Here is a 72,089-nt window from a genome sequence, read left to right as displayed (position 1 = left end):
TCCATGCTGTGGAACAGGCACAGCCTCTCAAGTGTGACAGTCTTACAGCAGCACTTCTGACATGGGCTTGTGTGTATCAACAAGCAGTGAAACTCGTCCACCCTGATTGCTCAGGAGCTGTTAGCAACAGTCTGGATGGGTTTGCAGAAAAACTTTCCCTGTATCTCCTTACTCTAACATTTATTAATACTCTCACTGAGATGTTGACATGATTACTTAAAACTCCAGTCCTTTCTCAAAGGGAACATACCCATACAGGACTATCCAAATCTTCTGACACTTCTCTGCCACCTCCAATATTGATGAAAGGCAAAGAATGACTGGGTGATAGGGGAAGTTGGATGGATATTTAAGCCTTTGGCTGGGGTGTCTTTGCCTCTTCCTGGTGGCCAGGTGTTGTATTTCCCAACAGTAAGGAATGAAGTTGTGGACTCTCCGTGCCTTATGGAAGGAAAACTAATTCCCCAAAAATGGAAAACACAAAACCTTTCAACAATAATGGAGTGGCGTACACAGGTAAATGACATAATCCTTCTAGAGAGGTATCACTATCTGAAAACACATACATTAGATGTTCACGAGACATTATTAGCAATATGGAATAACACTTTGTGAAAATATAGATACATACCTCAAACATGGCCCTCGCCCCTTTTTTTTTTCTCCTCCCTTTCTTCCTTCTCCTCCCTTTCTTCCTTATCTCTCCTCTCATTCTCCCTCTTCCTTTTCCTTCCTACGCTATCAGTTACACTATTACCTTATAACCATATCCTACATTTCTCTCCCCTTTCCCTTGCATAAACATATATTTACAATACGAAGGCAGTGTTGAAAATAAGTATGTTTGTGAAGCACTGAAAATAATATCAAAGAAAAATGTAAAACTTGAAAGAAAAAAAACAAACAGCTAAAAACTATGGACATTGATATTTACCTCCTAAAGAGACTTGTGGTCGTGGACTTATAACATTGATGTAAAGACATTATCAGTTTCAAATCTTTGTTCAAATAAGGTACTTCACAGAGTTTACAACTGATTTCTTGTTTTATTTCTAAGGATTATGTCAATATTACATCAATAAAGCTTTTAAAAGAAAAAAACAAAACCAGTGGCGTAGATCCCCTCCACTGAGAGAAAGGGACATACTCTAGGGCGAGCAGGAGCCTTAAAACCCTTACTTGCTCATTGTTAGGTGTTTCCCCAGGGGGGTAAGTGTCAGGTCAGGCCGAAGCCACGGGGCCAGTGTACCACCTGAGGCATATGTAGATTATCTGATAAGGGCCCCTTAGAATGACTCAGACCACGCAGCATTATGATCTAAAGCCAATTCTGTTTATTGCACAGTGCAAGCATTTCTTATAACAGCATACAGGGTTAAGGGGATGACACGTTAGGACCGCGTCATCTTACACAGTTATACAGAGTTACACACAGTGTGATTCTGGAAATTCACTAGCTCATAAACAATATTCTATAGTCATAATAAACCATGCATCTGCAGAGACACCAAGGTCGCTGGACCATCTTATTGATAAAACATTCTTCTGGGCGTGCGGCCAGGGACTTTCTACAAGGCTAACCGGCTAAGGAAAATACAATAGCAAGCATATATTTCTCACTACAGAATGAACCATTATAATAAAGTCTAATCATTACAAAATGGATGCTAATCATCACAAGATGGCTGCGAGGAACAAGATGGCTGCCGTCAGGTTCATATTACCCCTAACATACCATCCTTTTATTCTAACAGAATAACATAAAAATAGACAGGCATAGAAAATTAGTAAAGCCTTATATTATGGTAACAGAACTCTGTGAGAATACTAAAGAGAAAAATATTCCTATGTCGTGATATACTTTTATAAGCTAATTGTCACTGCATATAGGTACAGCCCCTCCAATACCTTCCATCTATCTTCCATCCCTCCCAAAACTACCGGTCTACCGGCACAGAGACCCAACCAGCCCCCCATCTACCCCCAAACAACGCTGCATCTTCTATCTCTCCACCTGCATTGCTAGCACCCCCCAATATGTCCAACAGTTCCTTTTCCACAGTAAAGCATGACATAGCAACAGCACAACTGTCTCTAGGTGGCCTCTGATCACTTTAAGAACAGTCTTTGTCCATTTGAGAGCGCTGCACCTTGACACTTTGCTATAATACAGTTCTCCAACAGTTCATTTGCAGTAGGGGTGCTTATCCACGGTTCTTCCGCAGGGAGATACTGGAAATCTGATGGTTTGTTCATGGGGTAGACAAGGCAACCAGTGGATACCCATGGCAAGCAAACACTCGAGTCACAGGGAGTCTAGGAAGCAAACAGAAACAGTACAGGATGAGTACACACCGCAATACAATCACAATTATGTCCAAATAAAACGTCACTGTCATCCTATGTCATTTAAAATCAAACAAAACATTGTTGATATATAATACAAACTAAATACATTGACATTTCTCAGAGAATAATTTACAACTTCTCTATATACTTTTAAATGATACTTCATGAACACTAAGCAAGTGAAAATCTGCCAGACTTCATCAAAGGCCTGAAGGGTTATGCCAAAACTTATGCTAAGGCCTGCCCTGTAGCAAAAATGAAAAAAAAAGAAAACAGTCAATAAAAATAAATGAATTTCTTTACAATGTCACTTTGAACTTCTAAAAATAAAAGAACCTTGTGTTGCTTTATTCTGGATGGCTGCTATCTATAATGCTTATAATTCTCCAACCATGATCCTAATATTCAACAATCTCATCTGATATAAACACTACTAGTTTACTAATTATTGTATGCAACCTAAATTCTCTCACACTCCTGTATGAGGAAAGCATACAAACAGAACATCATTTAAAACTACAAGCTCTTTTAAAGGTAAACACATCTTTATGGTAAGAATTACTCTCTTTGACAAACATCAGGAATGACCAAATTCACTTTGCAGATACCATACTAATTAATAAAAGGGAAAAATACATTTGCTTTTCTAAACCATAATTATGCTATTCCCTAAACAAACATTTCCCCGTATATTTACTGTAAACTTCTAGCTTAGACGTGTCCTCCTTATGTTCTAAAGGGTGAAGGGTCTAAGATATTATGATATGTTGCAGCATTTTCCTTAAACATATTTTTATACTCAGTGGGTCATGCAATAGGGTACAATACTGCGAAGTTCACAGTTACATTTATCTAAAGGGTTACTTTGTTAAGCACATAAACTACAATGTGCACTAATACCAATGAAGCATATGATTTCTTAGACCAAATAATGATCAATAAAAAATAACACAAATACAAGAGAATACAAAACAAGCAATATAAGGAATGGAGTTAAAACAATACTCCCCTAATTTAATTGGTTGACCCTGTAACAGCATAACAGGACCTCCATATCGAGCGGCAAGGCACAGTTCAGAAAAGGATAGTCTTTATGTCCTGAAGACACACATCAGAGGAAACAGTCATGGATTACCCAGAGTCCAGTTCTGGGGCTGGTACCAGCATGCAAAGCAAAGAATGGATCCAAAGATAGTTCAGCAACTTTTACTGCAGTATGGTGGTTAAAACAAGCTTGACAAAAGGTCTTTAATCTTCATCTTTTCTTTCTTTAAAGGTTTACTTGCTTTCAATCTTTAATCTTTTGAAGAGTGCACTTATGGAATTTTGCCTGTACAGATTTCACCTAAATATGGAAACTCAAAAATAATTCAGTTAGTGTCTTTCAATCTCTGAATACAGCATACTCTCATCCTGCAAATACAAATATAGTGTTAAGAACCAAATAGAAAAATAAAACATTTTAGGCATCTGAAATATGAGAGCAAAATACAACACAGAGAGACAATAAAAAGATCTAATCCACCAGGTAGGGAAAAAAAAGGAGTGGGGTGTGGGTGTACAGGCTACGACCGGGGTGGCCATCAAGGTAGATGATGGTCCATGGTCTGTCCGTGGCCAGTTTCCCAATGTAGGAAAGTTCTAGACAATCCTAGGGACGTAGTGCATCCTGCATAGGGGTAAGACAAGGACAGGGAAATTTAGGGCACAGCTGGTGGTTTATGCAATAACATTGTAAGAGGAGATTCAAAACGTTTTAGGTTCACCTCCTAAAAACAATCACCCCCATTACATAAAGATATTCATCAATACTTCCCCCATGTTTGCGTGAAACATCTCATGTGACACGCAAACACAAGATAACAAGAAACTAAATGACAAATCATGCACTCCACTCATGCAGAGACAATTCACAATAGCAAGCAAAATCAAATACACTTCACAATTCAATATGCTGTCCATACAGCACGCTTCCACACGTAGTCACAAAAGAGAAAAACATAACAAACAAACAGTGAAAACCAATCGTTCTTGTCTTTCACAAAAGAAAACATTAGCTGCCGACACAAATTTCAAACAACCACCAGTAACCTAAAATTCAACACATATTCTGACATTCACTGAAATGCAACACTCTCAAAACACTACAATTAATTAAAAACATCCACTATGTACAAAACTTTGATATCACACAAAGAAAGCAATCACAGCAGATGCCCAAGAAACTTCAGTTGCATATCGTACAAATAAAATTGCTCTTATTTGGGAGATCAGATAACCATGGTACAGCCACAGTTTTCCTGCCGCATGCACCAAGCAAATCCACTGTTAAAGGGACATACTAGTAGAAATGAAAATTTCATTATTCAGATAGGACTTTTAATTTTAACCAACCTTCCTAGATTAAACCAAACATAGGTAGGCTCATATGCTAATTTTTAAGCCTTTGAGGGCTGCCTCTTATCACAGGCTATATAAATCTCATTACAACACCAAGAGACAAAATACACGTAAGCCATATAAATAAAACCAAAACTGTGTGCTGGAAGAAGGCCCTAGACACAAGGCATGTCAAAACTATAATCAGATAAATTGTGCATCATTTGTTTGCCATCCCCGATCGCCTTAAGAAAGGGGTGTTTATTGTAGACACATTATAGACCACGGCTTAGCTGTTAAGCAGCAATCCAAGTCATTGCAATTATAGTGGTAGACTAGTTAATAACCAAATAACTATATATATTTTAAAGTGTCACTGAAATCACTTCATTAAATAATATCTCATTTATTTATTGAACGCAGTGGGGGTTATTTTAAATAACAAAGAGTTCTGAAATATCTGTGAGATACAGTTTGACAGCCACATAAATAAAATTATCATTTTTAAGCTATATTCTGTGACAGAATATAATATAAATACTTGTTTTTTTGTAGTTAGCAATTTATAGTTATAATTTTTTATAACATAGAACACCAGTACTGCCGCTTTAAATGTAAAGTACAAATATTTCTCTCTGCAACAAAGCCAAACACAAGAGAGAAACTTCCTTTTTTTTTTTTTTTTTTTTTTTTAAAGAAAAGCAAAACATGCACAGTGTTATCAGTCTTTCTCAAGGTTAGTAATGCAAGCTCAAAGTTTCATTTTTACTTAAAGGAGAAACACTGTTTACTGCTTAAAAATATAAAATTCACACTAAAACTTGATAAATGCTAATTAGTTTAACCACAACAAAATGATTGGATTTAATGTTGTATATAAATTGATATTCACCATTCTGCAGCTCTCCAGCCAAATATAACAACCGTATATAACACAAAAATAAGCTTTCTACAAAAGAATACTAATACAATTTCCCCTTTAAATTATTCCCAATGATCCTTATAATAAAAAATGTATACTGACGTTCATTAAATAGCCTAAGCAAGCATAAGCAGCATAAGAACGCACTCACAGCGGGATGCAGGCTAGTTAAAGGGACATTTTACCCAAACGCAAAAATAATCTGTAATTGAAACTGCTAACACAGTGAAATATACTAGTGTTAGGCTTACAGTAAACCTTATTGTCTTTTCTGTAAATATTCCCTTAAATTCTCAGATGTTATATCAGTTTGACTGTATCCCTTTAAATATTTTCACTCCTGTTTTTTTCGTTTTTTTTTTTCTGTCCGCTAGTCTCACGGATCCCTACACTAAAATTGTAGACAACTTATCACTTCAGTTTGCATTACAGAGAGAATTAAGTTATGCTGCAAAAAGAAATATCTGCTATCTAAACAGCAGATTTAAAATAAATATATACAAAGAAAGGTCTCTTAAAATATATTTAGCAAACTACTAATACAGTGTTATTGCACTGGTCCTTCAAATAATAAAATGACAATTTTCTATTGCTCCGTCTACGCACTGAGCTCTGATTTTACAGACAAATATAAGATAATGAGATATTTTTATTATCTAAAATTCAACCCATTGCAATCAACTGTGTTTTGAAAGCATAAAGCCAGCTACTTCATATATATACAAATAAACTTGCAAATGCAATTTCTCCTATATTTTATACTATGCAGCTTGTATAACAAGTCATGGACAATACATTAATAGCAACACCTTGTTACAGTGGACTGTCCCTTTAAGGACTAACCATTCATCATGTAAATCTCATATATATCTCCCAACCATAATTTAGGCTGCTTGTATGATTTACCACACAAATTTCACCTCTGTACTGTAGCATGACCTGCAGATTAATTTACTTGCAACAAAAACGGACGCACTTTTAGAAAAACTCTCAATTACAGCCTATAAATATATTTCATCAACTCCGTGCACAGACCTTACAAATACAACATACGTTAACCCATTAATCATACCAGAAACAGTTTCATATTTACCAGAGCGTGACAAAAAATCACACACACCATCGCACTTTCAAAGCCACTTTCAAAGCCGTTACTTCACTTGCAAAAACAATATCATATATTTACATGCCGAAAAACAATTATCACGTAAAACTAAAACTGCATATGAATACCACATACTTAAAACATGCTGGTGACTTTAAAATACAGGTATATAAAAAACAACACTTACAAAATATCTTCTTAAAACGTCTGATTTCCCAGCAGAGAAACAGAAAGAAACAGTTTTACATTTCTACAGCGATATAGACAAGCTCATTTCATCTCGCATACCAGAGATTCACTCCCTTTTTTCCTTTCTCAGAAAAACATCTATTTCATAGCGTACGACATACATATATATATATAAAAAAAACACTAGATTAACTTGTCACCAAGTCCAAAATGTATTTTTTTCCGAAACCCCGCAAAATGGCCACTTTTGCACGGCTTGGGACAATCATTTTCAAATAATACATTCTGCTTTTGGTTTAAAGTAAATCTGTTACACGCATACCACAGTGAGAAGCAACAGACCATCACACATTATGCATCTCAGAGCGTGACAAAATTTCCTTTTCATTACTGCAAGCAACCAAAAAGTCTTCCAAACGGAGCTGCTGTAACAGGTTTCTTTTCTCTTTTTTTTTTTTTTTTCTTCTGATCTATGTGCGCGCTCAGTGGTGGCCCCCCTTCTTTGCCTGCTAAATTTTTATTAACACAGAGATTTCTCTATTTACCACACAGCAGTACTCACTGACAGTGTTTTAAAAATATTTCTGTCTTTTGCAGAAACTATTAACTCTTTTTTTCTTTTACCTTATACATGTAATTTTCTCTGTGCATTCTTATCTATAAGCAGTTCCCATTTCTCAACACAATAATAGCCACAATAATAACATGCACAGCCACTTAATATTTTCTACGCACAGCATCATTTTATATAGCAGCAACACAAATAACCAAAGCAAAGCAAGCATCAGATATCAACATGAGCTTCAGGTGGGTAACAAAACTCTATCATGGGAATGAATATGGGAAACTGTAACACACGTGAGACTCACTCACTGCCACCTTTGCCCGGAGGAGCTTATCTTAAAAGCACTCCGTCAACTGGCATTCATATATTTCTTGCGCGCTTATCACAGACAGGACTCACAATACCTGTCGTATCCCAGCACAGGACTCTACACCTGTCTGGAGGGGTATCACAACTGCCGGCAGGACTATAACCTCCGCAAACCTGTGCTTCAACCACAGGAACCCCTTTAACCCTTTATCATATATTATCAACACCTATTACCAGACTAAATTTAGGTTCAAATTCACAGAAGGAAAGCATGGTAAAAGCACTCATACTTACTCACTGCGAATCCCACAAACTGACATCAAAATTGTTAGGTGTTTCCCCAGGGGGGTAAGTGTCAGGTCAGGCCGAAGCCACGGGGCCAGTGTACCACCTGAGGCATATGTAGATTATCTGATAAGGGCCCCTTAGAATGACTCAGACCACGCAGCATTATGATCTAAAGCCAATTCTGTTTATTGCACAGTGCAAGCATTTCTTATAATAGCATACAGGGTTAAGGGGATGACACGTTAGGACCGCGTCATCTTACACAGTTATACAGAGTTACACACAGTGTGATTCTGGAAATTCACTAGCTCATAAACAATATTCTATAGTCATAATAAACCATGCATCTGCAGAGACACCAAGGTCGCTGGACCATCTTATTGATAGAACATTCTTCTGGGCGTGCGGCCAGGGACTTTCTACAAGGCTAACCGGCTAAGGAAAATACAATAGCAAGCATATATTTCTCACTACAGAATGAACCATTATAATAAAGTCTAATCATTACAAAATGGATGCTAATCATCACAAGATGGCTGCGAGGAACAAGATGGCTGCCGTCAGGTTCATATTACCCCTAACACTCATGGACCATACAAATATCCTTGTCCCAGTAGTTTAGGCCCTCAAAGAGGGAATAAGGTGCCATTAATATACTACCAATCCAGAAAGCAGGTCATTACACTGCTTCTCCTGCCCAAATATATCCCAAATTTGAAGAGATATGTTTCCCGTCTCCACTGAAAATAAATGAGGCATTATATAACCCCCAAGTGCTATGTACTTCTCACCTAGAAGATAAACAGCACTTATCTGTGGAGTTCAGCTGCAGGGCGAAAGCAGCTTCTCAGGTATGACAGACTCGGTCGACCTCTGACAGGGACCAACCCTGGTTTTCTATATAGGGGTAGCATAGATGTTGGAAGACAGTGAGGTAGTCCTTGCTTAACTTCTAACTGCTAAAAGCCACCATTACTCTTACTAAAGAGGATTACATGGACACAGCATAACCCCAATCCTTGCTTGCAGGGAAAAGTACCCATTAAAGGATTACATATCTTCAGACGCCATCTTCGCACATCCTCCTAATGTACAAGGCAAAGAATGACTGGCGGTTTATGGGAAGTGGGAGTGATACTTAAAGGGACAGTAAACATTAACATGCTTACCTGATAAATTATTTTCTTTCCTGGCATGGAGAGTCCATGGCCCCCCTTATTTTTACGATGGCTTTTGCCATTTTCTAAACTTCAGGCACCTCGATACCCTTTGGGTCCTCTTCTGTTTCTATGTTTCCTTGGCTGAATGACTGGGAATTGTGGGAAGTGTGAGGATACTTAAAGATTTGCTGGGGTGTTCTTTGCCTCCTCCTGGTGGCCAGGAGTTGAATTTCCACTAGTAATTAAATGGATTTGTGCACTCTCCATGCCATTGGAAATAAATAAGGTAGTGCCCTAAAGATAATTTATCTCTTTTACAAGTAAAACAAAATGACAACCCCCCTCTACAATTACAAGTAACCATCCACCCCCCAAAATCATAAAATTCTACCTAAAAAAAAAAGAAGTTAAAATTAAAAAGCCTATTCTTAAAAATAAAAAACCCACCCCAAAAAAAACCTAACTAACCCCAAAGGTTGTAAAGCAAAAAAAAGTTCAAGGAGTACCGTGATGGGAGTTAAATGGTATAAACTTTATTAAATTCAAGTGTTAACATAGCGTATCAATAACCCCGAGGGTAAAATATAGAGATTCAAAGACAAACAAAAACTCTGGCTGACCGGTTTCGGCTTGCGCCTTACTCCTAGCCTGCTATAAAATCACTGGTATAGTTTGTGCTTAAAACACCCTGTCTCTCTGCCTATTGGGTAATTGGATTACACACCTCCTTTTGTTACCCAATCCGGCTTTCTCTGTGCCGTAGTTAACCTGTGCTTTCCCTGAACTGCACCATCTTTCAGAGAAGTGTCTAAAACATATGTCACTAATGTCACAGAGTCAATAATCTACAGTATTTTAAAGTTTTTCTAAAGTATTTAAAGTTATTTGCAAAGTTTTTTAGGGGTGAAGTGGATGTCATGAGCTCACTACCAGTCTCCATATTGTCTCCATGTCAATATGAAGACAATATGCAAACTGGCAGTGAGCTCATGACAACCACTTAACCCCTAAAGAAATTAGCAAATAACTTTAAATACTTTAGAAAAACTTTAAAATACTGTAGATTATTGACTTTGTGTCATTAGTGACATATGTTTTAAACACTTCTCTGAAAGATGGTGCAGTTCAGGCTTCAGGAAATTCAGTGTGCGGCGGCAACCGCGTGAAGACCAGAAAAAGAGCCAAAGAAAATAAGATGCAAAGCAGAGGAGATGGAAGAAGCCACTAAAGTCAGCCTCCGTGAAGATGGGTCCCTGGAGTCAGGATGAAGATGGCCCAATATCAGATCAATTGGAATCAGAATTCCAATCAATGAGTAAAACTTTTGGGGTTAGTTGGATCTTTTTTGGTGTGTTTCTTTTTTTTTCTTAAGAATAGGCTTTTTATTTAATTTTTTTAGGATAGTTTTCTTTTACAAAGATATGACGAGTCCACGGATTTCATCCTTACTTGTGGGATATTAACCTCCTGCTAACAGGAAGTGGCAAAGAGCACCACAGCAGAGCTGTATATATAGCCCCTCCCTTCCCCTCCACCCCCAGTCATTCTCTTTGCTTGTATTATACTAGGAAGAAGGTAAAGTGAGGTGTTTTAGTTTCTTCAATCAAGAAGTTTTTTTATTTTTTATTTAAATGGTACCGGTGTGTACTATTTTCCTCAGGGGGATTTGGAAGAAGATTTCTGCCCTGAGGTTGATGATCTTAGATCCACGCTGGTTCCCACAAGACTTCTGAAGGTAACACATGAGACATCTTCAGTGTGGCGACCGGTTTCATGCTACAAGCAGCATTAAAGGGACAGTCAACACCAGAATTTTTGTTGTTTAAAAAGAAAGATAATCTCTTTATTACCCATTCCCCAGTTTTGCATATCCAACATAGTTATAATAATACACGTTTTACCTCTGTAATTATCTTGTATCTAAGCCTCTGTTGACTGCCCCCTTATTTCAGTTCTTTTGACAGACATGCAGTTTAGGCAATCAGTGCTCACTCCTAGGTCACTTTACGTGCATGAGCTCAATGTTATCTATATGAAACATGTGAACTAATGCCCTCTAGTGGTCAAAATGTATTCAGATTAGAGGCAGTCTTCAAGGTCTAAGAAATTAGCATATGAACCTCCTAGGTTTAGCTTTCAACTAAGAATACCAAGAGAACAAAGCAAAAATGGTGATAAAAGGAAATTGGGAAGTTGTTTAAAATTGCATGCCCTATTTAAATCATGAAAGTTATTTTTGGACTTGAGTGTCCCTTTAAGGTATGTTCTGCCTTTTATTTCTGAGGAGACTTGATATATCAGAACTGGCTGGCATTTATTTCTCTGTATGGGAATGGGGTAAGCAGTAGACCTGTTATACAGAGAGGTGTTACTGGATTCCCTTGGTTTTTATTTTTTGCTAGTTGACATTATAAGGGCATTATATGACACTATGGGAGAGGCACAAAGAAAAACGGTTCATAGAGTTTTTATTTTGCATATAACCAGTATGACTTACTGGGATGTATTTTGGGGTGTATATTGTTTTTCACTTAGTTTGTGTGTAAAACCGCTTCACCATGCGGTTGTGTTTAGGCCTACTCCGGCATCGGCCTTAAGGGGCGGGGCTTGTTTTCGCACGCTCAGATGCGCACTTCCTTCTGTCTAAGCAGCAGCAAGTGTATCTCTGGTCTGGAGTGTTAGGAAGTCGTTTCGAAGTACCCTGGGGGCAGGTAGGCGCCACAGAGGTGCAGGGGGTATTTTTGGTGTAAACTGACATTTATTTCATGTAATTAGCAAGAGTCCATGAGCTAGTGACGTATGGGATATACATTCCTACCAGGAGGGGCAAAGTTTCCCAAACCTTAAAATGCCTATAAATACACCCCTCACCACACCCACAATTCAGTTTTACAAACTTTGCCTCCCATGGAGGTGGTGAAGTAAGTTTGTGCTAGATTCTACGTTGATATGCGCTTCGCAGCAGGCTGGAGCCCGGTTTTCCTCTCAGAGTGCAGTGAATGTCAGAGGGATGTGAAGAGAGTATTGCCTATTTGAATTCAATGGTCTTCCTCTAGGGGATCTATTTCATAGGTTCTCTGTTATCGGTCGTAGAGATTCATCTCTTACCTCCCTTTTCAGATCGACGATATACTCTTATATACCATTACCTCTACTGATTCTCGTTTCAGTACTGGTTTGGCTATCTACTATATGTAGATGAGTGTCTTAGGGTAAGTAAGTCTTATTTTTTATGACACTCTAAGCTATGGTTGGGCACTTTATATGTAAAGTTCTAAATATATGTGTTTAAACTTATATTTGCCATGATTCAGGATAATCAGTATTCCTTCATTCAGACTGTCAGTTTCATTATTTGGGATAATGCATATGAATTAATATTTTTTTCTCACCTTGAAAATTTTCAATTGACTTTTTTCCCTGCGGGCTGTTAGGCTCGCGGGGGCAGAAAATGCTCCAATTTATTGCGTCATTCTTGGCGCAAACTTTTTTGGCGCCAAATTTTGACATTTCCGGCGCCGTAGTTGACGCCGGAAGTTTGTTCGTTGTTACGTCATTTTTTTGACGCATGTGTGTTCAGACATTTTTTTGCACCAAAAAATGTGGGCGTCGTTTTCGCGTCAGAGGACGTGGCGTCATACTTGGCGCCAAAAAATATGGGCGTTGTACTTGGCGCCAATAATGAGGGTGTCATACTTGGCGCCAAAAATGTGGGCGTCATACTTGTTCACTTTTTCTCACATTATTTAAGTCTCACTTTTTTGTTGCTTCTGGTTGCTAGAAGCTTGTTTGTTTTGCATTTTTTCCCATTCCTGAAACTGTCATTTAAGGAATTTGATAATTTTGCTTTATATGTTGTTTTTTTCTATTACATATTGCAAGATTTTCCATTCTCTGTTCCTGGATCAGAACATACTGAGGGATTCCTGTTGACTGAGATCAGTCCTACCAAAGCTAAGTTCATTTATTTTAAATGTTATGAATGTTTATCTTTAGCTATGGTTTGTAATAAGTTATCATGATAAACTTTTACATGCAGAATCCATTAGTATTTATGCTTTATATATTGCTATTCTTTTTACATCTCATGTACAAGATATACTTAGAAATTTATAAGAATTTTTTTCTGATTCTATTTTAAAGGCTTTGTCTGACATCCCGCCTTCTAATAAATTTTTAGGTCTTTTTCAAACTTCTTTTTTAGTTGTTGAAGTTTCAAATGACCAACAACATATTGAATTATCCTTCTCTGATGGTGTTTTTTTCTCATTCAGAATTTTTTCTTCATCAGATATTGACACTAACAATTCTACTTTTTTATTTTTTAAATAAGAGTACATTTGTTCTTTGTTCAAAAGGTGTTCATTATTTTGGATATTTAAGTAACTAGTTCTTTGGATTTTAAAGACTAGCTAACATTTAAATTCTGCTTATTTATCTTCTGTGATTTCTTCAGAGGTTTTTTCCACTTCCTGATACTAGGAAGTGAAATAGGCTGAGAATTTTCTTTTAGTCCTTATTTAATGTTTTTAAATTGTATTCTTTGCCGGCAGTTAGTTTTGAGGAAAGATTCCCCAAGTTAATGGGGCTATCTCTACTCCTGCTAAATATACTATTATTCTTATAGCAAATAGTATTTATTTTTTTCCTTCAGATGGTTGTATCTTATTTAAGGAAAATTATTTTCAGGTGCTTTTCTTAGACCTGTAATTTATTTGGCTGACGTTGCAATTGCTTCATCTTTCTGGTTGGATACTTTAAGATCAAGTATCGGATTATGATTTGTTTAGCATTGTTAAAAGGACAAAATCTACTACTCATTTGAGGTTCAGACTAAGTGCTATTGCATTGTCTTGTTTTCTTGCATTTATTGTGCAAGTCCAGTGTGTTGTCTGGTCCTTTAACTTAATTAACATGCTAATAATTTCATTTGTGTCTTCATTTTATTGAATATTTTCGCAAATGAGGTTTTATCTATGTCTTTAGCTATTTTAGCTAGAAGAACTTTGTGATTTTAATCTTGGAATGCTAATTTGATTTCTAAAATCCATATTTCTTTTTTTCCAAGGTAATCAATTTTTTTGGTTCATAATTGGATTCAATCCTTTAACTGTTACTATGGGCTTCAAGATTGAGTTCTAAGACTAAAACTTTAAACTTATATTATTTTTCTTTTCTTACTAAAGAATGGAGTCCTGAATTCTTCCCCAAGTAACATGTTTATAATTGGAAGTTTTTTTCATCATTCAATTAAGCCTTTTTTAAGTCAGCTCCCCAAATTTGCATGTAGGTGCGGTTCTTATTCCAGCTTGGCTGGTAAGGGGCAGGTTGAGACTTTTTTGAAATTTGTTTGGTTCTATTCGGTCCAAACTTCTTAGACTTTGGGTACAGAATAGGATTCAGAGTAAAACCATCTGTGAGAAGTCTTTTGTCTCTATCGTATTCCAGCTATTTCAGTAAGACTAACACTTTCCTGAAGTATATTCAGACCTATATGTTTTGGGTACTGGTGAAGCGCGGCTGGTCACCAGTTGGGGCTCAAGCGCTGCTCAGACCTGGAGTCTTCTGGGGTATTTATTCCAGTTCCATCTCTAGGAACTGGGTTTTGGGGTTTTATTCAAGACTATTCATTGTTCCAAAGATAGAAAATCTTTTTGAATTGTTATATAAGTGTACCATCTTTTAGAATGGAGTTTATATGGTCTATTCTGCCTTTTTGGTCAGTGATGGCATTATTTGTTTACAATGGATACAATAGATGCATATCTTCATTTTCTGTTTTCATTCAGATTATTTTATTTTCTGAGATTCAAGTATTACCAATTTGTTGCTTTTCCTTCTGGTCTAGCGACAGCTCTAAGAATCTTTTCTAAGGTTCTCAGTGTTTCTTATTTGGACGGTATGGTGGTATTGGTTCAGTCTTTTTATTCTGTGGAATCTCATACGATTCAACTTTGTTGTCTCTTCAGGACATGGTTAGAGGATCTTCTTATCAAAAGCTCCTTGATTTCTCACACAAGGGTCACCTTTTTTTTTAGGTTTCCAGATTTATTGTGTCAATGTTTTTGTCTCTAACAGACAAGTGGCAAGTTTATTGGGTTCCGTTTGTCGGAATTTTCAGTCTCTATTATTTCCTTCAAGTTGCTATATATGCATGGAAGTTTTAGGTTTCATGGCTGCAGCATTGGATTCGATTCCCTTTGCTCATTTAGGAAACCTTTTCAGTTTTCTTATGCTGAATAATGGTGCAGGGATTCTAGGATATCACTTTTTATATCTTTGAATCCTAATGTTTAACTATCTTTGATTTGGTGGTTAAGATCACCATCATTTAGTTCTATAGGTCTCTTCGGTTCTTTCAACCTGGACCATGATCTGCAGATGCGAGTCTTTTAGGTTGGGAGGCTGTCTGAGGATCTCTGTCAGCACAAGGGGTTTGGAAATCTCGGGAGGCGAGATTACCATTTCATATTTTTGGAACTCCGTGCATTCTCAGAGTTCTTCAGTTTGGTTTCTTTTTGAAGAAGAGACGTTTTTTGTTTCCAGAACAGACATTGTCACAACTGTGGCGTATGTCAATTATCAGGGTGGGACTAACAGTTCTTAGGCTGTGACAGAAATATCTTGGATATTTGCTTGGGCTAAATTTAGCTCCTATCTAATTTCTGTGGTCTTTTTCCCAGGTATAGACATTGGGAACCGGATTATCTCTATTAATCAAGCTTTACATCCGGGAGAATGGTCTTTTTACTCAGATATGTTTTTCAATTTTTCAGATATGAGGGCTTCCAGTAATAGATCTGTTGGCATCTCATCTAAACAAGGAACTTCCCAGGGGCCTATTCAGGTTCGGGGATCCTCAGGCGGAAGTAGTGTATGCATTGACACTTCTTTGGAATTTTCAATCTGCCTATATTTTTCCATCTCTGGTTCTTCTTTTAAAAAGTGATTTTCAAAATCATCAGAGAGCAATCTTTGGTGTGGCTGGTGGCTTTAGCATGGCCACACAGGTTTTGGTATATAGTTCTTGGTCGGATGTTCAGTTGCCAATCTTGGTTACTTCCATTATAGCCAGACCTTATATCTTAAACTTTCATTTTTTTCATCAGGAATTCAAATTATTAATTTGATGGTATGAAAATGTAATGCTTAGTACTTAGTCATAGGAGTTTCTCTGACTCAGTAAGTAATACTATGTTGCAGGCTCGTAAATTTGTGTCTAATAGGATTTATTATCGAGTTTGGATGATTTACATCTCATGATGCTCTTCTTATGAATTCTCTTGGCATTCTTTTAGAATTCCTAGGTTTTTATAGTCTCTTCATAAGGTTTTGTCTGCATGTTCCTTGAAAGGACAAATCTCTGCTTTTCCTGTGCTGTTTCACAGTAAGAATTGCTAAATCTTTCTAATATTCTTTGTTTTGTTCAGGCTTTGGTTCGTATCAAGCCTGTCATTAAGTCAATTTCTCCTCTTTGGAGTCTTAATTTGATTCTGAATGCTTTACAGGCTTTTCTGTTTGAGTATATGCTTTCTTTGAACATTAATTACTTTTATGGAAAGTATTGTTCTTTTTAGACATCTCTTCAACTAGAACAGTTTTAAATGATCTGTTCTTTCTTGTGAATCTCCTTGTTCTGATTTTTCATCAGGATAAGGTGGTTTTTCCTCATTTCAATTTTCACCTAAAGTTGTGAATTCTAACAACATTAGTGAAGGAATTATTGTCTTTTCATTGTGTCGTAATTCTAAGAATTCTTTGGTAAGATTCTTACATTCTTTGGATGTGGTAAGAGTTTTGAAATATTATGTTGAAGCTATTCAGATTTCAGACAGACTTCTAGTCTATTTGTTATCTTTTCTGGTTTTAGGAAAGGTCAGAAGGCTTCTGCCATTTCTTTGGCATCTTGGTTAAAGCTTTTGATTCATCATGCTTATTTGGAGTCGGGTTAATCCCGTCTGAGAGGATTGCGGCTCATTCTACTAGGTAAGTTTCTACTTCCTGGGCTTTTTAAGAATGAAGCTTCTATCGATCAGATTTGCAAAGCAATGACTTGGTCTTCTTTGCATACTTTTACTAAATTCTACCATTTTGATGTTTTCTCTTCTTAGAAGCAGATTTTGGTAGAATAGTACTTCAGGCAGCTGTTTCAGTTTGATTCTTCTGCTTATAATTTCAGTTTTTTCATTTTAAAAATTGAAACTCTTGATTTGGGTAGTGGATTAATTTTTCAGCGGAATTGGCTGTCTTTATTTTATCCCTCCCTCTCTAGTGACTCTTGCGTGGAAGTTCCACATCTTGGGTATCTGCTATCCCATACGTCACTTGCTCATGGACTCTTGCTAATTACATGAAAGAAAACATAATTTATGTAAGAACTTACCTGATAAATTCATTTCTTTCATATTAGCAAGAGTCCATGAGGCCCACCCTTTTTTGTGGTGGTTATGATTTTTTTGTATAAAGCACAATTATTCCAATTCCTTGATTTTGATGCTTTCGCTCCTTTCTTATCACCCCACTTCTTGGCTATTCGTTAAACTGAATTGTGGGTGTGGTGAGGGGTGTATTTATAGGCATTGTAAGGTTTGGGAAACTTTGCCCCTCCTGGTAGGAATGTATATCCCATACGTCACTAGCTCATGGACTCTTGCTAATATGAAAGAAATGAATTTATCAGGTAAGTTCTTACATAAATTATGTTTTTTCTGATCTAAGTTACTTTAGAGCCTTATTTTTCCCCTTACTACTGGGGTGCAGTAATTTTTGGATAAACCAACGATTATTTTTTGAGACAAATTAATGTTATTTAAGCAGTTTTGGAAAAATTGTTCACTTTTTATTTTCTTAAAGGCGCAGTACACGTTTTTCATAAGTTTATTTAAAGCAATAAATAAAGTGTTTAAATGACTTCTGTGGTTATTACTAGTCTGTTTAACATGTCTGACACTGAGGAATCTCATTGTTCTATGTGTTTAGAAGCTATTGTGGAACCCCCTCTAACATTGTGTACCTCTTGTACTGAAAGGGCCTTACATTGTAAAGACCATATTTTAGGGCAAGAAAGTGTGCCTAAGGATGATTCTCAGTCTGAAGAGAATCAGGATATGCCATCCAATTCTCCCCAAGTGTCACAACCTTTTACGCCCACACAAGCGACGCCAAGTACTTCTAGTGCGTCTAATTCCTTTACTCTGCAGGAGATGGCTGCAGTTATGTCAACTACCCTTACAGAGGTATTATCTAAATTACCAGTGTTACAGGGTATACGCAGTAGGTCAGGTATTAATGTGAATACTGAATCCTCTGATGCTTTATTGGCTATTTCCGATGTACCCTCACAGTGTTCTGAGTTGGGGGTCAGGGAATTGCTGTCTGACGGAGAAATTTCAGACTCGGGGAATGTATTACCTCAGACAGATTCGGACGTTATGTCCTTTAAATTTAAGCTTGAACACCTCCTCCTGTTACTTCGGGAGGTTTTAGCGACTCTGGATGATTGTGACCCTATTGTAATACCTCCAGAGAAATTGTGTAAAATGGATAAATATCTAGAAGTACCTACTTACACTAATGTTTTCTTTCATGTAATTAGCAAGAGTCCATGAGCTAGTGACATATGGGATATACATTCCTACCAGGAGGGGCAAAGTTTCCCAAACCTTAAAATGCCTATAAATACACCCCTCACCACACCCACAATTCAGTTTTACAAACTTTGCCTCCCGTGGAGGTGGTGAAGTAAGTTTGTGCTTAAGATTCTTCGTTGATATGCGCTTCGCATCAGGTTGAAGCCCGGTTTTCCTCTCGAAGTGCAGTGAATGTCAGAGGGATGTGAAGAGAGTATTGCCTATTTGAATACAATGGTCTACCTCTAGGGGTCAATTTCATAGGTTCTCTGTTATCGGTCGTAGAGATTTCTTCTCCTACCTCCCTTTTCAGATCGACGATATACTCTTATATACCTTTACCTCTACTGATTCTCGTTTCAGTACTGGTTTGGCTATCTACTACATGTAGAGGAGTGTCCTGGGGTAAGTAAATCTTATTCTTTGTGACACTCTGAGCTATGGTTGGGCACTTTATTTGTAAAGTTCTAAATATATGTCTATAAACTTATATTTGCCTTGATTCAGGGTAATCAGTATTACTTTTCAATACAGACTGTCAGTTTCATTATTGGGATAATGCATTTATTTATTTTTTCTTACCTTGAAAAATTTTCATTTGGCCATTTTTTCCTGTGTGCTGTTAGGCTCGCGGGGGCAGAAAATGTTTCTTTTTATTACGTCATTTTTTGGCGCAAAAAATTGACATTTACGCCGGAAGTTGTATTCTGTTACGCATGCGTATTCAGACATTTTTTTGCGCCAAAAAAATGTGGGCGTATTTTTTACTCACTTTATTTAAACATTTTTATTATCATGGCTTCTGGTTTCCAGAAGCTTACTTTTTTGCATTCTTTCCCATTCCTGAAACTGTCTTTTAAGGAATTTGATAATTTTGCTTTATATGTTGTTTTTTTCTATTACATATTGCAAGATGTCTCATCCTGACCCCGGATCAAAATCCTCTAATGAACAGACGCTGCATGATGCTGGTTCTACCAAAGTTAAGTGTATATGTTGTAAACTTGTGGTATCTGTTCCCCCAGCTGTGGTTTGTGAAAGCTGTCATGATAAACTTTCCAATGCGGATTCTGTCTCTATTAGTAATAATTCTTTACCTGTTGTTGTTCCTTCAACATCTATTGTTCAGGATGTTCCTGTTAATGTTAAAGAATTTGTTTCTAATTCTATTAAGCAGGCTCTGTCTGTTATTCCTCCTTCCAATAAACGTAAAAGGTCTTTCAAAACTTCTCATTTTTCTGATGAATTTTTAGGTGACCACCATCATTCTGACTTATCTGTTTCTGATGAGGTTTTTTCTGGTTCGGAAGATTCTACTATAGATATTGATTCTGATAAATATTCATATTTATTTAAAATGGAGTTTATTCGTTCATTGCTTAAAGAAGTTTTGATTGCTCTAGATATGGAGGAGTCCAGTCCTCTTGATACTAGAACTACTAAACGTTTAAATTCGGTTTATAAACCTCATGTGTTAATTCCGGAAGTTTTTCCCGTTCCTGATGCTATCTCAGATGTGATTGCTAGGGAATGGGATAGTCTGGGTACTTCATTCACTCCTTCTCCAAGGTTTAAGAAATTGTACCCTGTGCCATCTGATAGACTGGAATTTTGGGATAAAATCCCTAAAGTCGATGGGGCTATCTCTACTCTTGCCAAACGTACTGCTATTCCTACGGCAGATAGCACTTCGTTTAAAGATCCTTTAGATAGAAAATTGAATCTTTTTTGAGAAAAGCTTATTTATGTTCAGGTAATCTACTTAGACCTGCTATCTCTTTGGCTGATGTTGCTGCAGCTTAAACTTTTTGGTTGGAGACTTTAGCGCAACAAGTGACAGATCATAACACATATAGCATTGTTAAACTTCTTCAACACGCTAATAATTTTGTCTGTGATGCCATTTTTTATATCATTAGAGTTGATGTCCGGTATATGTCTTTAGCTATTTTAGCTAGACGAGCTTTATGGCTTAAATCCTGGAATGTAGATATGAGTTCTAAATCAACTTTGCTTTCTCTCTCTTTCCAAGGTAATAAATTGTTTGGTCCTCAGTTGGATTCTATAATTTCAACTGTTACTGGTGGAAAGGGTGCCTTTTTGCCTCAGGGTAAAAAATCTAAAGGTAATTACAGGGCTGCTAATCGTTTTCGTTCCTTTCGTCAGAAGGAGCAAAAGCCCGATCCTTCCCCTAAAGGAACGGTTTCCGGTTGGAAACCTAATCCAATCTGGAATAAATCTAAGCCTTCCAGAAAGTCAAAACCAGCCCCTAAATCTGCATGAAGGTGCGGCCCTCATTCCAGCACAGCTGGTAGGGGGCAGGTTACGATTTTTCAAAGATGTTTGGATCAATTCGGTTCACAATCTTTGGATTCAGAACCTTGTTTCACAAGGGTACAGAATAGGTTTCAAAGTAAGACTGCCTGTGAGAAGATTCTTTCTCTCACGCATTCCAGTCAATCCAGTAAAAGGCTCAGGCGTTTCTGAATTGTGTTTCAGACCTACAGTTAGCTGGGGTAATTATACCAGTTCCAGTTCTGGAACAGGGTCTGGGGTTTTATTCAAATCTATTCATCGTACCAAAGAAAGAGAATTCTTTCAGACCGGTTCGGGATCTAAAAATATTGAATCGTTATGTAAGGATACCAACATTCAAAATGGTGACTATAAGAACTATTCTGCCTTTTGTTCAGCAAGGGCATTATATGTCTACAATAGATTTACAGGATGCATACCTGCATATTCCAATTCATCCAGATCACTTTCAGTTTCTGAGATTCTCTTTTCTAGACAAGCATTACCAGTCTGTTGCTCTTCCATTTGGTCTAGCAACAGCGCCAAGAATCTTTTCGAAGGTTCTCGGTGCCCTTCTCTCTGTAATCAGAGAACAGGGTATTGCGGTATTTCCTTATTTGGACGATATCTTGGTACTTGCTCAGTCTTCACATTCTGCAGAATCTCATATGAATCAACTTGTGTTGTTTCTTCAAAGACATGGTTGGAGGATCAATTTACCAAAGAGTTCCTTGATTCCTCAGACAAGGGTAACCTTTTTAGGTTTCCAAATAGATTCAGTGTCCATGACTTTGTCTCTGACAGAAAAGAGACGTCTGAAATTGGTTTCAGCCTGTCAAAACCTTCAGTCTCAATTGTTCCCTTCGGTAGCATTATGCATGGAGATTTTAGGTCTCATGACTGCTGCATCGGACGCGATCCCTTTTGCTCGTTTTCACACAAGACCACTCCAGCTTTGTATGCTGAACCAGTGGTGCAGGGATTATACAAGGATATCACAAATAATATCCTGAAATCCCAATGTTCGATCATCTCTAACTTGGTGGATGGATCACCATCGTTTAATTCAAGGGGCCTCTTTCGTTCGTCCAACCTGGACTGTGATCTCAACAGATGCGAGTCTATCAGGTTGGGGAGCGGTTTGGGGATCTCTGACAGCGCAAGGGGTTTGGAAATCTCAGGAGGCGAGATTACCAATCAATATTTTGGAACTCTGTGCGATTTTCAGAGTTCTTCAGTACTGGCCTCTTCTGAAGAGAGAATCGTTTGTTTGTTTTCAAACAGACAATGTCACGACCGTGGCATATATCAATCATCAAGGAGGGACTCACAGTCCTCAAGCTATGAAAGAAGTATCTCGGATACTTGTATGGGCGGAATCCAGCTCCTGTCTAATTTCTGCGGTTCACATCCCAGGTGTAGACAATTGGGAAGCGGATTATCTCTGTCGCCAGACGTTACATCCGGGCGAATGGTCCCTTCATCCAGAGGTTTTTCTCCAGATTGTTCAAATCTGGGGACTTCCAGAAATAGATCTGATGGCCTCTCATCTAAACAAGAAACTTCCCAGGTATCTGTCCAGATCCCGGGATCCTCAGGCGGAAGCAGTGGATGCGTTGTCAATTCCTTGGAATTATCATCCTGCTTATATCTTTCCACCTCTAGTTCTTCTTCCGAAAGTAATCTCCAAAATTCTATTGGAGCGCTCATTTGTACTGCTGGTGGCTCCAGCATGGCCTCACAGGTTTTGGTTTGCGGATCTCGTTCGGATGGCCAGTTGCCAGCCTTGGACACTTCCGTTAAGGCCAGATCTTCTATCTCAAGGCCCTTTTTCCATCAGGATCTCAAATTATTAAATTTGAAGGTATGGAGATTGAACGCTTAATTCTTAGTCATAGAGGTTTCTCTGACTCAGTGATTAATACTCTGTTACAGGCTCGGAAATCTGTCTCTAGAAAGATTTATTATCGAGTTTGGAAGACTTACATCTCTTGGTGTTCTTTTCATAAATTTTCCTGGCATTCTTTCAGAATTCCTAGAATTTTACAATTTCTTCAGGATGGTTTGGATAAAGGTTTGTCTGCAAGTTCTTTGAAAGGACAAATATCTGCTCTTTCTGTTCTTTTTCACAGAAAGATTGCTAATCTTCCTGATATTCATTGTTTTGTACAGGCTTTGGTTCGTATCAAACCTGTTATTAAGCCAATCTCTCCTCCTTGGAGTCTTAATTTGGTTTTGACAGCTTTACAGGCTCCTCCGTTTGAGCCTATGCATTCTCTGGACATTAGATTGCTTTCTTGGAAAGTATTGTTCCTTTTGGCTATCTCTTCTGCTAGAAGAGTTTCTGAGTTATCTGCTCTTTCTTGTGATTCTCCTTTTCTGATTTTTCATCAGGATAAGGCTGTGTTGCGGACTTCATTTCAATTTTTACCTAAGGTTGTGAATTCTAACAACATTAATAGAGAAATTGTTGTCCCTTCATTATGTCCTAATCCAAAGAATTCTAAGGAAAAATCGTTACATTCTTTGGATGTAGTTAGAGCTTTGAAATATTATGTTGAAGCTACTAAAGATTTTAGAAAGACTTCTAGTTTATTTGTTGTTTTTTCTGGTCCCAGGAAAGGTCAGAAGGATAAAAAAAAAAAACCAAGGGTATAACCCAATAGGGGGCGCTAGTATAAATGGTATACAATATATATGTGTGCCTACGTGGTAATATATAAATATTTCAGACCATTAATCGGCAGATTACTGGTATAGCATAGATACAATACTGGTGTGTGTGAGCACACTACTATATACCACAGTCCTGGATCAAAGGTGGATAACAAAAGACAGTAAGTCCAAGGAAGTCCAATATGGTACAGGTATATGTCTTCTATGAAGGCAGCACTCGATCTTCACCCTCCAAAGGTTAATAAATCTAAAATCAAACACAAGGAAAGAGGCGCCGTATGTGTGAATCTGAAACAGCCAACATCAGATATAATACATGTGCAGGGTACTCACAATCTGGAAAGGCACTCTGGTGTGCCTATAGGAGCGGGCTGGTATTCACAGCACACCAGTTGGCTGATCTGGCAATCCCTGGTATCCAAGGTAGAAGATTCTGTGTCTAGACTGGTGGTGTATGATGTGTCCAGCAATATGGAAGCAGGAGCTAGGTGCAAAACAAAGGCACACCACTGTGTGAATCTGCAAGTGTATACTGGTAAATTTGCAATCTGTGCAGGGTACTCACATACTGAGGCGGCACTCAGTTGTGCCAATAGAGGCAGGCTGGCTTTCTCAGCAACCCAGCTGGCTGTATAGGGAATGATGCAGGAAGATCCACAGCATTCAGGATGAACAGGTAGCTCAGGAATAATCAATTGCAATGAGGTTTATATGATTAAAAAAGATTTAATAAAATTACATACAGTTAAAAATACATATATCCCTCATATACAATAAGTAAAAATCATGCAACGCGTTTCTCGGTATCAACCGTTTCTTCAGGCATGTATTCTATCTCTGCATAAACGTCTTATAAAGATCTGAGCTACCTGTACTGCCCCTCCCTTCCTACCAAAAAGGACCAATCACAGAAGCCCTTTGTTTAATTGCCCATTATTTGATGCACCTGCACACTTCTCATCCCTTATCCTGATAGGCTTATTGGGCTTGTACAAGTGTTATAGTTACTAGAAGGAAAAGCACTATAAATGTTTATTACAAATAAACCCAATATTAGATCATAATATCGTTACTGTATGTTTAATGGTATTACATATACAATCCCCAGATAATGTGATACCTCATTGAATCTGATGTTAGCCTCAAAGAGTAAAAAACACATATTCGTACCTGTCTGCTGATGCTTGTCATCGTGCGTAACTGAAATCAAATAATATGTACAATATGCCGCATTTCCCTAATAGTTTTTCTATGTCTCACTGTATATTTTCATAGCTATTTTCATAGCTGTGAGAAATAAGCGATCTCCTGTAATAGCTTGGCGTCTGACGTAAGCGCACGCCATAGGCTGATCGGCTCCAGCTTTCAGACCAATCCTGGATGTTAGCCGCTGCACACCCCCGCCACAGTGTATCAGCCGATTTTCAGATTCGTAACAACGAATCGAAGCACTCAGTTGGTGTCCCCAGTACACACAACACGCTGCACGCATTATCAGCGCCAGCCCAGGTAACGATCAGATTCATAGACTAAATGCTGCTCTCGCACATGTACCGACAGAGGGGGTGTCTCTCCCATCCGCGGTCAAACTACAACAGGACACGCCTCTCCATTACGTCACGGAGCTGTCAAAAAACTACCGTGAGCCCTCCCATATATGAATGCACTCGATCAAATGTGGCATCCATCAACAACAAGAGAAACACTCATAAAGATATGTACACCTATTTCGCTACACGAGTCCACAAGTGTATCTCCTCCCGGTGTCCCAATATCAGGGCTCAAATCCATAGTGGGACATAAGGAGACCCCCTGGGCGTGAACAAAACCACCATATTAGGTGGTCTATGCCGATAGTCAATGTACTCTCAGCTCACTATTATTTGTAATAAATGTTCATAACATGTGTGAAAATCTAATAGAGTTAGAACTACTAACTAGCCTGTGTTGTATTGTATAACAACATTTGCTACCAATATTAAATGTACTGTGTGTGACAAAATTGCTAACCTATTGATAACCTTAATCATAAAGATATAATTTCCTATCGTTCCTCTATCCCTCAACACTCCTAACCCTACCAGTGCCATTAAAGTGTTGCTGAAATGGTCATTAATCAGAAAACTATATGCTTATGACCATAATAAACAGTACTCACATATTGTGATCCGTAAACAGTGCTCACATATTGTGATCCATAATTGTAAGTATATATAATCAAATACCCTACTCCTCCTACTTGGACAATGCTAACCATACTAGTGCCAATAATTAAAGTGATACTCAGATTGTCAACCTTAACAATAATTGTCATGTAAAAGATGACATAGTGATACAATATAAATAAACACATACTTTTAACCTATCCCATATTGGCAATAAATTATATATCATATAAAAACAATAAGAGAGGCATCCTGATCATATTTGACCGACATGATCCTCAAAAATAAAAATGAATATGAAAATAAAATTAAAGTGGTACCTAAAACATTCATCAGCAATAGCTGTGGTGGTGAAAACTAAGATTTTCCATAGTAGTGTATACTAAATCTAAAGTGATCTATAAAGAGAAATCTTGTGAGTTAAATGGGTGTGAAGGAATCTGTATGACATACTAATCTCATTGTTTATCCCCAAATAATGATATGTTGTATATGGGTGTAGCCCTATATAGCTACATAAATCAATATATTTAAATATGTGTATATAGAGAAGTGAGCAAGTATCAACATAGGATTAAACTCCGGTTCACAAAGATATGCAGAATATCATACAAAGCTCGCAGTATCTATCACTTCATTTAGACCTAATGGGAACAACGTTTTGATCCTATAGATCCAGTAGGTCTCTCTCTGTCTGAGTCGTGAAAACCTATTATATGTGCGGCTAGGTGGAATGCTTTCTAATGGGGTGATTTTAAATCTACATCTCCCTGCGGTGTGTTCCTGGCAAACATGCCTAGGTACACTATGTTTCATAGATTTGTTTTTAATATTTCTAAGGTGTTCGCTCCACCTGATTCTTATTTTTCTGCAGGTTCTTCCAATATATTGGACCCCACATTCGCAGGTAAGTACATATATCACATATGAAGAATCACAAGTTATTCTAGAGGTTATCTGATGTTGTTCTCCCGTTGTGAACGATTTGACATTCAAAGCTTTATGGGTAATATACTCACACATAAAGCGACGGGTCTTACCACACCTAAAACTGCCCTTAAGTAGGTGTCGGGTGGTCGTCACTTCAGATTTCTTTGAGGTATTTTTCTGCGTTATACGTTTGGATGACATAACCACTTTACTGGGTGCTAGTTTTTGTTTTAGGGTGGGTGCCCTTCGATATACAATTTTAGGTCGTCCCGGTAATGTCTTTTTCAAAACGGGGTCTCTCATAAGGAGTGGCCAATGTTTTTCTAAGATTTTTCCTATAGCTTTATAATTGGAGTTGTATTGGGTCACGAAAAGAGGGATCTCCTTCAATGAGTCCCCTTGTTTTTTCTCATCATTGTTTTTTGTTGACAACAACAATTTAGTACGATTGAGTTCTCTGGCCCTTTCGTAGCTATTAGTTACCAGTTGTAATGGGTAGCCTTTCTCTAAAAATCTAGACTTAAGTGTTTGGGATTGTTCGTCATACTTGTCAATGGAGGAGCAATTACGTCTTATTCTACAAAACTGGCTAAAGGGGATGTTTTTCTTCCAGTTTAGTAAGTGGTTGCTGCCAAAGTGTAAGAAATTGTTGCAGTCAACTTGTTTGAAATAAGTTGCAGTACAAACATTACCCTCAGTGTCCCACGTGAGGCTTAAATCCAAAAATTCTATTGTAGATTGCTGGATGTTGGAGGTAAAGCCAATACCCATGTTATTATTGTTAAGATGTACTACAAATTCTTTCGCCTCAGCAATGGAGCCATCAAAAATAAACAAGAGATCGTCTATGTACCGGCCATAGAACACCAGATTGCCCCACCAATTAGAGTCGTATATATACAGCTTTTCAAAATGGCCCATAAACAGATTAGCAAAACTGGGGGCAAATCTGGTGCCCATGGCCGTACCCTTGATCTGTAAATAAAATTCATCTTGAAACTGAAAATAATTATGATGTAAAATAAAATCAATCAGTGTAAGTAAATATTCCTTTTGTGTTTTGGGCATATAAATGTCTCCTTCTAGATATAGACTAGTGGTAAATAACCCTATCTCATGCGTGATGTTGGAATATAAAGATCCTACATCACACGACACCCATAGGATGTTGGTCTTCCTATTAAGTTTGATCTGTGATAACTTATCCAATAGATCTTTGGTGTCTTTGATGTAGGACGGTAGATTACACACATATCTCTGAAGATAGAAATCTACGTATTCTGACAATTTGTCAGTCAAACTATTAATGCCAGCGATAATCGGTCTTCCCGGAGGCACTTTGTCATCCTTATGTAATTTTGGAAGATGGTAATAAAAAGGTATATCTGGGTGATTTGGCAACAGATATCGTTTTTCTTTTTTATTTAGAATACCAGAATTATGACCATATTCCAATATTTTTCCCAGTTTTTTGGAAAATTCCAAGGTGGGATCGGATGTAAGCTTTCTGTAGTATTCTTGATCCCAAAGGATGCGTCTGGCCTCCTTAAGGTAATCACAAAGGTCTTGTAGAACAATCCCACCCCCCTTATCAGCTTGACGAATGACTAAATTGTCATTCATAGTCAGGAAAGGTCAGAAGGCTTCTGCCATTTCCTTGGCCTCTTGGTTAAAGTCTTTAATTCATCATGCTTATGTGGAGTCGGGTAAGTCCCCGCCTCAAAGAATTACGGCTCATTCTACTAGGTCAGTTTTTACTTCCTGGGCTTTTAGGAATGAAGCTTCTGTTGATCAGATTTGCAAAGCAGCAACTTGGTCTTCTTTGCATACTTTTACTAGATTCTACCATTTTGATGTGTTTTCTTCTTCTGAAGCAGTTTTTGGTAGAAAAGTACTTCAGGCAGCTGTTTCTGTTTGATTCGTCTGCTTATAATTTCAGTTTTTTTCCTTATAAGATTAAAACTTTTGATTTGGGTTGTGGATTATTTTCAGCGGAGTTGGCTGTCTTTATTTTATCCCTCCCTCTCTAGGTACTCTTGCGTGGAAGTTCCACATCTTGGGTATCTGCTATCCCATACGTCACTAGCTCATGGACTCTTGCTAATTACATGAAAGAAAACATAATTTATGTAAGAACTTACCTGATAAATTCATTTCTTTCATATTAGCAAGAGTCCATGAGACCCACCCTTTTTTTGGGGTGGTTATGATTTTTTTGTATAAAGCACAATTATTCCAATTCCTTATATTTTTTATGCTTTCGCACCTTTCTTATCACCCCACTTGCTTGGCTATTCGTTAAACTGAATTGTGGGTGTGGTGAGGGGTGTATTTATAGGCATTTTAAGGTTTGGGAAACTTTGCCCCTCCTGGTAGGAATGTATATCCCTTACGTCACTAGCTCATGGACTCTTGCTAATATGAAAGAAATGAATTTATCAGGTAAGTTCTTACATAAATTATGTTTTTCCGGTTCCTAAAAGAATTTCGGAAATTATAAAAAAGGAATGGGATAGACCAGGTATACCGTTTTCTCCCCCTCCTAATTTTAAGAAAATGTTTCCCATATCAGACACCATTCGGGACTCGTGGCAAACGGTCCCTAAGGTAGAGGGAGCAATATCTACCCTGGCTAAGCGTACAACTATACCCATTGAGGACAGTTGTGCTTTCAAAGACCCTATGGATAAAAAATTAGAGGGTCTTCTAAAGAAATTATTTATTAATCAGGGTTTTCTTTTACAACCTATGGCTTGCATTGTTCCAGTAACTACTGCAGCAGCTTTTTGGTTTGAGGCTCTGGAAGAGTCTCTTAAGGTTGAGACCCCATTAGATGACATTTTGGATAGAATTAAGGTTCTCAAGCTAGCAAATTCTTTTATAACTGATGCCGCTTTTCAAATTGCTAAATTAGCGGCGAAAGATGCAGGATTTGCTATTCTAGAGCGTTGTGGCTCAAATCTTGGTCTGCTGATGTGTCATCAAAAACGAAGCTTTTAGCTATTCCCTTTAAAGGTAAGACCCTTTTCGGGCCTGAATTGAAGGAAATAATTTCTGACATTACAGGAGGTAAAGGCCATGCCCTTCCTCAGGATAAGTCTGTTAAGATGAGGGGTAAACAAAATAATTTTCGTTCCTTTCGGAATTTTAAAGGAGGACCCTCTGCTTGCTCTATATACAAATCATGTAGTTTTTGAGTGGATGTAGCAAAGCACTGCTATTAACAATTAGATATATAGTATTCAGTAATTGTTATCCTTATGTATCCACTAGTTATGTATACTTTGGAATGAAAAGATTTTTATGTGCTATGCATATTATGCAGGTATGTGATTTTAGTAAAATGATCCCAATAGTGAATACAGAAGACCCTGAACACAATTTTTTTTTTGCACTCACTAGGGGCTTTTTCCCCCTCCCCCCCCCTTTTTTTATCACAGGACTGGTCCCTAGGCACTTCACAGGAATTTTTTTTTGGTTTTCTTAAAGAATAGGTCCTTTGGATGCTAATCATTATTTTTAATGAGCCTTGTATCACTTCACAGTTTTTTTGTGGGGGAGGGGGTTCTCCGCTATTTAAGACCCTATTTCCCTATCTACAATAATAGATACCTGACAAGGAGGAAACTACACCCATTTGACAAATAACACAGTAATATGTCATTGTGTGTTAGGAATATTTTTCAAATTCAAATCAGCCAATAGGATGAGAGCTACTGAAATCCTATTGGCTGATTTAAACAACCAATAGGATTTCAGTAGCTCTTATACTATTGGCTGATTTGAATTTGAAGAATCAAATCAGCCAATAGGAATTCAAGGGACGCCATCTTTAATCACGTACCTTGAATCCACTATTCAGTGTACGGCGGCGATCGGAAGAAGAGGATCCTCCATGCTCCATGGCCCCGCGGTCGCCGGTCTTCAGTTCTGCTGTCCTGGATGAAGAAAGAAGAGGTCCCGCTTGGAAGAAGACTTCCCCGCATGGAAGAGGACCTTCTCCGCTGGACTTCAGGACCCGTGAGTATCTATTTGGGGCTTTAGTGTTTTTTTTTTAGGTTTGGGATGGGCAGCAAAAGAGCTAAATGCCCGTTTCAGGGCAATAGGTAGATTAGGTTTTATTTCATGTAATTAGCAAGAGTCCATGAGCTAGTGACGTATGGGATATACATTCCTACCAGGAGGGGCAAAGTTTCCCAAACCTTAAAATGCCTATAAATACACCCCTCACCACACCCACAATTTAGTTTTACAAACTTTGCCTCCCGTGGAGGTGGTGAAGTAAGTTTGTGCTTAAGATTCTTCATTGATATGCGCTTCACAACAGGTTGAAGCCCGGTTTTCCTCTCAGAGTGCAGTGAATGTCAGAGGGATGTGAAGAGAGTATTGCCTATTTGAATACAATGGTCTACCTCTAGGGGATCTATTTCATAGGTTCTTTGTTATCGGTCGTAGAGATTTCTTCTCCTACCTCCCTTTTCAGATCGACGATATACTCTTATATACCATTACCTCTACTGATTCTCGTTTCAGTACTGGTTTGGCTATCTACTACATGTAGAGGAGTGTCCTGGGGTAAGTAAGTCTTATTCTTTGTGACACTCTGCGCTATGGTTGGGCACTTTATATGTAAAGTTCTAAATATATGTCTATAAACTTATATTTGCCTTGATTCAGGATAATCAGTATTCCTTTTCAATACAGACTGTCAGTTTCATTATTGGGATAATGCATTTAATTTTTTCTTACCTTGAAAAATTTTCATTTGGCCATTTTTTCCTGCGTCTTGTTAGGCTCGCGGGGGCAGAAAATGTTTCTTTTTATTACGTCATTTTTGGCGCGTACTTTTTTTGGCGCTAAAAATGTTGTCATTTCCGGCGACGTAATTTACGCCGGAAGTTGTATTCTGTTACGCATGCGTATTCAGACATTTTTTTTGCGCCAAAAAAATGTGGGCGTATTTTTTACTCACTTTATTTAAACATTTTATTTTTATGGCTTCTGGTTTCTAGAAGCTTATTATTTTGCATTCTTTCCCATTCCTGAAACTGTCATTTAAGGAATTTGATTGTTTTTTCTATTACATATTGCAAGATGTCTCATCCAGACCCTGGATCAAAATCCACTAATGGACAGACGCTGCCTGATGCTGGTTCTACCAAAGTTAAGTGTATATGTTGTAAACTTGTGGTATCTGTTCCCCCAGCTGTAGTTTGTGAAAGCTGTCATGATAAACTTTCCAATGCAGATTCTGTTTCTATTAGTAATAATCCTTTACCTGTTGTTGTTCCTTCAACATCTATTGTTCAGGATGTTCCTGTTAATGTAAAATAATTTGTTTCTAATTCTATTAAGAAGGCTCTATCTGTTATTCCTCCTTCCAGTAAACGTAAAAGGTCTTTCAAAACTTCTCACTTTTCAGATGAATTTTTAGGTGACCGCCATCATTCTGACTTATCTGTTTCTGATGAGGTTTTTTCCGGTTCTGAAGATTCTACCACAGATATTGATACTGATAAATCTTCATATTTATTTAAGATGGAGTTTATTCGTTCATTGCTTAAAGAAGTTTTGATTGCTTTAGATATGGAGGAGTCCAGTCCTCTTGATACTAAAACTACTAAACGTTTAAATTCGGTTGATAAACCTCATGTGTTAATTCCGAAAGTTTTTCCAGTTCCTGATGCTATCTCAGATGTGATTGCTAGGGAATGGGATAGTCTGGGTACTTCATTTACTCCTTCTCCAAGGTTTAAGAAATTGTACCCTGTGCCATCTGATAGACTGGAATTTTGGGATAAAATCCCTAAAGTCGATGGGGCTATCTCTACTCTAGCCAAACGTACTGCTATTCCTACGGCAGATAGCACTTCGTTTAAAGATCCTTTAGATAGGAAAATTGAATCTTTTTTGAGAAAAGCTTATTTATGTTCAGGTAATCTACTTAGACCTGCTATCTCTTTGGCTGATGTTGCTGCAGCTTCAACTTTCTGGTTGGAGGCTTTAGCGCAACAAGTGACAGATCATAATACATATAGCATTGTTAAACTTCTTCAACACGCTAATAACTTTGTCTGTGATGCCATTTTTTACATCATTAGAGTTGATGTCCGGTATATGTCTTTAGCTATTTTAGCTAGACGAGCTTTATGGCTTAAATCCTGGAATGTAGATATGACTTCTAAATCAACTTTGCTTTCTCTCTCTTTCCAAGGTAATAAATTGTTTGGTTCTCAGTTGGAGTCTATAATTTCAACTGTTACTGGAGGGAAGGGTGCCTTTTTGCCTAAAGGTAATTACAGGGCTGCTAATCGTTTTCATTCCTTTCGTCAGAAGGAGCAGAAGCCCGATCCTTCCCCTAAAGGAACAGTTTCCGGTTGGAAACATAATCCAGTCTGGAATAAATCCAAGCCTTCCAGAAAGTCAAAACCAGCCCCTAAATCCGCATGAAGGTGCGGCCCTCATTCCAGCACAGCTGGTAGGGGGCAGGTTACGATTTTTCAAAGATGTTTGGATCAATTCGGTTCACAATCTTTGGATTCAGAACCTTGCAGGCGGAAGCAGTGGATGCGTTGTCAATTCCTTGGAATTATCATCCTGCTTATATCTTTCCGCCTCTAGTTCTTCTTCCGAAAGTAATCTCCAAAATTCTAATGGAGCGCTCATTTGTACTGCTGGTGGCTCCAGCATGGCCTCACAGGTTTTGGTTTGCGGATCTCGTTCGGATGGCCAGTTGCCAACCTTGGACACTTCCGTTAAGGCCAGACCTTCTATCTCAAGGCCCTTTTTTCCATCAGGATCTCAAATTATTAAATTTGAAGGTATGGAGATTGAACGCTTAATTCTTAGTCATAGAGGTTTCTCTGACTCAGTGATTAATACTATGTTACAGGCTCGAAAATCTGTCTCTAGAAAGATTTATTATCGAGTTTGGAAGACTTACATCTCTTGGTGTTCTTCTCATAAATTCTCTTGGCATTCTTTCAGAATTCCTAGAATTTTACAATTTCTTCAGGATGGTTTGGATAAAGGTTTGTCTGCAAGTTCTTTGAAAGGACAAATATCTGCTCTTTCTGTTCTTTTTCACAGAAAGATTGCTAATCTTCCTGATATTCATTGTTTTGTACAGGCTTTGGTCCGTATCAAACCTGTTATTAAGTCAATCTCTCCTCCTTGAGTCTTAATTTGGTTTTGACAGCTTTACAGGCTCCTCCGTTTGAGCCTATGCATTCTCTGGACATTAAATTACTTTCTTGGAAAGTATTGTTCCTTTTGGCTATCTCTTCTGCTAGAAGAGTTTCTGAGTTATCTGCTCTTTCTTGTGAATCTCCTTTTCTGATTTTTCATCAGGATAAGGCGGTGTTGCGGACTTCATTTCAATTTTTACCTAAGGTTGTGAATTCTAACAACATTAGTAGAGAAATTGTTGTCCCTTCATTATGTCCTAATCCTAAGAATTCTAAGGAAAGATCGTTACATTCTTTGGATGTAGTTAGAGCTTTGAAATATTATGTTGAAGCTACTAAAGATTTTAGAAAGACTTCTAGTCTATTTGTTGTTTTTTCTGGTCCCAGGAAAGGTCAGAAGGCTTCTGCCATTTCTTTGGCGTCTTGGTTAAAGTCTTTGATTCATCATGCTTATGTGGAGTCGGGTAAGTCCCCGCCTCAAAGAATTACGGCTCATTCTACTAGGTCAGTTTCTACTTCCTGGGCCTTTAGGAATGAAGCTTCTGTTGATCAGATTTGCAAAGCGGCGACTTCTTTGCATACTTTTACTAAATTCTACCATTTTGATGTGTTTTCTTCTTCTGAAGCAGTTTTTGGTAGAAAAGTACTTCAGGCAGCTGTTTCTGTTTGATTCGTCTGCTTATAATTTCAGTTTTTTTCATTATAAAGATTAAAACTTTTGATTTGGGTTGTGGATTATTTTTTCAGCGGAATTGGCTGTCTTTATTTTATCCCTCCCTCTCTAGTGACTCTTGCGTGGAAGTTCCACATCTTGGGTATCTGCTATCCCATACGTCACTAGCTCATGGACTCTTGCTAATTACATGAAAGAAAACATAATTTATGTAAGAACTTACCTGATAAATTCATTTCTTTCATATTAGCAAGAGTCCATGAGACCCACCCTTTTTGTGGTGGTTTTTTTTTGTATAAAGCACAATTATTCCAATTCCTTATTTTTGATGCTTTCGCTCCTTTCTTATCACCCCACTTGCTTGGCTATTCGTTAAGCTGAATTGTGGGTGTGGTGAGGGGTGTATTTATAGGCATTTTAAGGTTTGGGAAACTTTGCCCCTCCTGGTAGGAATGTATATCCCATACGTCACTAGCTCATGGACTCTTGCTAATATGAAAGAAATGAATTTATCAGGTAAGTTCTTACAGAAATTATGTTTTTTTAGTGTTAGGTTTTTTATTTGGGGGGTTTGGTGGGTGTTAGGGGGGTCTTACTATGTTTAATTTTTAAAAGAGCTGTTTAACTTAGGGCAATGCCCTTCAAAAAGCCCTTTTAAGGGCTATTAGTAGTTTAGCATTAGATTAGATGGTGTTTTTATTTTGGGGGGCTTTTTTATTTTCATAGGAATTAAGTTTAATTTTTTAAACTTTGGTAATTTGTTTTGTTGATTTTTTGTAACTAGTATTTTTTTTTTTAATATAATTTTTATTGAAATTCAGAAAAGTAACATATTACAATCCTTTGCAAAACAGGTTACAGAGCTTTTCGTATGTTACAGTTGGTTATATCATGGCGGGAACAATTGAAACAAGTAGACAAACAAATAACATTGAATCTCCTTATGAACATTGAACTTCTCTTACTAGGTTTATTTACTCTTTTTCTTATCTTGTCTTTTGTAATAAACTATGCACATATTAAGATATTGGTGGGTTTCAAATGTCTATATTATTGTGCGAGTTTGGGAAGAGCATAATCACAGTTGGGTGTGGCTAATAAGGACAACACCTAGGGTGGGAAGAAAAAATAAATAAAAATAAAAAAAATTTAAAAAAAAGGGAAAAGGAAAGGGGGGAAAGGGGTCCCAGGTGGGGGAAAATGGGAAGGGGAGGGGGAGATGACTGGCTTGTATGTCTATCGTTCCTGCTTACTATTCAGCGAGGGGGTTAGTTCATCTGCCTCCATGTTTCCCAGATTTCTGAGTGGAGGAAGATTTTATTGTGTTGAGTGAAAATCGGGCCTTCCATTGTCTCGAGATAGGTCATGGTTCTGACAACTTCCTCCCAGGTGGGTGGGGTTTTTTGTCTCCATAATCTCGCAATGGCCAATTTGGCTGAGATAAGGATGTAGACAAGAAGCAAGGATTTTGAGGGTGAAGCTATGTCTATGTTTAGGTGCAGCAGAGCCACTTGTGGGGAGGTCCTTAGGTGAGGAAATAGATTTCTGCATTGGTGTGAGACAGAACTCCAGAAGAGGGCTAGTTTTGGGCATTCCTACCAGATGTGGGCTGGCGAGCCCACCATCCCACATTGCCTCCAGCATAGTGGGGAGTTAATTTGGGAAATTTTAAACAGCCTGAGAGGCGTGAGGTGCCATTGCGTGCAAACTTTGAGATATAATTCAAGTAAGGTAATGCAGTGTTGTTCTATGTTTGTCTAGCACACATAAGGTCGCAAGATCGAGTCCGGTGGGGCTTGGGAATAAAAATACATAACGTTTATGTAATTTTTTGTAGTGATAAGGATTTTAAATTTATTTCAACAAAACTTTTGTATCCATTAAACATTTTTCCACTTATGTTATATAACTATGCAGCTAAAACTAAAAACTAAAAAATACAAATTAGTTTATCATTTTTTTATATACTACCAGTCATACAAACCAATTTTTAATAATGTTTTTCAATCCATTTCTCCACAAGATTGTATATGGCATATGGATAGCCTTTTTTGATCTACCTATTGCCCAATATACATTAGGTCTAAGGTTCTGGCACAGCCAGGAGAGGAAATACACATATATATATTAAAATCTTTCTCTAAGAGTTAGTTAGGTCCTAATTTTAGCAATCTAATATAATATATTCAACTCGAGCAAGGTTGATAGACAACTGCTGATAAAGATGGGTTATTATAGACCTCTCAGAATCTCAAGGAAATAATTCCGTTTTCAGTCCGGTGTTCATTTTTATTATGTTAACTAATTTTTAAAACTGTATTATATAGACAGGTTTTCTACCCATTTCTTCACAAGATTTTATATAGCATACAGATAGCCTTTTTGATTTATCAATTGCCTAGCATACACTAGCCAGGAGATGAGATACATATATACACCGAAATTTTTCTCTTTGAGCGAGTTAGGTCCCATTTTTAGCAATATAATATATTTTACTTTAGCAATGTTGATAGACAACTGCTGATATAGATGGGTGATTACAGACCCCTTAGAGTCTCAAAGAGACAATTCATTTTTCTTTCTTGTAATTAGCAAGAGTCCATGAGCTAGTGACGTATGGGATATACATTCCTACCAGGAGGGGCAAAGTTTCCCAAACCTTAAAATGCCTATAAATACACCCCTCACCACACCCACAATTCAGTTTGACAAACTTTGCCTCCCATGGAGGTGGTGAAGTAAGTTTGTGCTTAAGATTCTTCGTTGATATGCGCTTCGCAACAGGTTGAAGCCCGGTTTTCCTCTCGAAGTGCAGTGAATGTCAGAGGGATGTGAAGAGAGTATTGCCTATTCGACTACAATGGTCTACCTCTAGGGGATCAATTTCAAAGGTTCTCTGTTATCGGTCGTAGAGATTTCTTCTCCTACCTCCCTTTTCAGATCGACGATATACTGTCTCATCCTGACCCCGGATCTAAATCCTCTAATGAACAGACGCTGCCTGATGCTGGACCTACCAAAGTTAAGTGTATATGTTGTAAACTTGTGGTATCTGTTCCCCCAGCTGTGGTTTGTGAAAGCTGTCATGATCAACTTTCCAAAGCGGATTCTGTCTCTATTAGTAATAATCCTTTACCTGTTGTTGTTCCTTCAACGTCTGTTGTTCAGGATGTTCCTGTTAATGTTAAAGAATTTGTTTCTAATTCTATTAAGAAGGCTCTGTCTGTTATTCCTCCTTCCAATAAACGTAAAAGGTTTTTCAAAACTTCTCATTTTTCTGATGAATTTTTAGGTGACCACCATCATTCTGTCTTATCTGTTTCTGATGAGGTTTTTTCTGGTTCGGAAGATTCTACTATAGATATTGATTCTGATAAATCTTCATATTTATTTAAAATGGAGTTTATTCGTTCATTGCTTAAAGAAGTTTTGATTGCTCTAGATATGGAGGAGTCCAGTCCTCTTGATTCTAGAACTACTAAACGTTTAAATTCGGTTTATAAACCTCATGTGTTAATTCCGGAAGTTTTTCCAGTTCCTGAAGCTATCTCAGATGTGATTGCTAGGGAATGGGATAGTCTAGGTACTTCATTTACTCCTTCGCCAAGGTTTAAGAAATTGTACCCTGTGCCATCTGATAGACTGGAATTTTGGGATAAAATCCCTAAAGTCGATGGGGCTATCTCTACTCTTGCCAAACGTACTGCTATTCCTACGGCAGATAGCACTTCGTTTAAAGATCCTTTAGATAGGAAAATTTAATCTTTTTTGAGAAAAGCTTATTTATGTTCAGGTAATCTACTTAGACCTGCTATCTCTTTGGCTGATGTTGCTGCGGCTTCAACTTTTTGGTTGGAGACTTTAGCGCAACAAGTAACAGATCATAACACTTATAGCATTGTTAAGCTTCTTCAACACGCTAATAATTTTGTCTGTGATGCCATTTTTGATATCATTAGAGTTGATGTCCGGTATATGTCTTTAGCTATTTTAGCTAGACGAGCTTTATGGCTTAAATCCTGGAATGTAGATATGACTTCTAAATCAACTTTGCTTTCTCTCTCTTTCCAAGGTAATAAATTGTTTGGTTCTCAGTTGGATTCTATAATTTCAACTGTTACTGGTGGAAAAGGGTGCCTTTTTGCCTCAGGGTAAAAAATCTAAAGGTAATTACAGGGCTGCTAATCGTTTTCGTTCCTTTCGTCAGAAGGAGCAGAAGCCCGATCCTTCCCCTAAAGGAACGGTTTCCGGTTGGAAACCTAATCCAATCTGGAATAAATCTAAACCTTCCAGAAAGTCAAAACCAGCCCCTAAATCCGCATGAAGGTGCGGCCCTCATTCCAGCACAGCTGGTAGGGGGCAGGTTGCGATTTTTCAAAGATGTTTGGATCAATTCGGTTCACAATCTTTGGATTCAGAACCTTGTTTCACAAGGGTACAGAATAGGTTTCAAAGTAAGACCGCCTGTGAGAAGATTCTTTCTCTCACGGATTCCAGTCAATCCAGTAAAAGCTCAGGTATTTCTGAAATGTGTTTCAGACCTAGAGTTAGCCGGGGTAATTATACCAGTTCCAGTTCTGGAACAGGGTCTGGGGTTTTATTCAAATCTATTCATCGTACCAAAGAAAGAGAATTCTTCCAGACCGGTTCTGGATCTAAAAATATTGAATCGTTATGTAAGGATACCAACATTCAAGATGGTAACTATAAGAACTATTCTGCATGTTTGTTCAACAAGGGCATTATATGTCTACAATAGATTTACAGGATACATACCTGCATATTCCAATTCATCCAGATCACTTTCAGTTCCTGAGATTCTCTTTTCTAGACAAGCATTACCAGTTTGTTGCTCTTCCATTTGGTCTAGCAACAGCGCCAAGAATCTTTTCGAAGGTTCACGGTGCCCTTCTCTCTGTAATCAGAGAACAGGGTATTGCGCTATTTCCTTATTTGGACGACATCTTGGTACTTGCTCAGTCTTCACATTCTGCAGAATCTCATACGAATCAACTTGTGTTGTTTCTTCAAAGACATGGTTGGAGGATCAATTTACCAAAGAGTTCCTTGATTCCTCAGACAAGAGTAACCTTTTTAGGTTTCCAAATAGATTCAGTGTCCATGACTTTGTCTCTGACAGAAAAGAGACGTCTGAAATTGGTTTCAGCCTGTCGAAACCTTCAGTCTCAATTGTTCCCTTCGGTAGCATTATGCATGGAGATTTTAGGTCTCATGACTGCTGCATCGGACGCGATCCCTTTTGCTCGTTTTCACACGAGACCACTCCAGCTTTGTATGCTGAACCAGTGGTGCAGGGATTATACAAGGATATCACAAATAATATCCTTAAATCCCAATGTTCGATCATCTCTGACGTGGTGGATGAATCACTATCGTTTAATTCAAGGGGCCTCTTTCGTTCGTCCAACCTGGACTGTGATCTCAACAGATGCGAGTCTATCAGGTTGGGGAGCGGTTTGGGGATCTCTGACAGCGCAAGGGGTTTGGAAATCTCAGGAGGCGAGATTACCAATCAATATTTTGGAACTCCGTGCGATTTTCAGAGCTCTTCAGTAGTGGCCTCTTCTGAAGAGAGAATCATTTGTTTGTTTTCAAACAGACAATGTAACGACCGTGGCATATGTCAATCATCAAGGGGGAACTCACAGTCCTCAAGCTATGAAATAAGTATCTCGGATACTTGTATGGGCGGAATCCAGCTCCTGTCTAATTTCTGCAGTTCACATCCCAGGTGTAGACAATTGGGAAGCGGATTATCTCAGTCGCCAGATGTTACATCCGGGCGAATGGTCTCTTCATCCAGAGGTTTTTCTCCAGATTGTTCAAATCTGGGGACTTCCAGAAATAGATCTGATGGCCTCTCATCTAAACAAGAAACTTCCCAGGTATCTGTCCAGATCCCGGGACCCTCAGGCGGAAGCAGTGGATGCGTTGTCAATTCCTTGGAATTATCATCCTGCTTATATCTTTCCGCCTCTAGTTCTTCTTCCGAAAGTAATCTCCAAAATTCTATTGGAGCGCTCATTTGTACTGCTGGTGGCTCCAGCATGGCCTCACAGGTTTTGGTTTGCGGATCTCGTTCGGATGGCCAGTTGCCAGCCTTGGACACTTCCGTTAAGGCCAGACCTTCTATCTCAAGGCCCTTTTTTCCATCAGGATCTCAAATTATTAAATTTGAAGGTATGGAGATTGAACGCTTAATTCTTAGTCATAGAGGTTTCTCTGACTCAGTGATTAATACTCTGTTACAGGCTCGGAAATCTGTCTCTAGAAAGATTTATTATCGAGTTTGGAAGACTTACATCTCTTGGTGTTCTTCTCATAAATTCTCCTGGCATTCTTTCAGAATTCCTAGAATTTTACAATTTCTTCAGGATGGTTTGGATAAAGGTTTGTCTGCAAGTTTTTTGAAAGGACAAATATCTGCTCTTTCTGTTTTTTTTCACAGAAAGATTGCTAATCTTCCTGATATTCAATGTTTTGTACAGGCTTTGGTCCGTATCAAACCGGTTATTAAGCCAATCTCTCCTCCTTGGAGTCTTAATTTGGTTTTGACAGCTTTACAGGCTCCTCCGTTTGAGCCTATGCATTCTCTGGACATTAAATTACTTTCTTGGAAAGTATTGTTCCTTTTGGCTATCTCTTCTGCTAGAAGAGTTTCTGAGTTATCTGCTCTTTCTTGTGAATCTCCTTTTCTGATTTTTCATCAGGATAAGGCGGTGTTGCGGACTTCTTTTCAATTTTTACCTAAGGTTGTGAATTCTAACAACATTAGTAGAGAAATTGTTGACCCTTCATTATGTCCTAATCCTAAGAATTCTAAAGAAAGATTGTTACATTCTTTGGATGTAGTTAGAGCTTTGAAATATTATGTTGAAGCTACTAAAGATTTTAGAAAGACTTCTAGTCTATTTGTTGTTTTTTCTGGTTCCAAGAAAGGTCAGAAGGCTTCTGCCATTTCTTTGGCATCTTGGTGAAAGTCTTTGATTCATCATGCTTATGTGGAGTCGGGTAAGTCCCCGCCTCAAAGAATTACGGCTCATTCTACTAGGTCAGTTTCTACTTCCTGGGCCTTTAGGAATGAAGCTTCTGTTGATCAGATTTGCAAAGCGGCCACTTGGTCTTCTTTGCATACTTTTACTAAATTCTACCATTTTGATGTGTTTTCTTCTTCTGAAGCAGTTTTTGGTAGAAAAGTACAGGCAGCTGTTTCTATTTGATTCGTCTGCTGATAATTTCAGTTTTTTTCATTATAAAGATTAAAACTTTTTGATTTGGGTTCTGGATTATTTTTTTCAGCGGAATTGGCTGTCTTTATTTTATCCCTCCCTCTCTAGTGATTCTTGCGTGGAAGTTCCACATCTTGGGTATCTGCTATCCCATACGTCACTAGCTCATGGACTCTTGCTAATTACATGAAAGAAAACATAATTTATGTAAGAACTTACCTGATAAATTCATTTCTTTCATATTAGCAAGAGTCCATGAGACCCACCCTTTTTTGTGGTGGTTATGATTTTTTTGTATAAAGCACAATTATTCCAATTCCTTATTTTTTGATGCTTTCGCACCTTTCTTATCACCCCACTTGCTTGGCTATTCGTTAAACTGAATTGTGGGTGTGGTGAGGGGTGTATTTATAGGCATTTTAAGGTTTGGGAAACTTTGCCCCTCCTGGTAGGAATGTATATCCCATACGTCACTAGCTCATGGACTCTTGCTAATATGAAAGAAATGAATTTATCAGGTAAGTTCTTACATAAATTATGTTTTTAGTAGATATATTGTTCCGGTCTGGGTCCGGTGTCAATTTTACTATGTTAAGTATTTGTATATACACAGTAAATGTGATCTAGATTTTATATTCTTTATGACATATTTTCTTTAATGTGATTACAAATATTCTAACCAATTTTTATACAATGTATCAAAAGTTTAAATGTATTGTTAATTGCAACAATATAGATGGAGTTGACCTCCACTTTGAATTCCGGGTCACTCTGGGTATAAATAGAATCCTATTGTTAGCTATGATTATGCCTGATGAAACGGTCTGGAATAGACTGAGAAACGCGTTGCAAATAAAATACTGCTCGTTTAAACCACGACCTGGTTTTCTGCTTTTTCTGCTGTTCTTTTGTCCTTCTGATAGGACATTTGCCACTGAACTTTTAATGCACTGACATTGTCAGTTTTGGAGACGTGTCTTGGCTGTGCGAGCAGAGTGAGGGAGAATATACCAGTTTCCAGCGCACTGTGTCCGGCTATCGCCTTCAAGGATCTTTAGTTCTACCCTCCAGACGCCTGTCCAGATTCCATAAGTCCCCTGGGTGAGACCTCCAGCGTACTGACTGCTGGGATTTGAATGTCAGCCTGCTTTCCTGCACCTTATTCACGTAAGGTGCCACTTCTTTTGTGAGTAGTATACTGCACATCACTTTTATAATTTTTGTTGTGTATGCAATTTACACTATGTTGGCGCCCCTTGTTTATTTTTTAGTTTAGACATCCTGACCCAACACACCGGGGACACAAGAGGAGCACGCCTAATACATAAGTACACCACATTCTTATTATCGAATCGGTCACTAAAAACACAAATTTGTTTTGTTGTTTTGGACATTTGAGATGAACTTCTTGATTTTTTTAACTTTCTCCACATTACATCGAATGTCTTCACTTTATATATTGATTATTATTTGTTTTTACTGATTTTTTATATATCTTGTATTCACATTTATAACACTGCTATTTACTTTTTGTTCTCACTCACACCTGTTTTCATTCACTGTATTGAAATAGCCCTACTGATGCTTATGGGCATTAACTATTAAGTTTAATTAACTCTATCAGTGTTCCCAGCGCATCCTCTTAGTTTTTCCTTCAGGAATTACTTTTATATGTAATGCAGTGGAGTGCCTGTTTGGTTATAGTTACTGCTCTGGCCCAGTCGACTTGTTCTGCTCGAAACTGGAAAGCGTGCTCCCAGGCCCTAGCATAAGCTGACCTGTGGTAAGTGGGGGAGTTCATTAAGTCTCTGTAGGAGACCGACAGGGCTCTGGGTATCTTCGTGTTGTTGGCCCACATAGTGGGATCACGAAGGGGCTGGCTTAGTAATCCCCAGGATTTCAGAAGGCTCCTGAGCCTCCAGAACTCAAACAAGAGGAGTTGATTCGGATTGTAGGTAGTGGTGAACTGTTCAGTGGAGAGAAACTGATTATTGAGGTATAGGTCCGCCACGTGGAGTATCCCATTCTCCTGCCATAGGCCAGGGTTGGAATCCCTGAGGGCCACTAGCAGGCCCGTCAGGGAGTGGATGGGAGAGGGGTGGGGAGCTATCTGGGGGAGTGTGCGTAGTCTGTCCCAGAGACGGAGGGCGTGGGTAATGACTTCATTCTGTATTTTGTAGTATGACCTAATATAACTAGTATTTCTTTCATGTAATTAGCAAGAGTCCATGAGCTAGTGACGTATGGGATATACATTCCTACCAGGAGGGGCAAAGTTTCCCAAACCTCAAAATGCCTATAAATACACCCCTCACCACACCCACAAATCAGTTTTACAAACTTTGCCTCCTATGGAGGTGGTGAAGTAAGTTTGTGCTAGATTCTACGTTGATATGCGCTCCGCAGCAGGTTGGAGCCCGGTTTTCCTCTCAGCGTGCAGTGAATGTCAGAGGGATGTGAGGAGAGTATTGCCTGTTTGAATACAATGATCTCCTTCTACGGGGTCTATTTCATAGGTTCTCTGTTATCGGTCGTAGAGATTCATCTCTTACCTCCCTTTTCAGATCGACGATATACTCTTATATATATACCATTACCTCTGCTGATTTTCGTTTCAGTACTGGTTTGGCTTTCTACAAACATGTAGATGAGTGTCCTGGGGTAAGTAAGTCTTATTTTCTGTGACACTCTAAGCTATGGTTGGGCACTTTTTTATTAAAGTTCTAAATATATGTATTCAAACATTTATTTGCCTTGACTCAGGATGTTCAACATTCCTTATTTTCAGACAATCAGTTTCATATTTGGGATAATGCATTTGAATCAATCATTTTTCTTACCTTAAAAATTTGACTTTTTTTCCCTGTGGGCTGTTAGGCTCGCGGGGGCTGAAAATGCTTCATTTTATTGCGTCATTCTTGGCGCAGACTTTTTTGGCGCAAAAAATCTTTTCTGTTTCCGGCGTCATACGTGTCGCCGGAAGTTGCGTCATTTTTTTACGTTCTTTTGCGCCAAAAATGTCGGCGTTCCGGATGTGGCGTCATTTTTGGCGCCAAAAGCATTTAGGCGCCAAATAATGTGGGAGTCTTATTTGGCGCTAAAAAAATATGGGCGTCGTTTTTGTCTCCACAATATTTAAAGTCTCATTTCTCATTGCTTCTGGTTGCTAGAAGCTTGTTCCTTGGCATTTTTTCCCGTTCCTGAAACTGTCATTTAAGGAATTTGATCAATTTTGCTTTATATGTTGTTTTTTCTCTTACATATTGCAAGATGTCTCACGTTGCATCTGAGTCAGAAGATACTTCAGGAAAATCGCTGTCTGGTGCTGGAACTACCAAAGCTAAGTGTATCTGCTGTAAACTTTTGGTAGCTGTTCCTCCAGTTGTTGTTTGTATTAATTGTCATGACAAACTTGTTAATGCAGATAATATTTCCTTTAGTAAAGTACCATTACCTGTTGCAGTTCCATCAACATCTAATGTTCAGAGTGTTCCTGATAACATAAGAGATTTGGTTTGTGAATCCATCAAGAAGGCTATGTCTGTTATTCCTCCTTCTAGTAAACATAAAAAATCTTTTAAAACTTCTCTTTATGCAGATGAATTTTTAAATGAACATCATCATTCTGATTCTAATGACTCTTCTGGCTCAGAGGATTCTGTCTCAGAGGTTGATACTGATAAATCTTCATATTTATTTAAAATGGAATTTATTCGTTCTTTACTTAAAGAAGTACTAATTGCTTTAGAAATTGAGGATTCTGGTCCTCTTGATACTAAATCTAGACGTTTAGATAAGGTCTTTAAATCTCCTGTGGTTATTTCAGAAGTTTTTCCTGTTCCTGGTGCTATTTCTGAAGTAATTTCCAGAGAGTGGAATAATTTGGGTAATTCATTTACTCCTTCTAAACGTTTTAAGCAATTATATCCTGTGCCGTCTGACAGATTAGAATTTTGGGACAAAATCCCTAAAGTTGATGGGGCTATTTCTACCCTTGCTAAACGTACTACTATTCCTACGGCAGATGGTACTTCGTTTAAAGATCCTTTAGATAGGAAAATTGAATCCTTTCTAAGAAAAGCTTATCTGTGTTCAGGTAATCTTCTTAGACCTGCTATATCATTGGCTGATGTTGCTGCAGCTTCAACTTTTTGGTTGGAAACTTTAGCGCAACAAGTAACAGATCATGATTCTCATAATATTATTATTCTTCTTCAACATGCTAATAATTTTATCTGTGATGCCATTTTTGATATTATCAGAGTTGATGTCAGGTTTATGTCTCTAGCTATTTTAGCTAGAAGAGCTTTATGGCTTAAAACTTGGAATGCTGATATGTCTTCTAAATCAACTCTACTTTCCCTTTCTTTTCAGGGTAACAAATTATTTGGTTCTCAGTTGGATTCTATTATCTCAACTGTTACTGGTGGGAAAGGAACTTTTTTACCACAGGATAAAAAATCTAAGGGTAAAAACAGGGCTAATAATCGTTTTCGTTCCTTTCGTTTCAACAAAGAACAAAAGCCTGATCCTTCATCCTCAGGAGCAGTTTCAGTTTGGAAACCATCTCCAGTCTGGAATAAATCTAAGCCTTCTAGAAAAGCAAAGCCAGCTTCTAAGTCCACATGAAGGTGCGGCCCTCATTCCAGCTCAGCTGGTAGGGGGCAGGTTACGTTTTTTCAAAGAAATTTGGATCAATTCTGTTCACAATCTTTGGATTCAGAACATCGTTTCAGAAGGGTACAGAATTGGTTTCAAGATAAGACCTCCTGCAAAGAGATTTTTTCTTTCCCGTGTCCCAGTAAATCCAGTGAAAGCTCAAGCATTTCTGAAATGTGTTTCAGATCTAGAGTTGGCTGGAGTAATTATGCCAGTTCCAGTTCTGGAACAGGGGCTGCGGTTTTATTCAAATCTCTTCATTGTACCAAAGAAGGAGAATTCCTTCGGACCAGTTCTGGATCTAAAAATATTGAATCGTTATGTAAGGATACCAACATTCAAAATGGTAACTGTGAGGACTATCTTGCCTTTTGTTCAGCAAAGGCATTATATGTCCACAATAGATTTACAGGATGCATATCTGCATATTCCGATTCATCCAGATCACTATCAGTTCCTGAGATTCTCTTTCCTGGACAAGCATTACCAATTTGTGGCTCTGCCGTTTGGCCTAGCTACAGCTCCAAGAATTTTTACAAAGGTTCTCGGTGCCCTTCTGTCTGTAATCAGAGAACAGGGTATTGTGGTATTTCCTTATTTGGACGATATCTTGGTACTTGCTCAGTCTTTACATTTAGCAGAATCTCATACGAATCAACTTGTGTTGTTTCTTCAAGATCATGGTTGGAGGATCAATTCACTAAAAAGTTCATTGATTCCTCAGACAAGGGTAACCTTTCTGGGTTTCCAGATAGATTCAGTGTCCATGACTCTGTCTTTGACAGACAAGAGACGTCTAAAATTGATTTCAGCTTGTCGAAACCTTCAGTCACAATCATTCCCTTCGGTAGCCTTATGCATGGAAATTCTAGGTCTTATGACTGCTGCATCGGACGCGATCCCCTTTGCTCGTTTTCACATGCGACCTCTTCAGCTCTGTATGCTGAATCAATGGTGCAGGGATTACACAAAGATATCTCAATTAATATCCTTAAAACCGATTGTACGACACTCTCTGACGTGGTGGACAGATCACCATCGTTTAATTCAGGGGGCTTCTTTTGTTCTTCCGACCTGGACTGTAATTTCAACAGATGCAAGTCTTACAGGTTGGGGAGCTGTGTGGGGATCTCTGACGGCACAAGGAGTTTGGGAATCTCAGGAGGTGAGATTACCGATCAATATTTTGGAACTCCGTGCAATTTTCAGAGCTCTTCAGTCTTGGCCTCTTCTGAAGAGAGAATCGTTCATTTGTTTTCAGACAGACAATGTCACAACTGTGGCATATATCAATCATCAAGGAGGGACTCACAGTCCTCTGGCTATGAAAGAAGTATCTCAAATTCTGGTTTGGGTGGAATCCAGCTCCTGTCTAATCTCTGCGGTTCACATCCCAGGTATAGACAATTGGGAAGCGGATTATCTCAGTCGCCAAACGTTGCATCCGGGCGAATGGTCTCTTCACCCAGAGGTATTTCTTCAGATTGTTCAAATGTGGGAACTTCCAGAAATAGATCTGATGGCGTCTCATCTAAACAAGAAACTTCCCAGGTATCTGTCCAGATCCCGGGATCCTCAGGCGGAGGCAGTGGATGCATTATCACTTCCTTGGAAGTATCATCCTGCCTATATCTTTCCGCCTCTAGTTCTTCTTCCAAGAGTAATCTCCAAGATTCTGAAGGAATGCTCGTTTGTTCTGCTGGTAGCTCCGGCATGGCCTCACAGGTTTTGGTATGCGGATCTTGTCCGGATGGCCTCTTGCCAACCGTGGACTCTTCCGTTAAGACCAGACCTTCTGTCGCAAGGTCCTTTTTTCCATCAGGATCTCAAATCCTTAAATTTAAAGGTATGGAGATTGAACGCTTGATTCTTGGTCAAAGAGGTTTCTCTGACTCTGTGATTAATACTATGTTACAGGCTCGTAAATCTGTATCTAGAGAGATATATTATAGAGTCTGGAAGACTTATATTTCTTGGTGTCTTTCTCATCTTTTTTCTTGGCATTCTTTTAGAATTCCGAGAATTTTACAGTTTCTTCAGGATGGTTTAGATAAAGGTTTGTCCGCAAGTTCCTTGAAAGGACAAATCTCTGCTCTTTCTGTTCTTTTTCACAGAAAGATTGCTAATCTTCCTGATATTCATTGTTTTGTACAAGCTTTGGTTCGTATAAAACCTGTCATTAAGTCAATTTCTCCTCCTTGGAGTTTGAATTTGGTTCTGGGGGCTCTTCAGGCTCCTCCTTTTGAACCCATGCATTCATTGGACATTAAATTACTTTCTTGGAAAGTTTTGTTCCTTTTGGCGATCTCTTCTGCCAGAAGAGTCTCTGAATTATCTGCTCTTTCTTGTGAGTCTCCTTTTCTGATTTTTCATCAGGATAAGGCGGTGTTGCGAACTTCTTTTGAATTTTTACCTAAGGTTGTGAATTCCAACAACATTAGTAGAGAAATTGTGGTTCCTTCATTATGTCCTAATCCTAAGAATTCTAAGGAGAAATCGTTGCATTCTTTGGATGTTGTTAGAGCTTTGAAATATTATGTTGAAGCTACTAAGTCTTTCCGAAAGACTTCTAGTCTATTTGTTATCTTTTCCGGTTCTAGAAAAGGCCAGAAAGCTTCTGCCATTTCTTTGGCATCTTGGTTGAGATCTTTAATTCATCATGCCTATGTTGAGTCGGATAAAACTCCACCTCAAAGGATTACAGCTCATTCTACTAGGTCAGTTTCTACTTCCTGGGCGTTTAGGAATGAAGCTTCGGTTGATCAGATTTGCAAAGCAGCAACTTGGTCCTCTTTGCATACTTTTATTAAATTCTACCATTTTGATGTGTTTTCTTCTTCTGAAGCAGTTTTTGGTAGAAAAGTACTTCAGGCAGCGGTTTCAGTTTGAATCTTCTGCTTATGTTTTCATTAAACTTTATTTTGGGTGTGGATTATTTTCAGCAGGAATTGGCTGTCTTTATTTTATCCCTCCCTCTCTAGTGACTCTTGCGTGGAAAGATCCACATCTTGGGTAGTCATTATCCCATACGTCACTAGCTCATGGACTCTTGCTAATTACATGAAAGAAAACATAATTTATGTAAGAACTTACCTGATAAATTAATTTCTTTCATATTAGCAAGAGTCCATGAGGCCCACCCTTTTTTGTGGTGGTTATGATTTTTTTGTATAAAGCACAATTATTCCAATTCCTTATTTTATATGCTTTCGCACTTTTTTCTTATCACCCCACTTCTTGGCTATTCGTTAAACTGATTTGTGGGTGTGGTGAGGGGTGTATTTATAGGCATTTTGAGGTTTGGGAAACTTTGCCCCTCCTGGTAGGAATGTATATCCCATACGTCACTAGCTCATGGACTCTTGCTAATATGAAAGAAATGAATTTATCAGGTAAGTTCTTACATAAATTATGTTTTTTTAGTTTAGGTAATTTGGGTTAATTTAGGGGGTGTTAGGTTAGGGGGTGTTAGGTTAAGGGGCTAAGTAATTTAATTCGTTATTTGCGTTGTGGGTTTTGGCAGTTTAAGGGGTTAATAGGTTAATTAGGTTTATTGCGATGTGGGGTTTTTTTCAGTTTAGGGGTTAATTGGGTAATTAGGTTTATTGCGATGTGGGGGTTTTGCGGTTTAGGGGTTAATTAGGTGTATTGCAATGTGGGGGTTCTGCGGTTTAGGGGTTAATAGGGTAATTAGGTTTATTGCGATGTGGGGTTTTTGTGGTTTAGGGGTTAATAGGGTAATTAGGTTTAATGCAATGTGGGGGTTTTGCTGTTTAGGGGTTAATCGGGTAATTAGATTTATTGCGATGTGGGTGGTTGACGGTTAAGGGATTAAGGGGTTAATTACTTTATTATTTTGCGATGTGTGAGTTTGCGGTGTAGGTGTTTTTTTTTTTAATGCTCCGTTTGCCTTTGCTGCAGAATCCACCTGGATTCAGCTTTGCTGCATCCAGGTGAATTCTTTTGTCTGCCTCGCACTGCCAACATTTCATTGAGGATGCGTGGGCAACTGCCGACGGACATTACATTGCAATTATAGTATAGATAGTGCTAAGAGTATTATAGTAAGAAAATGAAAAATGACCGCATCCCCAACTTATGAAGAGTGGCTAGATAGAGTAAATGAGAGCCTCTTGTGTGAGGAATATTATTTTCTCAAGAAGGGGAACATAGACACATATAGCAATAAAGTACATTTGGGAAAGTATTACTAAAGGATAATAAACCTCTCCAATATCTACGTCATATTGACCATACAAACTAGATTTACTCTGTTTCCTTAACTTTATAATGAAAATTAGAATCTATTTCTCAAAATTTTCATATGCTAGCCTGATTGTGTTATATGCATGAATATATTGACTGTGCTTTTTGGGATTGTGATTTTATTTTATTTTTTTAAATTAAATAAAAATAAAAAATAAAAATATTCAGGGTCAGCGGACAACTGCTGTGCAAGACTGGTTAACCAGTAAGTAGAAGCAGCAGCCAAATCAGCAATAGATATAGCTGGTCTAAGTATATAGTCATAATGTAGAAATGCCCTTCCTAAATAAGATTTAAGTTTTCTATCTAAAGGGTCTTTAAATGAAGTATTGTCTTCTAGAGGAATAGTAGTGCATTTAGCAAGAGTGGAAATGGCTAGACTTGTGTGCGGCGAAAAAATTTGTATCGATTCGGATGTTTTCGAATTTCGTTTTTGGATCTATTAGAATTCGGATACATTCGAATGCATTAGTTTCGGATTTGAATAAATTCGGATGTATTCGATTCGGATTCGATTCGTAAATTCGGAAGTTCGGTATGTGTTAGGTAGGATTTGCTGTGTATTAGACTAGTATTATGTACTGTAATATTAGGTGTAATCCATAGCAGAGTGATATAACCTAATATACTGTACAATACTAGTGTAATTGTGATTAGTCCATGGCCATCCGAATGTTACGAATAAATCCGAACTAATTCAGATTTATTCGTTAGATTCGGTGCTACGGTAATTCGGAAATTCGAATCGATCCAAATCTCCAAATTTGACTAATTTGTCCAAATTTAAATTCGGAACGAAACGAAATGCACATGTCTAGAAATGGCCCCATCAACTTTGGGAACCGTTTCCCATAACTCACAGTTAGCTTTGGTAGAATGGTGTTCAGTAGACTCAGTTCCTATGGTGATTTTAGGGACAGATCTGTGCTGCTCCATTATGGCAAGAAATTTAGTAAATTAAATGCAATAATTACTTTTATTACACCCTTAAGGAAAGCTTTTTGAGGAAAAGAAAAATATGCCCCCTTTATATAGCGTTGCATGGACGTTAAATCGCTAACCAAGATGCAGCCTAGGAAAGAAGTAACTGTCAGAGTGCACAATTTTTAATATAAATTTATAGACAAAAAAGGCGCACTGATGTGGGGATCCGTTGACATGCGCATATCGTGATACGCTGTTACACCAAGAGTGACATATGTTACAGTTTTAAATCTGAGTGTGTTTATAAAGGGCGTGCTAATCAATATATTCATGATGCGTGCTGCTTTGTTAAAAAAAAAAAAAAGCACACAAATCCGACGTATTTATGCAATGTTATAGACCCACGCCTGCATGTATTATAGCATGTGTACCTGACAAACATTTATGTGCCAGGTTAAAACATGCTTGTGTATTTATGTGTGCATGTGAAAATTTAGGCACAAAAAAATTAAAGCAAGGGGAATAGTAAGAATCTGTCCAAGGGCTATACATACACATAATTAAACTTTTAAACATCTTAAAAGTTCCCATAAACATAGCTGTGAGTGTCTATTAAAAAATACAAAACATACTTACCCATAGACACTCATCCACTTAGTAGTAGGCAGCCAACCCAGTAGTGAAACATATCAGCAGAGGTATTGGGGTAGAAGTATAACATTGATCTGTAAAGGGAGGTAGAAGAGGTGTCCCTGCAATCGAATTTACAGAGAAGGATTTCATATAAGGTGAAAGCATTGCATCATGAGGAAGTACTCCAATCACATCCTTCTGACAAGCACTGTACTCTGAGGGGAAATGGGCTTCAATATGCTCTGAAGCTCCTTTCACTGAAGAAATCAAATCCAATGGAGGCAAAGTTGAAGTAACAGTCTACACTAGAATTTTTATTGTTTAAAAAGATAGATAATCAATTTATTACCCATTCCCCAGTTTTGCATAACCAACACAATTATATTAATACACTTTTTACCTATGTGATTACCTTGTATCTATGCCTCTGCAAACTGCCCCCTTATTTAAGTTCTTTTGACAGATTAGCATTTTAGCCAATAAGTGTTGACTCCTAGGTAACTCTACGGGCGTGAGCACAATGTTATCAATATGGCACACATGAACTAATGCCCTCTAGTTGTGAAAAACGGTCAAAATGCATTCAGATAAGAGGCAGCCTTCAAGGGCTAAGAAATTAGCATATGAGCCTACCTAGGTTTAGCTTTAAACTAAGAATACCAAGAGAACAAAGCAAAATTGATGATAAAAATAAATTGGAAGTTTTTTAAAATTACATGCCCTATCTGAATCATGAAAGTTTATTTTTGACTAGACTGTCCCTTTAAAACTGAGGTTTGAGTGAGGTGGGAGGGGTTTTATAGGCTTTTGAGTTTGGGAAACTTTGCCTCCTGGTAGGAATGTATATCCCACACTTAACAGCTTGTTGGCTCTCGCCACCTATACGAAAAAAATATGCCACTACCTATACTTTAAATAAATTCCACCAAAAATCACTGTACTCTGAGGGCAAATGGGACACAACTTGGTCTGAAAATGAACCCCCCCCCACCCCGCACTGAGGCATAGATTTGATCAACTGCAGCTTCATTCTGGAAAACCCAAGATGTGGCAACTGATCTTGTAGAATGAGTTGTTATTCTCTGAGGCGGAGACTGCTCCATCTCCAAATAAGCTTTGCAAATCAGAAGTTTCAACCAAGATGCCAAAGAAATGAAAGAGGCTTCCTAAAATCTTTAGTAGCCTCAACATAATATTTCAAAGCTCTTACCACATCCAAAGAATGTAAAGACCTTTCAAGAGTATTCTTAGGACACAAGGAAAGAACAATAATTTCCCTATTGATGTTGTTGGAGTTCACAACTTTAGGCACAAATTTAAACGAAGTCCGCAAAACAGCTTTATCTTGATGGAAAATCAGATAAGGAGACTCGCAAGAGAGAGCAGACAATTCAGTAACGCATCTAGCAGAAGAGATAGCCAAGAGAAATAATACTTTCCAAGAAAGTAGTTTAATGTCCAAAGAATGGATAGGCTCAAACAGAAGGAGCCTGCAAAGTCTTTAATACCTAATTTAGACTCCAAGGAGGAGAGATAGATTTAATAACAGTAAATCTTTACTTTCCTCTTTTTACTAGCTATACTGGCTCTTAAATTAAATCACTTTCGCCTAGATTAAGAGTCTTGCGTTAGCCTAAAAAAGCAGCGTTGAGAGGTCCCAACGCTGCTTTTTAACGCTCGCTGGTATTACGAGTCTTGCAGGTACAGGTGTACCTCTCACTTTTTTTTGGCGACTCGAAAATACCGCAAATCCACTTACGCCAATTGCATATACTATCTTTTCAATGGGATTTTCCTAACGCCGGTATTAAGAGTTTTATGGGCTAACGCCGTAGTATAAAACTCTTAACTAAAGTGCTAAAAAGTACACTAACACCCATAATCTACCTATTAACCCCTAAACCGAGCCCCCCCCCTACATCGCAAACACTTAAATAAAAATTTTAACCCCTAATCTGCCGAACCGGACATCGCCGCCACTTTAATAAATGTATTAACCCCTAAACCGCCGCACTCCCGCCTCACAAACACTAGTTAAATACTATTAACCCCTAATCTGCTGTCCCTAACATCGCCGACACCTACCTACATTTATTAACCCCTAATCTGCCACCCACGTCGCCGCAACTATATTAAATGTATTAACCCCTAAATCTAAGTATAACCCTAACCCTAACACCCCCCTAACTTAAATATTATTTAAATCTAATAAAATTACTACAATTAAATAACTTTTTCCTATTTAAAACTAAATACTTACCTATAAAATAAACCCTTAGATAGCTACAATATAACTAATAGTTACATTGTAGCTAGATTAGGGTTTATTTTTATTTTACAGGCAACTTTGTATTTATTTTAACTAGGTACAATAGTTATTAAATAGTTAATAACTACCTATCTAAAATAAATACAACTTTACCTGTAAAATAAAACCTAAATTACAATTATACCTAACACTACACTATAAATACAAGTGGAGGTGCTGCTTGAACTTTTTGTACATTGTGATTCGTTTGGAGCTTTGGCAGTAGCTCCTCAGGCTTGCACTCCCATCACCAGTGCTGGAAGATATTACGTTGTTTTATAAATAAATGAATTACCTAAATTAAATTAAATTAATTACAATTAAATAAAATAAAGTACAAAAAAAACAAACACTAAATTACAGAAAATAATAAAATAATTACAAGTTTTTAAACTAATTACACCTATTCTAACCCCCCTAATAAAATAAAAAAGTACCCCCCCCCCAAAAAAAAAGCCCTACCCTATACTAAATTACAAATAGTCCTTAAAATGGCTTTTTGCGGGGCATTGCCCCAAAGTAATCAGCTCTTTTACCTGTAAAAAAAAAAATACAATATCCCCCCAACATTAAAACCCACCACCCACACACCCAACCCTACTCTAAAACCCACCCAATCCCCCCTTAATAAAACCTAACACTAACCCCTTGAAGATCACCCTACCTTGAGAAGTCTTCACCCAACCGGGCCAAAGTCCTCAACAAAGCCGGGCAAAGTGGTCCTCCAGATGGGCAGAAGTCTTCATCCAAGCCGGGAAGAAGAGGTCCTCCAGACGGGCAGAAGTCTTCATCCAAGCCGGGAAGAAGAGGTCCTCCAGACGGGCAGAAGTCTTCATCCAGACGGCATCTCAGAGTTGATGAAATTGTATAGGAAAGACAATCCCTTGTCTATTTCCAATAACAAAATATTATTGTTCCAAGATTTTTCAAGCGAAACCTCGACAAAAAGGAAGGAAATGTCTCCTTTCTGCTCCCAGCTACTTGACAAGGGATTAAAAACTTGGATGATTTATCTGGCTCAAATTATCTTGGATCATAATGGTAAAAGGATTTCTCTAAATAATATAAAAGAAGCACCAGAATTTATGCTAAAAATTGAAGAGCATTGGTTTATTTTCTAATTATTCAGTAATTTTAAGTTATAGAATGTTGTTCAACTATATGGATTACTGTGGTAAAAACAACATTCCAATGTAATTCCATGTCTTTCTATGGTATATTTTTTGTTTTTTAATTTCTTTTAGAGATGGTTTTCTTTTTCTTTTTTCCCACCTCCCTCTCTTTCCTCTATTCTCCCCCTCTCTGGCCCTTCCAGTTGTTGGCTTATTTTTAAGTGGTTTTTATGATATTAGATAATTTGAACATTCTCTCCTGGAATGTAAGCGGCATAACCTAAGCCACCAAATGCAAACAAGTAATCAACCAACTTTCTAAATACAAACCAGACATTGTTCTATTGCAAGAAACCCATCTTAAGGAATCTGAAATTAGTAAACTTAAATCTAGATGGGTGGGTGAGGTTATTGCGGCTCCCAGTGTGAGAAGGAAATGTGGTGTCGCTTTTTTTAATTCATAAAAAATTGGAATATAATGTTATAAATACTAAAATTGATCCGGATGCCAGATTTATTATTCTACAAATACTTGTTAAAGGGATTAAGTTTGTAATATGTAATGTCTATGGCCCCAATGCTTTCTGCCCAGCTTTTTGGGAAAAAATTAAACTAAAGGAGAGAAGGGAAAGAGGTGATATGATAGCAACTTTCAAGTACGTTAAAGGGTTTAGTTAAACTGAGGCTGTGGGTATTTTACATAAAATGGAATATTCAAGAACAAGGGGTCATGATCTCAAGCTAAAGGGTAGTAGATTCAGGAGTAATTTGAGAAAGCACTTCTTTACAGAAAGAGTAATTGATTTATGGAATAAACTTCCTCAAAAGGTAGTAATGACAAACACTGTGGGGGGACTTTAAAAATGCCTGGGACAAGCATAAGGCTATCCTACGAACTAGATAAGTTTATACTGTTAGGTAATATTGGGCAGACTTGCTGGGCCTATGGCTCTTATCTGCCGTCAATATCTATGTTTCTCTATGTTTCTAAAGCTATTTACGCACATGAGCGGTAATATTGTTTTAGGAGGGGACGTCAACATGTCTCTTTGCCCAAAATTAGAAAGGCTCTCATCTAAAAAACCTTTAGCACTCAACAAAATTTCGAAGTACTTATGGAGATTTTGCCATTCATTAAAGTTACGCGATATCTGGAGAATAAAAAAACCTGGATAGTATATGTTTTACTTGTGAGTGTAAGTCTATAAAACATTTCTAGGATCAATTTTTTTGCTGGTCTCTGAAACCCTTTCTATTTTGGAGATAGAGCCCAAAATACATGATATATTGATTTCGGATCATGCAGTTCTGTCTCTGTCCTTTGCTTTAGCTCCTAAACGTAAGAGTGATAGTATTAGTTTTGTTTTCCCACGTTACATTATCCTAAATTTGTAAACTGGCTTATTCAGAAATGGAAAGATTATTGCACACTCAATATTACTTATTATAATAAAATAGAAACCTTTTGGGAAGCCTCTAAAGCTGTCCTTAGAGGTGAAATAAAAATAAAATTTATGCTTACCTGATAAATTATTTTCTTTCCTGGCATGGAGAGTCCACAAATCCATTCAATTACTAGTGGGAATTCAACTCCTGGCCACCAGGTGGAGGCAAAGAACACTCCAGCAAAGCTGTTAAGTATCACTCCCACTTCCCATAAACCCCCAGTCATTCAGCTGAGGGAATATGGAAAGAGACGAGGACACAAAGGTATAGAGGTGCCTGAGGTATAAAAGAACAAAAATTACCGCTGTCTTAAATATAAAACAAGGGCGGGTCGTGGACTCTCCATGCCAGGAAAGAAAATAATTTATCAGGTAAGCATACATTTTGTTTTCTTTCCAATGGCATGGAGAGTCCACAAATCCATTTAATTACTAGTGGGAACCAATACCCAAGCTAGAGGACACAGAATGGAAGGGAGGGAGAACAAGACAGGCGGACCTAAACAGAAGGCACCACCGCTTAAAGAACTTTCCTCCCAAAGGAAGCCTCTGCTGAGGCAAAAAGCATTGATTTTGAAAACTTCAGAAAAAGCAAGCAATGAGAGCTAAGTTGCCACCTTGCAGAACTGAACCACAAAAGTCCCATTATTTAAAGACACAGGAAGAAGAAAAGACAGACCCAGAGGAAAGAGCCTAAATAATCACAGTAGGCTGTAGTCCAGCTGTCTCTAAGAAAACCGAATAACACTTCTCAACCAGCAAGAAGAGAAGAAGAGAACTCCTGTCCTTACGCTAACCAGAGAGAAAATAAAATCTCTGGATGCCAGCAGATAGAATTTCAGAGCCCGCACAACATCCAAGTTATGCAACAGACGTCCCTTCTAAAGACAGACTAGGACAGAACAAAGGAACAACAATTTCTCAATTGATCCTGTGGTCCAACACTACTTTAGGAAGAAATCCCAACTTAGTACAAAGGACCGCCCTATCCACAACCGCCCTATCCTCATACAAATCAAGTAGAAGCAATCACACTGCAGAGCTGAAAACTCCAAAACTCTGCGAGTAGAAGTAGTAGAAATAGCGAGGAACAACTTTCTAAGACAACATCTTAATATCAACAGAGTGCATAGGCTCAAATGGAGCCTGAGCGAAACCCTAAGAACCAGAGAAAGACTCAGTGGAGGAGCAACTGGATTAAACACAGTCCTGATTCTGACCAAAGCCTAAACCAAGGATAGCAAATCCACCAGACGATAATGTAAAGGAATAAAAAAGGTAGAGGACCAACCTTTCAGAGAAACTGATTGACAAGTCTTTCTCCAGGATCTCCTAAAGAAAAGACAGAATTCGAGGAACCACTCCCAGACTCCAATGGACCCACACCTTATGGTAAGTCCTGTGAGCTATCGGCTTACAAGCCAGAAGATAGATTAAAAAAAACCTTGAGGGAAAACCTTGTCTAGACAAAACTAGGAGATACATCTCCTAACCGTCAGCATCAGAAAATCCAGATTTGAAGAGGGAAAAAGACCCTGAAATATACGGTCCCTCCACAGAAGAAAAACTTCAAAAAAGTAATGGAGAACATCCTTATAAGGTCCGTAACTTAGATTCTGAGAAGCCAAGCGATTAGAATCACTGATGCTAGCTCCTGCTAGATACAAAATTAAAAATTTTGTCAGCTCAGACAGTCAGCCTCCCGGTTGACAAACCCTGGGAGAAGATGCCAGAAAAATGACAAATGAAGAATGGGAGGCATCTTCTTCATAGCTAGGTGTGCCGAGATCCTCCCTGAAGGAAGCTGTACGACACCAAGATGGTATCCGATAGAAATATCTGATAAACCAGAACAAACCAAATAAGATTAAGGATCAGAGTATTGAGACTGCCCTTAGCCTTAAAATAAATAACGAGACGGAAGACTCCTCCAGAGTCCAAATTCCCTGAGTTCCTAAGGAACCCCAACGTGTTCCTCAGCCTGAAAGACTGGCAATCATGGACACAAAATCCCAAGATGGACTTCAGGAGCATGTGCCCTGGAACAGATCGTCCTGAGAACCACCAAAACAGAGAAGCTCTTGTCCGAGAATCTAAGACTATCCTCTTGTATTCTGATCCATTGTCTGAGCATACTAAATGTAGAGGTCTCAGATGGAAACAAGCAAATGGAAAAAAGTCCATGGAAGGCACCATGAGACCAAATTCTTCCAAACACAACTGCTACTGAAGTGCTGATAAAGGACTGAAGAAAAAGAACTGCAGCAAGACAGATTAAATTTTCAACCTCCGCCGGGAAATTTTGCATGGAAATCCAGACTATGATCTTCAGATCATCTTTCAATCAAGAGATCTGAATGGTACCTTGCTGAACAAAAAAAAAACAAAAAACGCCAGAACCTAGACACAGTCCAGGTATGAAGCCACCGTAACATTAGAAATCCAGCCACCGCCAAAATGCAACAGAAACCAGATAGTATGGAAAATGGGAAGGAATCCTATCTAAAATAGATAAGATGAAAAGAACCTAGAAAGATCCTAAGATCACTGAAACAGTTGAACTAGGACCATACAAGATGACGTGAACATAAACCAAAAAACTCCTCAACCAGAGGAGCTGAAGATAAATTTGAAGAGTTCTAAAATGAAAACACTTCCTCTGATTTGCAGCTCAAAGGAACCTGTGCACTAGACCCACTGGTTTTCGATCCCATGACCTTTTGCGTGTTAAGCAGACGTGAGAAACATTACGCTATAGAACTCACAGAGAAATAGCCACACAGTGATTGAAAAGTGGAGAGAGTGACACATAGCAGGTCCTGAAAACTACTACAGGAATTCCTGAAAGAACCAAGCAAAACGATTAGTTCTGAGAGGAATTTTTCCCAGGCACTATAGATATAAATATAACCCTGGACAAAAAAAGATGTCACAGACAAAACAGAATCATTTCAAAATAGAAATGATTAAAAAATAGTGTCCAATAGATAAAGAGAGTAACATAAAATTAACCCTATCAGTGTCGAAAGAGCACTGAAGAAAAACTATGTCACTCGGGGATTGAATGTCAAATACATTAGCATTTATGATTATAATATGTAAGGTATCGTCATACCTCCATAAGAGATCATCTTTGTCTGAGACTCCAGGCCTAAAGACCAGAGTTCCGAGAGTTGTCATGGATACCAGACCACCCAAGATTTCCCCTACCCCCCTACTGCCTGGCTGACTCTTTTCTACATCAGATTTGGCCATTTCAGGGCTAAAGAGATCCCCCAGATTTGTGATATCTGCTGTTTTTACTATGTGGACCTTGTCAGAGAAGAGCTGATCTCTGACCGGGAAACCCCTTCTAGGCTGGCCGGGCTCCTGGAAATACCGGCCGGCATCATGCCAGACACCCGCTTAATTTACCCCTGGTGGCTCCAGCGGCCCTTTGCCCCAGAGCTGCACTCTTTTGGGGATTGGTAGCCCCTAGGGAGAACAAGAGGTGGGGGAATTGCCGGAGGGGAGCTCCTTTGGGATCCGGGGGTTTTAGACACCCCAAACCCCTATCTTTACTGGGCTGTAGCTCCCCCAGGATCACCCTGAAACCACCACCTCTGGGACTCTGTGGGACTGTGGCTGCTATGGCAGGTGCCAGCCTGTCTGGAGGGGTGGGAATGGTGGGAGATTTGGGAGTAAGATAAGACCCTTTGTTTGCGTATAAAAGGAGTGTGTGATTCCTAATAAAATCAGTTCTTGTTTCACCTGAATGCTAGTCTGTCTAGCTATTTGGGTGGGGATTGCTATAATCACTTTCTCTGCTACATAGCAGCCTGTTGTCAGGGATAGAAAGGACCCTCTGGCAGAGCTACCCAGTCGGGGTAGCCGGAGTCTGTCACAGGGTGGGATCCTGAATACTGGTGCTGTCTGGCATCAGGGTGGGCTACTGGCTGTAATCACTTGGTGGCTACACAGCTGCAGTCGGCAGGGAGGAAGCAGGACCCATTTGGCGGAACTACCGAGTCGGGGTAGCTGGGGTATCCGTCACATTGGTGGCAGCAGTGGGATCTAGTTCTACCACACAGTTCCTGCTGACAGAGGAGAAGTGCCACAGTAGCCGGTAACCATGGTGGCTGAGTTCCTGTGGAGAGTATGGGAGATGCGGGCCCAGCTGGACGATCCTGGTTCTGAACTGGACAAGCTGATCTGGAGGAACATTACCCGCCAGCAACTATGGAGGGAGGCACTTCAACAAGAGCAGAACTTTTCTGGAAAGGTCCTCCCCACTGCTGATGAGAGGTACTGGGTCTGGCAGGACTTGCGAGTGCCTTTCTGCTAATGGGGGAATGGCTATCCACACTGGGTGAGCTGGTCCAGGTGATGCAAGCACGGCCATGGCTGGAGGATGGCACCCCCACAGAGGGCTTTGGCTTCGGCAGTCCTGGATTACTATTGGAAAAGATGAAAGAGGACCCAGAATTTGGGAGCTTGGTGAAACTGAGAGTGGAGGAAATTTGCATTTCCTGAGAAAAGCAGCATGCTACGGATTCTGCATTGAGCTGTGGTGCAGCAGTCTGGGATTCATGGAGGTTGGTCTCCGAGGAGTGGCAACAAGGAATAAGCGACGAAGAGCTGCTAGATACAGATCAGCAGCCTGACCCCGAGCTTATGGTCTTGGACCAGGGAACCACCCCAGCAGAAGCGCTGGCAACAGGGCAGTGAGCCACTGGCCTCTGCCCAACACCTGCAGCAGCTCCGGGAAGCCAGGGAGAGGAGAAAGTCGGTCTCCCTCCCCAGCGGCAGAAACACTTCCAGGGAGAGGAGGTGGTGAACCACTCTCCCCAGCAGCTGAGCCCCTTCCAGGGAGCCGAGACAGTCGGTCTCCCTCCCCAGTGGCAGCACCCCTTTCGGGGAGAGGAGGTGGCAGACCTTTCTCCCCAGTGGCCAAACCCCTTCCAGGGAGCCGAGACAGTCGGTCTCCCTCCCCAGAGGCAGAAACCCTTCCAGGGGGAGGAGGTGGCGAACCTCTCTCCCCAGTGGCCGAACCCCTTCCTGGGAGTGGAGACAGTCGGTCTCTCTCCCCAGCGGTAGAGCCAGGTACCAGGAGAGATGGCAGTTGGTTTCTCTCCCTAGTGGCAGAGCCACCTCCCAGTAGTCGTCTTCCCTCCCATTAAACAGAACCCCTTTCTGGGAGAGAAGTCAATCGGTCTCTCTCCCCAGCGGCAGAGAGAGACGACAATTGGTTTCTACCCAGCAGCAGAGCCATCCCCAAGGAGAGGAGGAAGTCATCCTCCCTCCCCGTCAACAGAACCCCTTCCTTGGAGAGAAGACAGTCAGTCTCTCTTCCCAATGTCAGAGCCAGGTTCTGGGAGAGACGGCAGTCAGTTTCTCGCCCCAGCGGCAGAGCCAGGTGCAGGGAGATACGGCAGTCGGTTTCTTTCCCCAACGACAGAGCCATCCCCCGGGAGCCGAGGTAGTCGTCCTTCCTCCCCATCAACAGAACCCCTTCCTGGGAGAGGAGACAGTCAGTCTCTCTCCCCAGCAGCAGAGCCAGGTACCGGAAGAGACAGCAGTCGGTTTCTCTCCCCAGTGGCAGAGCCATCCACCGGGAGCAGAGGTCATCCTCCCTCCCCGTCAACAGAACCCCTTTCTGGGAGAGGAGACTGTGGGTCTCTCTCCCCTTCAACAGAACCCCTTATGGTCTTGGACTGGGGAACCACCCCAGTAGAAGCGCTGGCAACAGGGCAGTAAACCGCTGGCCTCTGCACAACACCTGCAGCGGCTCTGGGAAGCCAGGGAGAGGAGACAGTCGGTCTCCCTCCCCAGTGGCAGAAACCCTTCCAGGGAGAGGAGGTGGTGAACCTCTCTCCCCAGCAGCTGAATCCCTTCTAGGGAGCTGAGACAGTCGGTCTGCCTCCCCAGTGGCAGCACTCCTTTTAGGGAGAGGAGGTGGCAGACCTCTCTCCCCAGTGGCTGAACTCCTTCCAGGGAGAGGAGACAGCCAGTCTCTCTCCCCAGTGGCAGAGCCAGGTTCCCGGGAGAGATGGCAGTTGGTTTCTCTCCCTAGCGGCAGAGCCATCCCCCGGGAGTGGAGGTAGTCATCCTCCCTCCCCTTAAACAGAACCTCTTTCTGGGAGAGGAGACAGTCGGTCTCTCTCCCCAGCGGCAGAGCCAGGTGCAGGGGGAGACGGCAGTCAGTTTCTCCCCAGCGTCAGAGCCATCCCCCAGGAGAGGTTTTAGTGGTCCTCCCTCCCCGTCAACAGAACCCCTTACTGGGAGAGAAGACAGTCAGTCTCTCTCCCCAGCGGCAGAGACAGGTTCTGGGACAGATGACAGTTGGTTTTTCTCCCCAGCCGCAGAGCCAGGTTCTGGGACAGATGACAGTTGGTTTCTCTCCCCAGCGGCAGAGCCATCCCCCGGGAGCAGAGGTAGTCGTCCTCCCTCCCCATCAACAGAACCCCTTCCTGGGAGAGGAGACAGTCGGTCTCTCTCCCCAGCAGCAGAGCCAGGTACTGGAAGAGACAACAGTCTCTCCCCAGTGGCAGAGCCATCCCCCAGGAGTGGAGGTAGTTGTCCTCCATCCCCAACAACAGAACCCCTTCCTGGGAGAGGAGACTGTCGGTATCTCTCCCCTTCAACATAATGCCTTTCTAGAAGAGGAGACAGTCAGTCTCTCTCCCCAGTGGCAGAGCCAGGTGCAGGGAGAGACAGCAGTCAGCTTCTCTCCCCAGCGGCAGAACCGTCCCCTGGGAATGGAGGTAGTCGGCCTCCCTCCCCTTCCACAGAACCGCAACCTGGGAGAAGAGACAGTCAGTCTCCCTCCCCAGCGGCAGAGCAGTTTCCCAGGGAGCTGAGGTAGCCAACCTCCATATCCAGCGGTAGATACCCTTACCGGAAGATGAGACAGCCGGTCTCTCTCCCCAGAAGCTTGGCATGATCCCTACCCTATACCCATCCAGGAGGATTTCTCACAGGGGGCAGGCGTCACATTGGGCAGGGGGGATACCCGCTCATGCAGTTGGTGCCACAAGTTTGGGCATCCAAGCTTTGCCTGCTCCACCAAGGAGCAACTTCAACCTACAGCCGGAAAAATGTTAATGGTTTGTTTGTGGGTGGGTCCGCAGGTACTCGGCCGGGTGTCACAGAGGGAGGCATGGGACTTAAAGACACTGGGACTTGCGGGAGAGGTACTGTTTTTGAGCCGGCCTTAGAAAACTTGTTTGGGACTCTGCATTGGGTGACTACCTGGGCGCAGGGAATGAAGACCAGTGGGAAACACCATAGATGCCCCAAGTCCAGGAGGGATGAGATTACCTCTCCCCGCAACCGACAAGTGGAGGGCCACCATCGGACAGCCCCAGGGTGACCCATCTGCTGAACTGAAAGGGGGGAGATGTCACAGATACCAAACCACCCAGGCTTCTCCCCACCCACCCTACTGCCTGGCTGACTCCTTTATACATCAAACTTGGCCATTTCAGGGCTAAAGGGATCTCCCAGATTTGTGATATCTGCTGTTTTTACTATGTGAAATTTGTCAGAGAAGAGCTGATCTCTGACCAGGAAAACAGTTCTAGGCTGGCCAGGCTCCTGGAACTGCCAGCCGGCTGCACTGCAACGGAAAACCGACTAACCCCTCTCAGGCTGGCCAGGCTCCTGGAACTGCCAACCGGCCGCACCACAACGGATACCTGCCTAACCCCTCTCAGGCTGGCTGGGCTCCTGAAACTCACGGTCGGCCGCATCACGCCAGACACCCGCTAACTTTACCCCTGGTGGCTCCAGCGGGCCTTTGCCCCAGAGCTCCGCTCTTTTGGGGATTGGTAGCCATTAGGGAGGACAAGAGGTAGGGAAATTGCCGGAGGGGGATTCTTTTGGGAACCGGGGGTTTTGGACACCCTAAACCCCCTATCTTTACCGGACTGTAACTCCGGTCCCTAGTAACAAATCATGCCGCTTTATGGACTGAGGCATCTGGGGACCGAGAGCTTTTAAATGACACCATGGAAGCACTGCCGCTCTGCCGGGATCACCCCGAAACCACCACCTCTGGGTCCTGGGATTCTGTGGGACTGTAGCTGCTATGGCAGGTGCCAGCCTGTCTGGAAGGGTGGGAATGGCGGGAGATTTGGGAGTAAGATAAGACCCTTTGTTTGTGTATAAAAGGAGTGTGTGTTTCCTAATAAAATCAGTTCTTGCTTCACCTCAATGCTAGTCTGTCTAGTTATTTGGGTGGGGATTGCTATAACCACTTTCTCTGCTACATAGCAGCCTGTTGTCAGGGATAGGAAGGACCCTCTGGCAGAGCTACCCAGTCAGGGTAGCCGGAGTCTGTCACAGGGTGGGATCCTGAATACTGGTGCTGTCTGGTATCAGGGTGGGCTACTGGCTGTAATCACTTGGCGGCTACACAGGGAGGAAGCAGGACCCATTTGGCAGAGCTACCCAGTCGGGGTAGCTGGGGTATCCATCACAAGAGTCTTCTGGGAACTCCTAGAAAGTTGTGCAAGAGAGAACCAGCAAGTGCTCATAACCAGATCAACAGACAATGAACGGACAAAGTAAATATCATCTCCATCAGAGAGATATAAAAGAGGTCCCATAAATAAAATAGGAATACCTATAAGACACAGAGTGAAACAAAATTAAGGTCTCATATATAAAATAGGAAACATAAATTGCATAAGCATTATGTTAAATATCCTCTATTTATTACATGCCGTAGACATAACAACATAAGACTGTCACTAAGATTAGAACATTCCCCTCAAATTAGAGAGATAATATGTAGAGTTCCTATTACAAAATAGGAAAAACGGGGAGGGGGGGGTGTCTGTACTGCGGTTGAGAGCAGTTGCACTTTTCTATGCTCCTGTGGAATCTCCTGCAATCTGCCGATTAAAAGAGTAATCTAACAATCAAATCAACGCTTACAACAACTGCATTACCCCTTTTACCTGGGGTGTCCTACATCACCCATATTTTGCTGTGTTTGTGAAGCTGTAGCAGGAACTCAGAAATAGAAGGCCAAGTGCGGCGGCACAAAATAGGCAGCACCACCCCCTCGGATAACCGAGGTTCTTTGCTGGACAAGACAACATAATTATTGGACCTTTCCTGTTAACATCGCTATTTTGTGAAATTAAAAAAGGAAGAGAACAATTACTAGCTACTCACGATAGCCAGATATGATAACCAGCTGCAAATTACAAACAAGATGGCGGCCGCAGAAGACACCAGTCTCCAAGACATCTTCAATAATGAACACTGGCATAGATTTGAAGCTTACACCTCATTGAAAAAGCAACCCATAACTCATGGGCAACACAATATCCGGCCAAAGACACAGACGTACTCTCAGAACGACCCTCTCCAGATGGGATCCAGCAGAAGGAAGAACGGGAAGACGCCATCTTTACATTTACAACCACTTCACTACACGAGACAGAGGCACTGGAGCAACCGAATAACATACAATTTACAACTCCTGTGCCCAGGAGAAAAGATTCTACAGAGACCCTCACCTATGACGGCACATGGACTGAGCCTCTACAACCATCTACATACTTTCTGCCGAACGCGACCTGGCAGGGTTTCGGGGGGGGACCCAGGAAGCTGAAGCCGAGAGACAGAGAATGAATAAGCATGAGGATCCACCGGACAATTATGTCAGTCACAGCCATCTCCCGATGACATTTCTCCTTGAGTACAGGTACTCCCAGATGTCAGATGAATATAGAGGACTGATCAATGTAATTCAGGAGAGACCTCTCTCTTCTGGGAACGATAACATATTGCTACAAGGCCTTATGGCTTTCATTGGGATTAACCCTTCCATATGCTCACAGCTCTGGGTCTACTGGGTCTATTGGGATACTGGGACGCTGATCTCCTTTCTTTTATTAGATACGAGGGGCCCTTAAAAGCAATACTGAGACATTGTCAGTCACTATGTTTAAAGAACACTGCCCCATTCTCTTTCTTAATTGTTGATTTTGCTGAAGTAAATGTTGTTACCTTAAATTCCATTATTCTATTCCTATTGTTAATACCATATGTGTGGCTAAGTTGATGAGAATGCATTATCTTTGATCTTACTTACCTTTAATAGATCTGCCCCAAAAACTGAAGCATCCGAAAAGTTGAAGGTTACATATTACACAAATGAAAACAGGTGACTTTAAGACACACTTCCATACTCTGACATGCTAGGCAGGGATATATAAGTATTTTCTACACCGAAGGTAATCTTGCCCACAAAAGGCACTCCAACTGAACCCTGCTCCAACCTATTTAGCACACCTTAATTGTTGCCCACCACCATGTACTAATATTGGCTATTACATAATTAAAACCCCAGCACGGAGTAACTAAATTTAATTGAATTATTTAACAATGATTCTCTTTAATACAATTAGCTGCCCTTTATTATTGCAGAGACTGTGCTATAGATAAGCCTTTCCTAATTTCACGGCTCGCGGCCGGAGCCGTTGAAAAGTTGACAAGCATTGACTTAAACATATAGTAAGGACAAACATTCAACCGCATCTGTATGCAGATATACTCAATAGCCGCATCAAACATAAGGTTTACCCTTTACAGTGGGTGTAAAAGCCGAATTCAAATATGTTTACACAGTAGTCCTTAGGTGGCGCCTCCAGCATAAGGAAGAAAACAGGATTGCTTGTTCGATTATTGATTAATAAAACCTTCAATCACACCCCCTTGGCAGTTTTCAGGGTTAATTGTTGTGAGAGTAAAAACTTATGCTTGATAGTTGATATTACATCTATACTCAGTGAACAGATTTGTTAGTTCAAATGCTTCTCTCCCTTAAGTATAGTCATATTTGTTATCTTGTAGGCTTGTCCAGCCGTAGATTTCATAATGCCACTGTTAATGCTACCTTTTCTTTTGAATTTATATATCCATGTTTCATGTTAACCCTGGTTTGCATTCTGAGTACAGACAAAAGGTCCAAAAGTGACCTATAACATTCTAAATAGGGGTGGAAAGAGTGAGAAAAATAGAAAATAAGAGGTCAATACTCAAAACAAACCAGAACTGTGAAATTACTGTAATGGAAAAAAAATTTTTGTATGTTTATACAATTTTTTTTTACCATTTTAACCTCAATAAAAATTATTTAAAAAAATTAAAAATAAATAAATAGGAAAAACATATTATACACATAAAATGCAGTAACAGAATAATACCTCAAGATGTTGCTAAAACATCAAGGTACTACAACAAGGAGTCAAGGTAACCCTGAAAGGAGAAAATAAATGTAACCCCCTTCTCCTAAATACTCCAATAAGAGTAAATCAAAAACCAATATGCAAAATAAGCACATAGTTAGAACAAAGGTAATTCCACTGCAGAAAGAGGGGGGGAAAAGTGGGTAGTGGAAGCCACTGTTTAAACACCTTCCAAACACTAATCCCTCCGACACAATGGAGAAAATACCCCACACAGTACCAGTAGTCTTTCCCTGAACTGAGAAACAAATGGTGCAGAAAAGAAGGCATCTTAAAAAAACAAAACATATCACCTTTCCTAAAAGTGTGGGACATAAAGTAAAATTTAAGACTACCTAGTGTGCGGACATCTCAGCACACCCAAAACTGTGTCATACGAATTTCTCCTTTGTACCTAAAGTGGCACAGAGAACATACAGGCTAGCGAGGAACACCAAAAATAAATTTGTGGCGCAATATAGTAAGAGCTCAATGGCGCGCATTGAACGTTAATCCCACAAACTGACTCTGGGGAAAAACATACACACAGTACCCATTACGAGTCGTAAAATACATTACAAAGTCTGTGGAACCTCCTCCCGTGATGAGTAACCAGAGGTGCAGCCACTCTAGTCCCAATTATACACAGCTCTTAGTTCCTCTATTCTTAGGGGTTCTGTACCTAGAAAACTCCTAAAAGATACATATTTTCCCTCACTGAGGAGAAAAGTCCAGGAAATGCCCTCCCATGTAGAGGGATTAACCCCTAGATGTGTTATAAGAGGAATATTCATAGAAGCCTGGGTTTATATATAATATTTCTGACCCGTCTTTAAGGCTGAAAAAGTGACAATTTCATATTCACTGGATAGTCCAGGATGCTGCTCAGCCGCAAGATATCCCCACAAAAGGATATAAAATATAAACATACATACCCTTACTGAGGGGAACAGGTCCCACTAGCTCCCTGAGAATCCCAGTCCTGTCTCTGTGTAAATAAAAAGAAAGGACTTACCCCCTCCAGGGTCTTCTGCTATTGAGCAGTAACAGCAGCTTCAGGTTTGAAAGTCTCATCAGATCGTTGACAGGGACCTGAAGAAAACAAGAAAAAAGTAAATTTATGCTTACCTGATAAATTAATTTCTTTTACGATATGACGAGTCCACGGATTTCATCCTTACTTGTGGGATATTAACCTCCTGCTAACAGGAAGTGGCAAAGAGCACCACAGCAGAGCTCTATATATATAGCATCTCCCTTCCCCTCCACCCTCAGTCATTCGGCCAAAGGTATAGGAAGATAAAAGGAAAGGCTAAAAGGTGCAGAGGTGACTGAAGTTTACAAAAAATATAAAGAAAAACTGTCTTAAAAAGAACAGGGTGGGCCGTGGACTCGTCCTATCGTAAAATAAATTAATTTATCAGGTAAGCATAAATTTACTTTTCTTTTACAAAGATATGACGAGTCCACGGATTTCATACTTACTTGTGGGAAACCAATACCAAAGCAACAGGACACGGATGAAAGGGAGGGACAAGACAGGAACCTAAACAGAAGGCACCACTGCTTGAAGAACCTTTCTCCCAAAAATAGCCTCAGAAGAAGCAAAAGTATCAAATTTGGAAAATTTGGAAAAAGTGTGACGGGACGACCAAGTCGCAGCTTTACAAATCTGTTCAACAGATGCATCGTTTATAAAGGCCCATGTGGAAGCCACGTCCAGCAGTCTCATATGCCAGGTGGATGATACTTCTCAGCCAAAAAGAAAGAGAGGTAGCCGTAGCTTTCTGACCCCTACGCTTTCCAGAATAAATAATGAAGATGATTGACGGAAATCCTTAGTTGCATGTAAGTAAAACTTTAAGGCACGGACCACATCCAAATTATGCAACATACGCTCCTTCTTAGAAGAAGGGTTAGGACACAAGGAAGGAACAACAATATCCTGATTAATATTCTTATTTGAAACAACCTTAGGAAGAAATCGAGGTTTGGTACGTAACACCACCTTATCAGAATGAAAAATGAGATAAGGAGAATCACACTAGCGCTGAAAGCTCAGAAACTCTTCGAGCAGAAGAAATAGCAACTAAAAACAGAACTTTCCAAGATAACAATTTGATATCCATGGAATGCATGGCTTCAAACGGAACCCCTTGAAGAACTAAATTCAAACTCCAGGGAGGAGTAATGGGTCTAAATACAGGCTTAATTTTAGATAGAGCCTGACAAAAAGACTGAACATCTGGCACATTTGCCAAACGTTTGTGAAACAGAATTGACAAAGCTGAAATTTGTCCCTTTAAGGAACTTGCTGATAACCCTTTCTCCAATCCTTCTTGGAGAAAAGACAGAATCCTAGGAATCCTAACTTTACTCCATGAGTAACCCTTGGATTCACACCAATAAAGATATTTACGCCATATCTTATGATAGATTTTTCTAGTGACAGGCTTTCTAACCTGTATCAAAGTATTGATGACCGAATCAGAGAATCCTCGCTTCAATAAAATCAAGCGTTCAATCTCAACGCAGTCAGCTGCAGAGAAATTAGATTTGGATGTTGGAAAGGACCTTGAATGAGAAGGTCCTGTCTCAATGGAAGTTTCCACGGTGGCAGAGAGGACATGTCCACTAGATCCGCATACCAAGTCCTGCGTGGCCACGCAGGCGCTATCAGGATCACTGAAGTTCTGTCCTGTTTGATTCGAGCAATCACGCGTGGGAGGAGAGGAAACAGTGGAAACACATAAGCTAGGCTGAACAACCAAGGCACTGCCAAGGCATCTATCAGTTCGGTCTGAGGATCCCTTGACCGGGATCCGTATCTTGGAAGCTTGGCATTCTGTCGAGATGCCATCAGATGGTCTGCCCCATCTGAGAATCAATGAGGCAAACACCTCCGGGTGAAGTTCCCACTCCCCCGGATAAAAAGTCCGCTTCCCAGTTCTCTACTCCTGGGATGTAGATCGCTGACAGATGACAAGAGTGGGCCTCCGCCCAACGGATTATCTTGGATACTTCTATCATCGCTAAGGAACTCCTTGTTCCCCCCTGATGATTGATATATGGCACAGTCGTGATGTTGTCCGACTGGAATCTGATGAATTTGGTCGAAGCCAACTGAGGCCACGCCTGAAGCGCATTGAATATTGCTCTCAGTTCCAGAATATTGATAGGAAGTAGAGACTCCACTAGAGTCCAAACACCCTGAGCCTTCAGAGAGTTCCAAACTGCACCCCAGCCCAGAAGGCTGGCATCTGTTGTTACTATCACCCACAAGGGTCTGCGAAAACAAGTCCCTTGGGACAGATGATCCAGGCACAACCAACAAAGAAGAGAGTTTCTGGTCTCTTGATCCAAATTTATCTGAGGAGATAAATCCGCATAATCCCCATTCCACTGTCCGAGCATGCACAGTTGCAGTGGTCTGAGATGAAAGCAAGCAA

Source organism: Bombina bombina, chromosome 4 (assembly GCF_027579735.1).
Source record: "Bombina bombina isolate aBomBom1 chromosome 4, aBomBom1.pri, whole genome shotgun sequence".
Classification (NCBI taxonomy): Eukaryota; Metazoa; Chordata; class Amphibia; order Anura; family Bombinatoridae; genus Bombina; species Bombina bombina.
The sequence above is the reverse complement of the archived record's forward strand: the minus strand, read 5'-3'. Positions refer to the sequence as shown.